Here is a 72,089-nt window from a genome sequence, read left to right on the forward strand (position 1 = left end):
ATATTTCTCAAATATCTCTATCAAATAATTTAAGAGAATTTTCCTCAGTGTACAATTATGTCTATAATATGCACATAAAGTTTATGAAAAAGACAGAGCTGAAAGAAATTTTTTTCTTTATATGCTTTATTATGCTTAGAAAAATCTATCTGTATTTTATCTGCATTTTATCTATTTGTATTCAGACAACATTAGAAAGAAGAGCAATTTAGCCATTGGAATGTTTGAGCATTATTTTATTTTTGCTTTATGTACAATTCTTTTTAATTTCATGCAAAATAAAGGCACACTTAATGACAGTGTTTAATTTGACTTAAAAGATTTAAATTCAACGCCTTATAACAATGACAATATGTAATGTTACCTTCATGTTCAAAATGCACAAAGTTCAGCAAGAAATGTAGCAAACCTCAAAACAACATGCTACCAAGTTGCTTCTAGGGGAAGGGATTAGTCAAAGAACATGTATGAGTGACCCACGAACATGGATGATAGATGTGGGGGTGGACTGTGGGAGTGGGGGTTGGGCTGGGTGGAGGAGGGCAAAGGGGGGAAATTGGGACCACTGTAATAGAATAAACAAGAATAAAAAAACTTGCTTCTACATCAAAAGACAGACAAATGTCTTATGGAGTAATTTCATTTAACACACTTTTACAGACATACTGCTAACCCAAAGGAAGACAGACAAATTTAGGAAAGCAGTTTCATCTGCAGAGAAAGGAAGCCATGTTATAGAGAATCAATTATACATAGAACATTTCAAAAACATACAGAAAACAATTATGGCATCATTTACCAGGGTACAAAACCTTGCAAAAATATTTTGGCAAGTACGTGCATAAGTAACGTTCTGGGGCTAAAACAGATGATTAATTCTAAAATTAAGTATTTGATAGTAAAAACAGATTCTACTACATTTACATAAATTTTAATAATTAAAATAAAAAATCTTGGCCCTGGCTGGTATAGCTCATTGAATTGTGCGCGGGCTGAGAACCAAAGGGTCGCCAGTCAGGGCACATGCCTGGGTTCTGGGCCAGGTCTCCAGTAGAGGGCATATGAGAGGCAACCGCACATTGATATTTCTCTCCCTCTCTCTCCTTCTCTTCCCCTCTCTCTAAAAATGAATAAATTATAAAAAAACAATTCTTTAAAAAATTTAAAAAATAAAGAAACTTGTAGTTACATTTCCATTTTAGTAATGTGATATAGTATATTATGCTATATCCTTGATTCACATTCTGAAATTAGGACTTCTTGTTAAAGGGTGCATTAGACAAACAAATAATAAATATTTCAGACATTACAATATGAGCCACTTCCAGATCATTTCACAAAAGCTGAGAGATTGACGGTTATTTTGTATTGAAACAACTACCCATTCTGTCAATTTTCTGCTCTGGTCAGGCTATTAGTACCTGTCATACAGTGTTCTGCCTGTGTCAGCTGCTGAGACAGGGACTGAGGAGCAGGAGGAATTCCCTGCATGCATTATGTGTATCGTGAGCAGAAGAGGGTGGTGTGCCCAGTCCATCTGAGGGACAATAAATTGCATAGCATCATTACCACTCTGCAGAGTCTGCCACCCCCCAGCCAGCACTCCACTAGGAAACATCTGTGGGGGCAACTTTGCCCTCAAGTCCCCCCATCCGCCATGGATGAAAATAAAACTGCCAAGACATGATCTGCTTGAGGAGGAGAGGTGGCCAGTTTCTCAGCAGAAAAAGGCCAGGATCCCTTCTTCCAGGGGCTTTTATTGGGTTGTAATACACAGGAATACAGGGTGGCAAGGATCAAACAGTAGATAACATTTCAAAGAAATCTGAGGCCTTAGTCTGAGTCAGTGTCTGTCAGGTAAGGGAATCGCAAAAACTTTGGGAGACACTTATTTCCTGCTCGGACCCTTAACATATGAATGAAAGCACTCTTAGAAAAGCAGGTTTCACAGGACTTTACAAATTCTTTCTTATTCCTGATCACCCCGGAACCTACTCTAGCTGGCAAAGGGCTGCACCCCTCCCCATCATAGGCTTTTAGGCTTAAGTGGTTTAGAGCCAGGAAGCGCTTCTCCCAGAGGACATGGGGATTCCAGCTATGTCAGAAGAGGTGGGGGGGCGAGGGTCCATCACTCCCTCTTTGTAGCAGCCCCCCAAGTCCTTCCTTGAGAGCCTCCCAAGTGATCATGTCTGGCTTAGGCTGCCCCTCCTCTGAGGGGTTGTACCCATCATTGACTAACCCACCAAGCATTGGGATCTAGAGGTGGTTGAAGCAGAAGCAGCGCTGCTGCCAGAGACAAGCTTTGTCTCCTTAGTAGCTCGCATTCCAGAGGTCGCTCACTCAGCCTTATCCATGGGGGACAGTTACAACTCCTGAAACCAGGCAGAGCAGTTCCCAAATCTCTCCCTTTTTTTGTTATATCAGTTGAAACTGTTAGGCCTGTGACACCTACTATTTGCAGTTTTCGAATGCGATCACAATAAGACAATTTCCATATACATTGTAAAGCGCGAATAAGGATTTAAAAAAGAAGGCACCCAAGGGCTGCCATAACCCAAACTTGTAAATTCAGTCCATCAAACCAGTTCTTTTTTTTTTAAGACTTTATTTATTTATTTATCTTTAGAGGGGAAGGAGAGAAGGAGAGAAACATCAATGTATGGTTGCCTTTTGTGCATCCCCTGCTGGTAGTTAGCCTGCAAGGAACCAGCCTGCAACCCAGGCATGTGCCCTGACTGGGAATCGAACCTCGATTGTCTGGTTCTCAAACCAGTTCTTAACATTTATCCCTTGTAGATTATTGTTCACAGTCTGGACACCTTTTGTTCAGTTAGGTGTTTGATGTCACTGAGCTGCTGGTGGAGTTCAAGCTGGAGTTGATCAATTTGTCCTTTAAGATTAGTAGAAAATGCCCCCTGTAGGTGATGATGAATATCTGCCCAGGAATGCTGACTGGAACTCCACCTCAGGGGGATGTCACACAGCTTGGAGAAGTCTGGATTGGGAGATTCTAAGGAGGGCAGGTGGGTCACTGTCAGGGAAGCCTTTTCTGTGATATGGTTTCATCCTCTTCGCAGGCAGTTCCAGAGGTCATTCTGAAAGCAAACACAAGCATACCCTTCTCCCCAAGTTAACAGTTCCAGTGGGCCTTCCCAGTTTCCTTCCCCTAATGGGTCTTTGTATAAGACCAAAGGGTATGGGCCTGTAGGCCTGTTTTGTATAAAGTGTTTGTCTACGGGTGATTTCAGATTATCATCACAATTCAAAAAATTGTACGTATATATTGCTAGCATGGTTAAATTCCTGGGGGATGTTTCCTGACTCCCCCTTTTTTGTTTGTTTAATAATGTTTTAAAGGTCTGGTGATCTATTTCAACAATTGCTTGACTTGTAGGATTATAGGGGATACCTGTTTTACGTCGAATTCCCCATTTTTCTAAGAAAGCCTGAGTGGCTTGGGCAATATATCGTGGACCATTATTGGTCTTGATTTCTTGTGGATGGCGTAGGTGGCTGAAGGCCTCAAGCCAGTGAGCTCTAATATTCTTCGCTGACTCCCTGGAGAGGGCAGTGGCATGTAGAGCTCTTGAGTAAGTGTCTACAGATATNCTGAAACCAGGCAGAGCAGTTCCCAAATCTCTCCCTTCTTTTGTTATATCAGTTGAAGCTGTTAGGCCTGTGACACCTACTATTTGCAGTTTTCGAATGCGATCACAACAAGACAATTTCCATATACATTGTAAAGCGCAAATAAGGATTTAAACAAGAAGGTACCCAAGGACTGCCATAACCCAAACTGGTAAATTCAGTCCATTAAACCAGTTCTTAACATTTATCCCTTGTAGATTATTGTTCACAGTCTGGACACCTTTTGTTCAGTTAGGTGTTTGATGTCACTGAGCTGCTGGTAGAGTTCAAGCTGGAGTTGATCAATTTGTCCTTTAAGATTGGTAGAAAATGCTCCCTGTAGGCGATGATGAATATCTGCCCAGGAATGCTGAATGGAACTCCACCTCAGGGGGATGTCACACAGCTTGGAGAAGTCTGGATTGGGAGATTCTAAGGAAGGCAGGTGGGTCACTGTCAGGGAAGCCTTTTCTGTGATATGGCTTCATCCTCTTCGCGGGCAGTTCCAGAGGTCATTCTGAAAGCAAACACAAGCATACCCTTCTCCCCGAGTTAACAGTTCCAGTGGGCCTTCCCAGTTTCCTTCCCCTAATGGGTCTTTGTATAAGACCAAAGGGTATGGGCCTGTAGGCCTGTTTTGTATAAAGTGTTTGTCTACGGGTGATTTCAGATTATCATCACAATTCAAAAAATTGTACGTAAATATTGCTAGCATGGTTAAATTCCTGGGGGATGTTTCCTGACTCCCCCTTTTTTGTTTGTTTAATAATGTTTTAAAGGTCTGGTGATCTATTTCAACAATTGCTTGACTTGTAGGATTATAGGGGATACCTGTTTTATGTCGAATTCCCCATTTTTCTAAGAAAGCCTGAGTGGCTTGGGCAATATATCGTGGACCATTATTGGTCTTGATTTCTTGTGGATGGCGTAGGTGGCCGAAGGCCTCAAGCCAGTGAGCTCTAATATTCTTCGCTGACTCCCTGGAGAGGGCAGTGGCATGTAGAGCTCTTGAGTAAGTGTCTACAGATATATGTAAGTATTTTAATCCTCCAAAAGTAGGGTGATGGGTAACATCTGTCTGCCAAATCATTCGAGGTTGCAACCCTCTAGGGTTAATTCCAAGAGTAGGAGGCACTTTTGAAAGCGCTTGACAATCTGGACATTCTCTGATAATTTGCTTTGCCTGGGCCCTTGGAATGTTAAATTCTTTACATAGGGCCTGATTATTTTGGTGAAAAAATTGATGAGACATTACTGCAGATTGAAAAGTATCTGCTAGGCTGACAAGGGCATCTGCCCGAGAATTACCTTCTGCCATAGGTCCAGGCAAGCCCAATGAGATCGGATATGAGTAACAAATAAGGGGTGCTTCCTTTTATCGAAGGGATTTTGCAAGGTTAGAAATAAACTTAGTAACTGAGGCTCAACAGAATCTTTTAATAGAGCCTGATCTATATGAAGGATCTATACAGAGCATAACCAGAGTCACAAACTAAGTTAAGAGGCTCTTTGGACCAATGTTGGAGGGCAAGAATAGCCCCTGAAATTTCTGCCCACTGTATGGAGGAGTGCCCTCCAGAAAGAAAATGTTTCCACTCATTCTCTTCTTTCCAGGTGATAGCAGCTTTCCCTGTTTTTCCTGAACCGTCAATAAAGATGGTTCTAGCCTTAGTAATAGGAGTGGTGCTGAATTTTTCTCCCATATGAATATTAAGAATGGGGAGGTTTGGGAGAAATTTATCAGAAGGTAAATGAATATTAAGATTGCCTATAAAATCAGCGAGAGCACACTGAAATTCTAAAGATTGACTATAAAGTTGCTGTAGATGCACTTGGGTGAGTGGAATGTGTGTAATAGCTGGGTCATAGCCAAAAAGCTGAATAACTCTATCACAACCCTTAATAATAAGCTGACATAAGACAGTAATATAGGTGGTAATAGTGCGCTGGGGTTGATGGGATACAAATAACCATTCAATCATTTCTAAATTGGGTGTCAGCTGCCCTATCAACCCAGGGGGCATCTTCAATGAAGGAAAACCAAAAAAACTGAATAATTCAGGTAGTTGTCTGTCTACCCTAGTAAGTTGCCTGGAAGAAATGTATTGGTCGACTTAATCTAATTCCTGTCTAGCCTGATCACTTAAGGATCTAGGAGAGTTTAAGTCTGGATCTCCTTTAAGGGTGTTGAATAAGTTAGTTAATTTCCCAGGGGTGATCCCCAAACTGGGACGGATCCAGGTGATGGTGCCTGAGAGCTGTTGTAAGCTGTTAAGTGTCAAAGGGTCTGGTACTTGGATCTATTTGAGGCCTGACGGTACGGTGAAATAAGACACGTCCTAAATACCACCAAGGCTGATAATGCTGTACCTTCTCTGGGGCTATGACTAGTCCTGCTGAGGAGACATTGCTTTCAAGACAGAGGTAAACTTGCTTTAGCTCTTCCTGAGAGGCTGCATCAATTAGGACGTCGTCCACGTAATGATAAGTGATACTTTGAGGAAACTGAGTTCGTACTGGCTGAACAGCCTGATGAACAAAATGTTGGCAGATGGTGGGGCTGTTTAACATGCCCCGCGGCAGGACTCTCCACTGGACCTTCTCTAATGGTTGAAGTTATTAAGTACCAGGACTGAGAAGGCAAACCTCTCCCGGTCCTTCTTTGCCAGGGGAATGATAAAGAAGCAGTCTTTTAAGTCAATGACAATAAGAGGCCATTCTTTTGGTATGCATGTTGGATTTGGAACCCCTGGCTGAAGGGCTCCCATGGGTTGTAAGATTTCATTAATTTTTCTGAGGTCGTGTATAAGTCTGCATTTCCCTGTTTTCTTGGAACTATGAAAATAGGAGTATTCCATGGGCTGCTGGATGGTTCTGTGTGCCCTGCCTCTAATTGTTGTTGTACAAGCTCTTGAAGTTTTTCTAGCCTCTTCTTCTTCAGCGACCACTGGTTAACCCACACAGGTGTGTCAGACAACCAAGTGAGGGATAAAGGAGAAGCCTGGACAGTGGCTGCTAAGGAAAAGGTCGCAGGGTGAGTTGTACTCCCTACTGAGTGAGGAGGTCCCTGCCCCAGATATTAAGTGGGGCGGGGAGGATGTAAGGTTGGATTCATCCAACCTGCCCATCTGGACCAAAGCATTTAAGAGTCCACATACTTTTGCAGGGCTGAGAAATGCCTCCTATTCCAGTTATAGAAATGTCTGTTTCAATTAACGGCCACTCTGTGGGCCAGTACTGGCTGGAAATAACAGACATCAGCTCTCTGGTGTCTAAGAGGCCATGGAATTCTCTGTCTTTTACCTTAATGTTCAATATAGACTTTTTTAGATCATTGGAGGCAGTCCAAAATATTGATTGGTTATCATTACTGCCAAGGCCATGCTCCCTCCTAACTACTTCTTGAGTGTTTGGTACTTTGTAAGGTAGGAGGAGGAGATGGGCAATGCGGGTCGGAGCTGGAATGATACAATACCCGAGTGCCCTGAGCATAATTTTAATTTCTCCTTCATAGTCAGAATCAATAACTCCAGGTTGGACAAGGATGCCTTTAGTGGTCATACTAGTTCGTCCTAAAATTATCCCTACTAGTCCCGGGAGTAATGCCCCCATACTCCTGTTGGAGCAGTGACAACCTCATCTTGTTCTTTCAGGATGAGTTCCGAGGTGGTGACCAAGTCCAACCCTGCGCTCCCCCTAGTGGTGGCGTGAAGGGCATCTCCCTGAGTCCTGCAACACCTGATTGCCGCTGTTGTAGCTCCTGTTGGGGTTTGGGGCACCGGAGCTCGTGCCCCACTCCTCATTTCCCTGGAGTGGGGGCAGTAAGTTTCCATCCTTATCGTAGGTGGACCTGCATTGATTGGCCCAATGTTTGCCTTTATGGCAACGAGGGCAATCTTTTGTGGGAAGTTTTTTATTTTTAATATGACACTCCCTCCGAGTGTGTCCAGCCTTGCCACAATTGAAACAAGCAATTTCCCCTCTCAAGGCCGCGGCAAGCAAAGCTGCTTTATGCTGTTCCGTTCCTACATTTTGACAGGCCTTTATAAACTGAGCAACATCGGTAGTAGTTAACCGAGTGGGTTGAAGAACTGCTTTGCGATCACTATTGGCATTCTCAAAAGCTAACTGCAGTAAGAGTGCATCTGCAACATACTGATTTTTAATTCGTCTCTGAGTCGCCTCTTGCAATTTGTCAATACAATCTAGATATGTTTCGTTGGCTCCTTGTCTAGTATTAATATAGGACCCAGCACTGCAGAGCTTAGCATCGGGTATGGCCTTGAAGGCTCGAAGGGCCGCAGCAGACACTGGGTAAAAGCCTGAGGGCCCATGCGTGCCTGCTAGTCCGATCTAGCATGTTGCCCTAGCCCTAAAAGCATATCCTGAGTGACTGGGTTTCCTGTGCTTTCATTATCATACGCCTGAAGGCGGCATCTTACACTCAGGGTACCAGAAAGTAAACTGATCGGAGGTTAAAACTGCCCTGGCTAAGGCACCCCAGTCACAGCAGACCATTAGAAATGCTTCTGTTATAGCTGTTAATAATCCTACTGTATACGGATATTGGAGCCTGTTGTCCCTTATTCTTCGTTTTAAGTCTTTGAACATCCCATGAGGTAGAGGTTCATACACCAGATTTTGCCTGCCTTGCCGAGTAATGTCAGGGAAGGCAGTAAAGGATTGCCAGTCCCTGTCCCTAAGCGCGCCTTGAAGACACTTATACATGGTATTGGTTACCAGCAAAAGGTCTTGAGTAGGTGCCACTGTCGGGGTGGAAAAGTCAACAAGGCCATCCCGAGCCCTAAAGTTTTCCTCCCAATCAGGAGCAGAGGGAAGGAGCAGAGGCAGGGAAGGTATCTCCTTGTTATTAAGGAGTGGACTTAAGCCTTCCTGACCGGAGACAATGAAAGTGGCTTCCTCCGCCCTCATCTGACAGGGACTTTTTCCTGTCCCTTCAGTCTTTGTATCCGAGTTGAGAATATGAAGGGCGTTAGAGCAGTCCTCACCATGCCCCAAGTAAAAAAGATTCTGATGCCTGATAGGGGCGCTGCTTTCCTGGAGCGACTTCAATGTCTGGCCTACCTTTTCCCATATTTCCAAATCTAAAGTCCCTGTATCAGGAAGCCAGGGGCAATACCTTTTAACAATATGAAACAAGTTAACTAAGTTCTGCTTTTTAACATGACTGCCCGAAGCTTTAAGAAGCTGCTGGATTTGCTTAAGGTATTGCTTTTGGTCTTTAGAAAGGCCATTGCCCACGGTACTTAGAGAAATTCCTTAACAAATAATGAGCTTTTTCTGAAATTCCTCCCACTGCAAGCGCAGCGATTACCCAACCCAGTTTCAGTGATCCAACCCCACCCGCACTCTCATATTTTATCTCTCGCTAGCGGAGTTTATTGAGTCAGAAACGCTAGCCGCCTCTGCAGGTGCCCCGGGCGCAAACCCCGCCCTGGAGAGTGGGGAGACCGAAGAGGGGGCTGCTGCCTTGCGGTCAGTCCCGGGGACCCGGGACGTTTCGCTTGGAGAGCGCGGAGGGAGGAGAATGGAGCCGAGGTCCCTCTGGGCACCACCCTGGGTGCGCGGGCTTTTTACCCAATCCCAAACAGAAGAATCCTTTTCTAAAATCCCTTCTGCCGCAAGAGGCAGCGAATTCAGTCACTCTATTCCGCCTGCACTCTTATATCCTATCTCTTGCCAGGGAGCAGAGGGTAGTGGGTCAGAAATGCTCTGTTGGTGAGAGACCCTCAGGAAAAGGGGCACCGAATATTTCGAGTGCCCTTAGTCCTGCTTATGGGCCTCGGCTCACTTCCCAGTTGCCTAAACAGCTGGGAGGGCTCCGGGCGCCCGATGACCAGTCCTTATCTGGAGCTCCCCCGTGGAGCCCAAAGTTTAGGTGAGATGGAATTCCCTACCAGGCCCCTGTACATCTTAGGGATTGGACCCCAGACACCTCCGTGAAGTCCCCAATCCCGTAGGGACGCCAGAGGGAGAAAATGCCTCTTTTCTTTGGCACTTCAGCAAGAAGCTGAAACGCTCATAAAATACCTCGCTACTAAAGCTTGATAAAGGGGGAAGTCTCTGTTGTCTCCCCCCAAGCCTAAAAACCTCAGCGAATGCTTGGGAGGCAGAAAGCAATACTTTTATTATGAAGGAGAGTGCAGGGGAGAGAAATGAGAAGGAAACTGCTCAAGGGGTGGTAACTAACCTTTCCTCTTATCTGTAACACTACTGAGGGCGTTACTGAAAGGTGTCCCTAGTCCTTCTGGGGTTGAAGGGCCGATTTCCATCCTCTTAGGCGTGCAGTCTGTGGTTGGCTCATAGCCTCTGGTCAAAGCAGGTCTGGAATCCTCAGGTCCCTGTTCAGGCGCCAGAAGTGGGAGCAACTTTGCCCGCAAGTCCCCCTGACCGCCATGTATGAAAATAAAACCGCCAAGACATGATCTGCTTGGGGAGGAGAGATGGTCAATCTCTCAGAGGAGAAAGACCAAGAACCTCTTCTACAACAGCTTTTATTAGGTTGTAATACAGGGGAATATGGGTAAAGCTCATCAATCAATGTCAGACGGCAAGGATCAAACAGTAGATAGCATTTCAAAGAAATCTGAGGGCTTAGTCTGAGTCAGCGTCTGTCAGGTAAGGGGATTGCAAAAACTTTGGGAGACATATTCATTTCCTTATCATATGAATGAAAGCACTCAGAGCAAAGCAGACTTCATAGGACTTTAGGAACTCTTTCTTATGCCCAATCACCCCGGAACCAGTTCTAGCTGGCAAAGGGCTGCACTACCTCCGCCATCGCAGGTTTTCAGGCTTAAGTGGATTAGAGCCAGGAAGCACTTCTCCCAGGACGTGGGGACTCAAGCTATGTCAGAATATCGGGTGAAGGTGGGGGGTGGTGAGGGTCCATCACTCCCTCTTTGCTGCAGCCCCTCAAGTCCTTCCTTGAGAGCCTCCCAAGTGATCATGTCTGGCTTAGGCTGCCCCTCCTCTGAGGGGTTGTGCCCATTATTGACTAACCGACCAAGCATTGGGATCTAGAGGTGGTTGAAGCAGAAGCGGCACTGCTGCCAGAGACAAGCTTTGTCTCCTTAGTAGCTCGCATTCCAGAGGTCGCTCACTCAGCCTTATCCATGGGGGACAGTTACAACTCCTGAAGCCAGAGTGGTTCCCAATAAACATCCCTGTGGGAGTCAAGCCCTTGAGCATCAGCACACTTTCACCCCCACATGAGAACACAGACAGCCCTTGCCATAGTCAATCAATGCTGGAAGTTTGTTCCTTGATTTCGTTTGGAGCTGCAGCTAAGCCATCAAACTGGTCTTCCCCTTCAGTCATCAGTTAGTTCATCACCAGAGCGAGTACTCTGACGTCAGAAAAGTTACCGACATTTCTCTTATCCTTCCGCAAACAAACAGCCAAGACGATGTAAAGACATCCATAAAATTGGGTCACTGGTAATGATGTGGTGAACAGTTAAACTGCCGACTATTCCACACAGTATTTTCACACTTTAATACAGCAGCTTTATTATTATAGACATCTAAGTAATTAGGTGCCAGAAAACTAGTAATGAAGGACACCCTGTAGTTTTACTTTTTCTGTACATTCTACAGCCTGCATCTTGAACATCATGAGCTCTAATAATTGGTAACAACTTATTGTTTTACAAAAATGTACATACTACTGGGTAGCTATAAAAATCAGAACATCCATGAAAATGTTTCTGTGATTTCTTATTCCCAAAATCTTCCGAAAGATCAGACCACAAAAGTCACACATTGGCCCACATGCAGGTGCCTCTTTAACTCTATCTAAAATCCTAGTGTCATCCAGTGTGTGCATTTCTGGTGAAAGTCAACCATGAACACAAACAATGATTGGTTTAAAAGTGCAGTAAGAGCCATGGCTGGTGTAGCTCAGTGAATTGAGATCAGGCTGTGAACCAAAGGGTTGCCAGTTTGATTCCCTGTCAGGGCACATGCCTGGGTTGCAGGCCAGGTCCCCATTGGGGGCCACATGAAAGGCACTCACACATTGTTGTTTCTCCCCTTCTCTTTCTCCTTCCCTTCTCCTCTCTCTAAAAATAAATAATGAAATCTTTATTTAAAAAATGCAGTAAGAGGCAGGCTATAAAAAGCTACATATAAGCTTCATAGACTCTTTCTCAATATTTAATTTTACATTTCTGTTTAAAGGTAAACTAGTAAGGTGTCTGCATTCATGGTTTCCTCTCAGAAGAAACAATGTATTTAGATATAGAATCTTCAGGACACATAAGACACACTCTATATTAAAATAACTTTTGCCCATATAGACCAAGAAGAAAGTATCATTCATCAGCAGATAAACTTCCTACTTCAAAAAGTTTCATCAGATCAAAAAAAATGGCCATAAATTTCACCAGACACTGCCATTGGAGCCTCTACTTCTGTTACTGTTTTCTGTCTCCAAAGGAATGGCAGCACCCTCACTGATAATCCTAAATGCAATTTCTTCATCTACCCAACCTTCTCTTACTAAGTAGCTCTCTTGAACATCAACCCTAAGTATTTAATTTATATCAAATACTTCTTCAGATGTCAAGCAATGTGTGATGATGCAGTCAGGCCCAGGAATGGCAGTGGGATCAGGGTTGGATCCCAGGGCTTGGCTAGGAGCTGAGCCTGGCAGGGTTGGGGGCAGTGGGGATGGCGGCTACCATACTTGAGATATCACCTGGGAGCAAGGTGGGCTTTTGAGCATTATTTTTTTATTTAATGCAATAATGAAGTAATACAATAATGCAATTACTCAATGCCTTAACTCAATGTAATGTTCATTACACCAATAACATTCTTTCCTGTTCATACTCAACTAGCATGATGCTAAGTGAAATAAGCCAGGCAGTGAGAGACAAATACCATATGATCTCACCCTTAAGTGGAACCTAATCAACAAAAGAAAAAAGCAAGCAAAATATAACCAAAGACATTGAAATTAAGAACAATTTGACAGTGACCAGAGGGGAGGTGGAAGGGGCTAGTGGGGGCAAGGTTTTCAGGAACAACTATAAAGGATACACAGACAAAACCAAGTGGGGGACAGTGAAATCAAGGGAGGAAGGTGGGTGTGGCTGGGGTGGGAGGTAAATGCAGACAACTGTAATTCAACAACAATAAAATAATGAAAAGAAAAAGAAAATCTTATGTTAAAAGTAAACTGAGAATAAAATATCTAAAATATTTTTAAAAAACTTGAATTTGATTGCTCTGACTAAATATTGATTACATATATTAAATTAGCAATAGCCAGTGGTAATCAAGAGCACATACATTTTTAATAATTTTTAATAGTGATTCTTTTAAACCCCTGCCTAAAAAAGTCAGTATTTTCATTCCTGTTCCAGAGAGGCTAGAAAAATTATCAATGCATTGCTGATATTAAACTCAAATTGTTCCCACAAAATAACAAAAATAGCTTTAGCAAAGTATGTTGAATTTGTGCATCACTACTTGTAATAGAAGGGAAATAAAGAAAGTTAATCTGAAATTGGTAATAAGAAAGTTAATGACCCTCTTTCCTTTCTAAATTATACTGATAGCATGAATTAGAATTAGTTTAATAGTCTTTACACAATACATTGATATGAGGTCATAAAATCTATTATTAAACATCCTATGGCTCATTAAAATCAGTCATTGAATAAGGAAGCAAAGGTTTACAAATCTGGCAGTGGTCAACAACAAAAACGTGAGCATATATTTCAATTTCTATTACTACTTTGAAATATTAAAATATGTATGAAAGGACCTCGATCTAATAATACATCATCTAAACAATGCAATGAATCTTACATCGATGGACATAATAGGCATATAGTACCTCTGTAGAATAGTTGTTGAAACTATGAACAGTTTAAGATATCACAACTTATATACTATATGAAAAGTGTTAATAAAAATACTTTCAATATAACTAAGAATATTGAGCCCAACATTTTTTCTTTTCTTATTTATTTATATATTGTTTTTTTTTTAGAGAAAGAGAGAAAGGAAGAGGGAGAAAAGGAGAGAGAAAGAGAGAAGGAAAATAGATTTGGTGTTCTACTTATTGATGCATTTATTGGTTGTTTCTTGTTTTTGTTTCTTATGTGAGCCTTGACTAAGGATCAAACCTGCAACCTTGACAAATCAGAACAACGCTGCAACCAAATGGGCTACCCAACCAGGGCCTCGGTATTTTTTTCAAATACTCTAAAAGTATAAACTAAAATAAATTAAATCTGTTTTTCTCATAAAATATTTGCTGTAAATACCATGAAATACTAAAATCTACAAAACATTGAATTGTGTAAATAATTCAGTTTTTCTTTTTTTTCAAAATAGTTATTTCAAGTAGAAACTTAAATGACATACTACATATAGGAAGACAACCACATGTAAAATACTAAGTAAAATACCTTCAGGAATACATTCATTTGTTATTCAAATATAAAAAAAATGGAAAAACTTACATTCAATATTTGGATTGAAAATAATGTTATTAATTATTCAGTTTTTTTAAAAGATTGTATTTATTTATCTTTAGAGGGGAAGAGAAGGAGAGAGGGAGAGAAATATCAATGTATGGTTGCCTCTCGTGAGTCCCATTCTGGGAACTGGCCTGCAACCCAGGCATGTGCCCTGACTGTAAATCGAACTGCAATCCTCTGGTTCACAGGTTCGCGCTCAATCCACCGAGCTACATCAGCCAGGGCCTAATCGGTTTTCAAAAAATTACTTCATTTGGAAAGGCTCAGTGTTAGAAAAACAAATGGCAAATACATAGCATGGAAAATCAAAAGGCATATCTTGATGCAATAAATAACTATATATGGAATGAAAGAACTGTGATTTTCATTTGCATAAAACTGTATTTTTCTGATGTGACTCAGTTCCACGGCACTGAGATATGGGTCCTGTGCTAAACTAATTACTTACAGGTCATACATACAAAACTAGTATTTCCATTAAACATACGTGATCTAAAGGCAAACTGATTTAAATGAATGCATATTTCTAAGTGTTATCAATGATCAGGTTTATCGTTCCTGTTATATAATCCAGTGTTAGTGAAAACAAGACATAAGACATAACGGGATCTACAGTAAAGTCTACATTGGGTCAGAAGTTAATCTTTCAAAGTTAGAAATAAGACTCAATTTTTGAGTGCTAAAGAGAAAGGAAGAAATAAAATCAGGCAAATAAATAACCTTATATGACAAATTCTTTCTCAGACATTACAAAATCCCTATAGAATAACTGGGCATCTAAATATGATAATATCACCACTAAAATCTTGAGTAAAACTGAATGGCATTCTGTTCTGAAAAATAAGCTACCATGAAAATTCAATTTTGTCTGCTGTTCTGAGAAAAGAAACCATCTACAAGACATAATGAAACAAGAACCTCTTTAAAAATACATGAAGGGCAAATGTGTTTTCTTTATGAGCTTCACAAATTTGATGCACGTTCTAATTTCTTTCTGTCGTAGCTTCCAGGGTTCCATTGATCTGGTGGCACGGGAGGACTGCTGTGCTCTGAGTCTGTTACAGGGAGCTCTATGACAGCATTAATTAAGTTGTGCTTTAGGAAAAACAAAGCAAGAGAGATGCATATTTGCCTTCCTGCCAATAAGTGCTGAAGTATAGCAATGAGCAGGAATTCCTGGAATATTAATACATTTTTTATTGTGTCTTTTACTTTTTATTTCCTTCTTCCCTCCCTTCCTCATTTCTTTTGCTTTTAGTGATGGCTTCAACATCCCTAATTCAAAAGCAGTTAGAAGGGACAGATACTACATATGGATACATCACAATCCTTCATTCACAGAGGAATTTAAGAGAAATGCACACAATGAAATTGAGATTCAAAGACCATTGGGCCCCATGAAAAACTTAAATCATTTGTATTGTGTTTTGTTTGTGTTTTGCTAAGAGGAGAGAAGCTGATCTTAATATACAGGACTGTTACTATTCTAAGGATCATTACATCTACTGTTTTGAGAAAGATGGTCCCTCTTTTCATGACAGGCTAAGTATCTTCCTCCCATTCTTACTCTTTTTCTAAATGAGCTTTAACTTCAGTTGTCAAATTGCCTTTTTTTTCCAGAGACATCTTCCATAACTATTTTTCAAATGAATAAATCCACAGGTTTTAGAAAAAAATGCAGACACAGAGATAGTGTATAGTCCTTGCATGTGCTGGGTCAGTCGCCACCTGCCTCCCCAGTGCTGGTCCAGCTCTTTCACACAGCAGACTGGTACAGACTGCGCGCTTTGCCTGTGAGGTCCCTTGGATCAGCTACTTCCTTTGCTAAAATCAATCTCCAATTTTCTTGAGGATTCCTAATCTTTCCTCAGGCCCCCCAGACTGTCTCAAGTGAACTACCTTTTCTTTTAAAAAAAATTTGCTATTATATTTAGTTTGAATATAATTGAATATGACAATAAACAGTTTTTGTAATATCGAGTGAATAAAATATTGAAATGATATGTAACTGCATAACTAGCCGCACTGTATTTGAAAAGAAAAGGAAGTTTACATTGGTACGTCTGTGTCACTTAAATGAAACAGTTCCATCATCAAAACCAAATACATGATCTTTCTCTCTCTCTCTTTTTTTAAAGATTTTTTATTTATTTATCTTTAGAGGGGAAGGGAAGGAGGGAAGGAGAGAAATATCAATGTATGGTTGTCTCTCGTGAGTCCCCTGCTGGGAACTGGCCTGCAACCCAGGCATGTGCCCTGACTGGGAATTGAACCTTGATCAAGTAGTTTGCAGGCCCGCACTCAATCCACTGAACTATACCAGCCAGGGCTCTCTCTCTTTTTTACATAATTAAGTATTCATTCATTTAACAATGTGCAGAATAGCACAGTGTCAGGAGAACAGGATTTTGAGTCAGGTCAGATTTTTTTAATTTAAATATTTTATTTTTATATTATTACAGTTGTCCCACTTCCCACCTCCACCCAGTCTATCACACTTCCACAGTTAATCCCCACGTGGTTGTCCCTGTCTATGAGTCATTTATGTATGTTCTTTGACTAATCTATTCAACCTCTTTTAACCAATCACCACCTTCCCTCTGTGCTCTTACAGCTCTCAGTCTGTTTCATGTTTCTATGCTTCTGGTCCTATTTTGCTCGTTAGTTTATCTTGCTCATTAGGTTCCACTTATAGGTGAGATTATGTGGAATTTGTCTTTCACCAAATGGCTTATTTCACTTCACATAATAGTCTCCATGACCTTGCTCATTAATTAATTTGTTCTAAATAATGTTACATGTAGTTTACTTTTTACTTGGATCATGATTTTCTAGAGTAGTTGTCTATTTTTCCTAGTTTATCTAATTCCCCTTGGCCTTTTTTGTTTCCTAATAATTTATATAATAAGAGGTAATTATCTTCAACAAGTTATCTAGTTGAACCATTGCACAATAATGCTTTTTCCAAAGGAAAATGTTGATCAGACTTAAGCCTCAGTAAATCTATAATCCAGAGATTTTACTTTTAAATTTTATTTTTTTATTCTTAGTGAGAGGGGAAGAAAGGGAGACAGAGAGAGAAACATCAATGTGCGAGAAATATATCACTTGGTTGCCTCTCAGACACCTCCAGCTAGGGACTTGGCCCCCAACCCAGGCATGTGCCCTGACTGGTATTCGAACTGGCAGCTCTTCAGTTCATAGGCAGGCAATCAATCAACTGAGCCAAACCAGCCAGGGCCAGAGGCTTTAGTTAATTTCACTTTTGAAGCCTTTTCACAATCTATTGATTACTGGAGTTATTGTCAGCTAAGTAGATCTACAAATAATACTTTTTAGAAAGAGAGCAGACTTGCTCAGTCCCTGAATTCCAAAACTGTTATTATACTCAGGCGGTAGTTTAGCAGGAAATAGAATTCAAGATTTAAAGAAATTTTAATAAAGATACTTAAAGTATTTCTGCATTTTCTTTACATTTTCCATTTTTCTGGGGACAAATCTGTTGCCCTTTTCTACCATACCTGCCTAAATTTTAACTATATTTTCACATGCTTTTATTTCTAAAAAAGAAGAAATTATATATTTCATACATATTTTCTATAGTGCCTATTATTAATAGTATCTGTAATGCAATAGTTGCTCCAAAAAGATTGTTATTAATAAGAAAATGATAATAATGTTTGTTTTTATATCAGTGCTTAAGAAATAACCAAAAACTATTTCCCCATACTTTACCGCTTAATTTAAAAATTGCATCTACTCAGAAACCTGTAGTCATTCTTTATCTTGCTTGCACATGCAAGCCATTCATTTAATTTGTCAACATTTATTAATCACCTTTGTACTCCTTTTTTACCCCAGGCACAATGATAAGATCCAGAAATAAAATGATGAAGGAACCGCTCCTTACCTCACTGAGTTTACTTTCCAATGTCTTAGCAAAACAATTCTAAAGTGTCTTGAAGTATAAACTTCTCTGTATCTTCATAGTTGCTATGTATTGAATATCTGAGTGCCCCCAAGTTTGTGTGTTGACGTCCTAATATCTTATGTGACACTATTCAAATGTGGGACCTTTGTGAAGTAATTAGGTCATCAGGGCTAAATCATCATAAATGGGATTAGTGCCCTTACAAAAAGAGCAGACGTGATCTGTCTCATGAACCCACGAAGATAAAGGAAGAAGACAACCATGTACAAAGCAGGAGGAGGGTTGTTACTAAAATGTGACCCCACTGGCTGCCTGATCTTGGGCTTCTAGTCTTCAAAACTGTAAGAAGTACATTTCTGTTGTCTAAGTCACCATACGCGTTGTTTGTTGTAGCAGCCCGAGCTGACTAAGACAGTGGCCATTGTCATCACTTGTACTACTGAAGTAGACTTCTTGAATATTCCTCCTAATATCTAGATCCAAAAATCCTCAGACCTTATTAGATCCTACAGTTTACTAATGCCACCACCCTCTCACCATTTATCTTCTATCTTTCCATCTCCAATATTCGTATTTCTCCTTATTTTGCTTAAATTCCATAGTGATCCTTCCGAACATATACCCTCACTGTTCTCCTTCTGATTTGCCAAATTCTGTTTGGCCAAACCAGAACCGTCATTAAAATTCCTTTATCCAACAATTCTGCATGTTCACTTGTGCAGCTGAGGATGGCAGGGGATAAACACACACTCACTCTTGTCATACTTACCATTTTTTCCTGTTTCCCATAAGATTCACTAAGTTCTTTGTTGGTTGGGACTTTTGTCTAGGCTGATCCCTTGCCCTGGAGTCTCCCCACTGACATTTTCATATGACTCGCTGCTCATGCTTAGCTCTCCGTTGAAGTATCACCTCCTGCAAAGCCCCTCTTTTACTGTTTTTTTTAACAGAACATGTTTATTCTGTTTTGTATTGAAATATTTTATTTTATATGATCATTCTCTGTATTCTCTCTGGATTTTTTTATTTCACAAAATAAAAATGCATAAGATTATAAATAAAACAAGTTATACTAAAATAATTTTATTATGGTATTTAAAAGAAAAATTGTTGTAGCAATATATATGTTTATTTATTAATGTATTTAATAGCATGATCTTACTGTGCATCTAGTAATTACTGTAATTTATCAATGGTGATAAGATTAAATGACAACTTGAGATATTCATTAACAACTCTATAATAATACAAAAGTATCTGTGATTTCTCTTGGTGAAAAACAATTACAGTGTACTCATAATTGAAGAAAATGTTAAATTGTAGTTAGAAGTTTTTGAAAATTAAGATTTTTTTCTCATTTAAATTTAGAGTTTTTGATCATTTTACTCACAGACTCTTTAGGAGCCAAAGGGCCCCTGGTGAAAAACCCTGACTGCTCCAGACCCCTCATATTACAGATGAGAGACATTTGCCATCCTAAGGACTTGTCCATGTAGGTTACGTGGGACTGGAAGCCTGCTCTCCTCCCTTTCATTCCAGAGCTGAAAAGCCAAACACTCAAGTCTCTGAAGTCAGCCACACAGCAAATGTAAGAGTGAATGCGCATTGAAATCCTGGCTGACAGCTTCACAGGTAGCAGTGCTTTGTTAGGTCCTTAAAGGAATCTAAAATTCTAAGTATTACATATTAAATTAAAATTTAAAATCCCTGGACCTGCCCCACCACTCCTGCACTCCACCTTTTGTTTATCTTCTTGGGCCACTGATCATTAACCCCTACATATTTTACTGTGACTTTTGATTTTTACTGTTGACTCCACTGAACTGTAGGCTTCAGGAAAGCAGGGCCTTGCGGTGTCTTCTACTCCACTGTATTCCTTGTGAAGCAGTACTACCGCCTGGTACATACTAGATGGCAAATAATATTTGTTGAGATTGAATTAATAAGTAAATTGATGTATGCAATCTATTTTATAAAAAGTCTCTTTCTATTAAAACTTCTTTAGAAATTTAAAATAACATAGAATGATATATCAATGAGCAAACTTCACAATTTTTAAATTGCTAGCTAACAAGAAGATAATACAAAACTCACAAACTATCATAACGCTTACTAATACAAAAACATGGTAATAGAATTGTTATTCTTAATTATAAACAATAAAAATGAGCTTTCAAATCCTGATTATGTAAAATCTTACAAATAAAAGTTTTATAATTTATTTTAGGACTCATCGAGGAAGTGTATTCATTTAACGCTTGCATTTAGAAGAATATATGTAGAATATCAGGTTTATGCTTAGCTAGGAAAGCAAACTTATCATTTTCCAAACAAGATTGCCTGGGAGAAAATGTGTCTATTTGAATTCCAAAAACTAGAATGTAAGGGAATCTTCAGATCTTTGTGCAGGTGGGCGGAAGACGCACTTGTTTAAAACGAAAGGAGACATTAGGAAAGCAGGTGGGAGGTTTGAGTGAAACGGTGTAGGCAGGAGCACAAGCACCACAGTGGGAAAGGGAGATATTTGACCTTGAAGTGCGTGGTGAGGAGAACACAGTAAAAAATGTGTCAGAGGAATAAAAATGAGAGGTACGTGGGAGAAAACTGAGTTTTAAAAGATCTTTTACTGTAGTGCCAAGAAAGCCAAAATTGAAAAAGTGCTAGTTCTTGTATCCAGAGCTTCCCTACGTCTAGTCACCTCATAGCGTCCCCGAGAATTTGTGTGCGCCCTTGCAACTCAGCGCCACCCTGCATCATGGGCACTTTATGATATGTAACATTATTTGAAGGAGGTGAAGAATCATGCTACAGGAAAACCTCAATTCTCCCTGTTATTTCTCATCTTATGGAAGATCCCTCTTGATTTTAATGAGAACCATTAGTGTGATTCAAAGGATAGACATTGAAATTAGATAGTTTGGCTCCAGGTCTAAGTCTCCCACTTGCCAACTATTTAATACAGTACAAATACTTAACTTCCTTAACTCTAAGTTTCTCCTGGTAAAAAAATGGGTCAATGTGAAACAGGACTTCATACCAGGTCCCTCGTGCAGGAAAAAAAAAGCCCCAAATAAGCACAGGATGTTATTATTGCTTTTGTTACTGCTCTTGCTCTTGTTTTTATTCTATATGTCATATCTAAATTTCTTTGACCTGGTCTATTAGAAGTTTTTCAACTTTATTCTAAAAAAAAAATTGGAGAACCTCCTTTATTTTAATTCAAATATCAGGAAACTAATATTTTTGTAACACTATTTTACTTCATAAATTTTATTTGCATTAGACTGGGTAAAATATGTCTGAGTTTAGCTGAAAGTTATTCCATAACAGAGAGGTTGAAATGAATTCACTAACAGTGTAGAATCCGTGTCACTACATATATGGCAGTTCAGGAATATAAATGTTGAGTAGTATTAAACTGGCTGAATTCTCCCCAAACATAATCACTTACTGATAGTTTGTTTCTAATCTCTACTATATTGCTAACGACCCTCTCAGTCACAAATGTTTAGAGGAAACAAACTTCTTTCCCAGGCCTTGATTTTCTCAAGGAGTTCATGAGATTCCAAACAAGTAGTTGAGCTAAAGTAGTTACTGCTAAAGTAGTATCTCCTCTTTAGTATGAAGTATCTTTACTTTAGTAAAGTATTTAGTATTTAGTATAATGTCTACTTTATATTAAAGTAGATAATGCTAGGATGTCACACCAAACCAATGATCCGATTTGAACCAATGTGAATGAATCTCATGAAAATGTTATTTAATAAAATAAATCAAACAGAAAAAAGGATAAATATGTGATTCCTTTTTTTAATTTTTATTTTTTTTATTTTTTTAGAGAAAGGGGACGGGAAGGAGAAAGAAACATCAATGTGTGATTGCCTCTCACGTGTCCCCCACTGGGGACCTGGCCTGCAACCCAGGCATGTGCCCTGACTGGGAATCAGACCGGCGACCCTTGTTTCACAGGCCCGTGCTCAATCCACTGAGCTACACCAGCCAGGGTGGATTCTTTTTATATACAATTCAAAAACTTGCATATGATAACATGCATTAAAAATGTGTGTAGCTGTCAGATAGGTCCCCCTGAGGGTGAGTACAGTGCCTGAAAGGAGACTGGAGGGGTCTTGCAGGGTGTGGGGTGTGTTGACTTTGTGATATGGTGCTGGCTGCACAGAGCTGTTCACTCTGTGAAATCTCCCTCACCTGCAACTGTATAATTTTTACACTTTTTCTCTCTATATATAATAAAAAGTAATTCAAAATAAAAGGGGAGTGTAGATTTTTAATGCCTCCCACTGAAACAGTGTAATATGCTTTATTGTCTGCAGAAAGCCTGAAATATTTCTGAGTTTACATGTACAACCTGTTCAGAATGATATGCTTTTACATTTTGTTATGTAAACTAGGAAGAATTGACATCTTAAACAGAATGGCACTTTCAATTGACTCCGCTCTGAAGATTATATTTTAGTTGACAAAATATTGGCTCTGTAGGTGTTAAGGTACCTAGCAAAATGAGAGCAAATTCTGTCTAATGATAGTTCTTATCAATTTTGAGTTGCTTTGCTTTTTGAAAAATTGTGTAAACATTTTAGCATATGATTTTTATGGTTACTGTGTTTTGGCCTCATTACATACCTTCCTTAGACAAATATTTTTGCAAGATAAAAGTCATAAAGTAATATCTCAATTTATGTTTATTTTGATTGGATTTTCCTATCTTAGGTGCTATGAAATTGTAAGGCTGTATGCTTTCAGCTCCTTCCTGCACAGAATACAAACTTACCAAGTTAAAAATGGGAACACAATTAAAAGACACTTGTGTAAGTGAAATTATTCTAAAGCACAGTTAAGAACTTACATCTCAAACACTGTGTACATGCTCTTATCATCTAATTTTTTCAGTTTCTCTCATGCTTTTTTGGGAATAGATGTTAATGTTTTTCTGTTTGCATGTTTTATTTTAAATACAGCTTTGATTCAATAAAAGATTTAGAAGCCAAAGCTGTTTTGTGCCCTATTTGTTAAATACTTTTGATTAAAGATTTTAAAGAAATTTTAAACAGAATATAAACAAAATGTAAAGGCCTTATATATAAAAATGATTAAAAATTACTGTAGTGCTTAAGCTTGATTTACAAAGAAAATTTCAACCGCTCATATATGGTTAAAATCAAACTGATAAAGAGTGTTCCAGAAAGCCTACACTACAAAGCAGAAGTATTCTGTGGTACCCAACACCAACTGTACTTCAAAGTTAGTTTCACTCTCACTATACAAAAACAGTAGTGTATTTTGACACTCCAACTTCTATTTGGGTTGGTATAATGTATAGCTAATTTCTACAAAATTATACATTAGGTATTCATCAAAATCCCATTTCTACCTCTTACATTTTCTTAGTTAGAAGTTTGTTTTGCCTCCACATGTGTTTCACCAGAAGTTGTATTCACACTGTCACTTCCAAAAACAAAATCATTTTCAATTTTGTACATCGACTTTATATTAGCATTCAAAATGATGTCAGCTACATTACCTTTGACCTAATGAGTTTCCTAAAACTTTAGTTTACATGAATTAGATGAAACAATATCACATCTATTGAAAGTATCTTTTTGATGTTTTATCTGAAGTATCTGATGACACAGAAACTTGTGTTAAGTGTCTGAGTTCTTCTGCTAATGGAAGCATTATAAGAGAGGTTGCTTTGCTTTCTGTGTATGCACAAGAAAGCTTGGAATTGAAAGCCAGCAGTTTGGTCTAAATGCAAAATCAATCTTCACAAAGTTAATTATACACATATTTGCTGAAGTCTGAGTTCTTAAAATATCTCCTAAATTTTGAAGTAGATTTTAAAGCTTCGCAGCAGTTTTCAGCTTTCATATGTTCAGTGGTATCACTGTGGTGCCCACAGTAAAGCAAACATTTTGTGGTGACATGTTTATCATTAACTTTCTAGACATTGGCTTTTGTTTACTTTGCATTTATTGTTGCTAAGTAACAATAATAAAGACATAAGTGTTACCATGCCAAAAATAAATATTTATAAATAAAAAAATTGAGAAAAATCATTGTAGCAAGGACATCAAGATTTTCCTTTATATATTTTAGGACCGGATGCTTAACTCCTAATCTCCACATATAAATTTCAAAAGTATAATTTTGTCTGTTTTTTCAACGGCTCTACTCATTAATGGCCAAGTGACTTAGTGCACCTCATCCAGGTGCAACAGCAGCCACAGCTGAACAGGTTGGTACAATGGCAGGGGCAATGGGACCAAGGGTTCCTTACCTTACCTCACCTGGATTGGAAGGAGTTAGCTATGTCTAACCACTTAGTTCTGACAGCATTTCATGTATCAGCGGGCACCCTGAGCACTTCCATTGCAGAAGAGATGTTAGAGACCTTACTTATATCTAACTCCAAAAAGTTTCTCTGGTGCTCTTTCAGATTTACCCAGCTAAAGTAAGAGTGCTGCTCTCTGCACGTGTATCTCACAGCACTAGGTCAGACCCTGACTAAAGCCAGAGGTACAAATTGTTGGTCTACACAGCACATTCAGTTTTATTTTAATACAGCAACTAATAATATTTCACTGAAAAAATAAAAACTCAAAAACATGCTGAAGTGCAAGAGATCCTGGTACACCAGATGATAAGAACTCTAATGTTGCTATGTTGTAATATGCACTATCATTTCTTAAAGAATAAAGCTTCCCTGATAAGAGCATTTACAGACAAAAATGCATCCCACTGGTCCTTACAAATCTCATTTTTAGGTATTCTGGTGAGTTGTTCTTCTTTCACAGTTCTGCTCAATATGAAAGTGAAAGAAAATAAAATGCACTTACAAAAGGAAAAACAGTACATGAAGAAACATCAGCAGGGCAGTCTTGAAGCTGGCCAACAATTCCAGGGGGGTGTTAAGGTAATTGAAAAGCTAGTGAACTTATACTACTTTGCTCTCATTGGCTAATAGATTCCATATTGCTTTATTTTATTAAAATTGAGACCATAGTAATATCCTTTACTATTTTCTAAATAGTCCACCAGATTGCTTTTATCGGTGGCAATTCAATTATTCTTTGTTCTCCACTTGGAGCTAGAAGCTTTTCCATTAATTTAATACTTGATGTTCAGTTTCACAGACGTGTTTCCTAGGAAAAACCTATAATATAATACCATGAACATATCTCTAGCATCTTTAATTTGTGGGGTGATTATACCTAAGAACCTGTTGACATCTTCATAAATCTGAATGTGTGTACAATAGAACAGACATGTGGCAAGAAACAATTGTGTTCTGCTAGAATGGCTCAACCATCCATTACAATTTTTCTCTCTGACCTCAACAAATCTTAATAGTAATAAAACCCATTTTCTTAAAAATGGTAATAAATTATTATCTCAATATATTTCAAGACCCATAAAAATGCCACAATAGTATTATAAAATATTACAAATTAACAGACACCAAAGTCTTATATTTTCTTCTGTAGAAAAACAAACTTGATTCCCAAAAGAGACATCTTTAAAATATAGTAAAATAATTTTCACATTTTCAGAAAATCATTGCTTAATACTCTCATTCCCTCAGCTTGGTCCCCTCCTTAGATGGTCCCTATTAAAATTTACTTTAAGCAATTAAACCAAAACACATTTTGCATGTTTTTTTATTTTTCTAACTGATTTTTATTTCATGGCTGTCATTGTGACATGGCCAAACTGAACTGTGGGTAACTCAGCATTTTGTATTACAATAACAGCAATAACATTGGCTGGTAATTGCATAAGCATTTGGTTTATTCAATGTGATATTGCTACTAAAATGAGAAAAAATATCTCACAAAGTCAGTTAACTACAATTTTTTCAGCTAATTGGAAAACTGAAGAGGGCTTATAATTTTAAAAAATTCCTTTATCAAATATCATGTATTCTTAAATAAAGATTTAGATAGTCCTATTCAAAATTTAAATTGCTAAAGTTTTTTTTTTTTGAAATTGCAGAAGGAGTCATGCAGTAAGGATTTACTGGGAAACCTCAGTGGAGATGTTTGTAACAGCTTTGGGCCAAAATTCTGATCATCCTGTAACTTGAGGTCAGTGTTATCAAGAACATGAGTCTCAACCATAAAGTGGGGGCTTGACTATGCTCTCCAAGGTAAATTCCAATTTTACATTTATTGACAAAGAATTGGAAAAAGAACCGATATATGCCTGAAGAAACTCTTAAACCAGAGTATTTTATCCACCCAATATAATTTCTCTTTATTGGGTTAACTCTTTCTCAACCCCCAGGTCATAGCTAAAACATCATTTCCTTCCCTTTTACTCCTCCATCACTCTCAAGTGAAATGAGTGTGCCTCCTGTGTGTGCCTGTAGCAGCGTGTGCTTCCTGTCATCACAGAAGTTGTGTCAGTTAATTGCCTATTTATCTATACATCATCTTGAGGTCAAGACAGTGTTATTAACATCGTATCTCCAACATCTAGCATAATGTTCAGCAGCAATAAATACACAATAAATGTCTGAATGAATAAAATATTAAAGTATGTATTTGTAAGCAGTTTTTACAAGTTCTGCTTTAGAATAAGTATTAGTGAAATAGAAGTAATTTTCACCAAATGCAAATGAAATATTTGAATGTTCTTCTTATACAGCAAAATAAAACTAGTAAATGTTACTACTTCATTATATTTCTTTTTTGATTTTATTATATATATATATATATGATGATAAATAGCCAGAAATTTTGTTATATTTAGGTAGAATCAAAGGATACTTTCTTAGGATATTTTAAATGAAAACATATTTGTTATTAAAATTCTTGAAAGTTATCTTCAATTCAGAAATTTAAATGCATACAGGCAAAATTTATATGTTCAGTCTAAAGAATAAACTAAATATGTATATATTTAGTTTATTTAGTTTAGATGTGTACCTAGCAACAAAGTTACTTACTTATTGCTCTTACTTTCTGAAAAATAATTAAGATNATATATATATATATATATATATGATAAATAGCCAGAAATTTTGTTATATTTAGGTAGAATAAAGGGATACTTTCTTAGGATATTTTAAGTGAAAACATATTTGTTATTAAAATTCTTGAAGGTTATCTTCAATTCAGAAATTTAAATGCATACAGGCAAAATTTATATATTCAGTCTAAAGAATAAACTAAATATGTATATATTTAGTTTATTTAGTTTAGATGTGTACCTAGCAACAAAGTTACTTACTTATTGCTCTTACTTTCTGAAAAATAATTAAGATGACTAGAAGAATATATGAAAGCAATAAGAATGCAAAATAATGCTATTTTCTTTGTAGTCACCAAAGATTGAATACAATGTTGACTACAAATTAATCCATAAATATATCAGCAAGAAAGAAGATGTTCTATGATGTTAAATATATATTTTGTTCAACTGTATGCATGCTCACAATGGTTTTTAAAAATCTTGTTTTTCAATGTATAAAAAATGACAAGGTATCATAATTCTCTTTGTTCAATCTCTCTTCAAGTTTATTTTTTATATATTAAAGGACAAACTCACTGGCTTGTTCAGCACAGGAAATGAAAAGCAAATTTTAAGAAAATAGGTTACAAATGTTAAATGCTCCAGGACATGCGGCATGCTCCCAAAAAAATTTCCTAACCAAATTCAGAGTGCAGAAACAAGGATGGCACTATGCAAATAAAGTAACCTTAATAAGCAACATTCCTGGAGGAACTTTCCTGAAAACAAAATATTCTTTTTACAAGCTATCTTTAACCTCTATCTGATTTGGGGGACTCAAATCAACTGAATAATTCCAAAATTTACAAAAGCATATATATATATTTTTAAATATAGTTTATTGATTATACCATTACAGTTGTTCTATTCCCCCCTTCATTCCCCTCCACCCGCACACTCCCTCCCCCACCCTTCTCCCCCCTTAGTTTATAACCACGTGTCTCAACTTCTTTAGATTCTATATTTCCCCCACTATTCTCGCCCTCCCCCCTATCTATTTTCTACCTACCATCTATGCTATTTTCTGTGCCTTCTCCCCCTTTCTCCTCCTCCCACCCCCCCTGTTTCTAACCCTCCATGTGTTCTTCATTTCTATGGTTCCACTCCTGATCTAGCTGTCCTCTTGGTTTGCTTTTGTTTTAGGTGTGGTTGTTAATAACTGTGTGTTTGCTGTCCTTTCACTGTTGATATTTTTCATCATCTCTTTCTTATATAAGTCCCTTTAGCATTTCATATAATAAGGGCTTGGTGATGATGAACTCCTTGAACTTGACCTTATCTGAGAAGCACTTTATCTGTCCTTCCATTCTAAATGAAAGTTTTGCTGGATAAAGCAATCTTGGCTGTAGGTCTTTGGATTTCATGACTTGGAATACTTCTTTCCAGCCCCTTCTTGCCTGTAAGGTCTCTTTTGAGAAATCCGCTGACAGTCTGATGGGTACTCCTTTGTAGGTGACTGTCCCCTTATCCCTTGCTGCTTCTAGGATTCTCTCCTTCATTTTAGTCTTGGCTAATGTAATTATGATGTGCCTTGGTGTGTTCCTTCTTGGGTCCAACTTCTTTGGCACTCTCTGAGCTTCCTGGATTTCCTGGAAGTCTATTTCCTTTGCCAGACTGGGGAAGTTCTCCTTTATTATTTGTTCAAATACGTTTTCCACTCGTGGCTGTTTCTTTCCCCCTTCTGGTACCCCTATAATCCGGATGTTGGAACGTTTAAAGATGTCCTGGAGGTTCCTAAGCCTCTCCTCATTTTTTTGAATTCTTGTTTCTTTACTATTTTCTGATTGGATGTTTCGTTCTCCCTTCTGGTCCACTCCCTTGATTTGAGTCCCATTTTCCTTTCCATCGCTATTGGTTTCCTGGACATCTCCCTTCATTTCAATTAGTTTAGCCTTCATATGTTCCTCTAATTTGTGACTAAGTTCCTCTAATTTATGACTGTACTCTACCAATTCTGTGAGCATCCTGATAAATAGTGTTTTAAATTGTGCTTCTGAGAGGCTGGCAATCTGTTGGTCGCTTAGGGTTATTGGCTCTGGGACTTTGAGTTCTTGCACCATCTTTTGGGCTGTTCGTGCCTGTTAAGTAGCAGGAATGGAGCCCTAGGTTTTCACCAGAGCAGGGCAACTCAGTCGCTGGGTTGTGATGTTGTATGTGGGGGCGGGGTCAAAGAGGGACAATGGCTTCTGTCCGGCGCCCGCCTTCGCGACCCCCACCAGCACTGCAGCCACCACTGTCACCAGGCCCACATGCCCCACTCCATTGCACGCGAGTGTGCCACTGCTGTCAGCCCTCCACCACTGGGTTCGCCCCCTGGGGCCTGCGTGGTCCGTGTCACTGCACGTGAATGTGCGACCTTGGTCAGTCTGCCCCGCACCCCGACTAGGCCTGGCTGCCTGCGCTCCTAGGTCTGTCCTTCCCGACCCTGCTCTGCTTCTGGCTCTGACTTCCGTATAATTCAGTTTTCTGGTCTCTGGGTGTGCCTTAGTTCTCCAAAACTTTTGTTGTATCCAAACTTCGTTGTGGGAGAAGGCACAGTGTTTCCACCTATGCCTCCATCTTGGTGGAAGTAAAAGCATATATTTTTAAAAAGTAGATCTAGTTATTGAGCTGTCTGTATTATCTGAATATAGAGGAACTTGGCATCAAATAATATTAGGAAATTCTATGCATTATTATAAGACCCTCACAAAATTTCTATTACTGAACCATATTAAAATGAAAAGATTATTATACTAAGTAAAATGTGTAGTAAAATTGTCAATGCCAACTTAGCTTAAATCATTTAAAATTATTTAAATATATTAATAAGAACATACATTCTCAATTAAAAATATATATATAATATGAAAAGAGTAACCAAAGACTTTTAGTTCCTGAATATGGAATACACCCCTCTTACAGAGATGAAGACAGTGAGGTGTATTTAACTTCTGCTAGAAAACAAACATAGTCACTAACTTTTGAGAGTAACTACCATAGAGTGGAAATAGAATTTGACTAGGAATCAATTTCTGACTTTGACAATTTTCCTTATTACGAGCTGTGTGATCTTGAACAAGCTGTGAGATACTCTTGTCTAAATGCTACCTATGCAGCAGTGAGGATAAAACAAATCAGTAAATATGTAGCAAAACCAACATTCAATTTCCTTTCTTCCCTTTCATATGCAAGAACTGTATAATTTAAATGTCTATTAATGAAGCATTATAACACAGAGCATTATAAATTTTAGTGTTGTGTTTTTGAAGTTTTGAGTCCAACAACATCCTTTCATATATGACATATGACATACATGATAGTTAAGGAACTTGGTCAGCATCTCAAGTAGTGTAATCAGAAATAAAATTTGTTTCTCTTAACTTACAATCCAATGTTTTTCCCAGTTGTACCTTCTTCAGAGGTTGCGTTATCATTATAAAATTCAAGCATACAGCTTCCTACTTAAGTGATCAGCCTACCAAATGACAGTGTCTTGGAAATGGTACTTGAATTTTTATGTGTAATCCTTTCATGGATTTATCCAGCAACTAAATTCAGTTAAAATTCGGTATGACCATCATTTTTGAAACATAGAAACAAAGATGCTTGTTATTATAGGATTCATGAAGATTTGCCTTCTCGAGCTAGGCATTGCATGCATTCACGAGATGGTAATGACTGAAAAGTGAAAAGAGAGTAAATGATCTTCAAGATTAAAATTATACAGTGTCAATGAGCTGAAAATAGGGAATACTTTTAGATAAGAAAACAAAAAGCAAAACAGGAAATATTATATAACCAACCTACAATTTTTTTTCCTTAAAATCCTAAATGCATTGACAGCACCCTGACACAAGCTCTTATTGCCAAAATCAGGGTTTGAAGTATTGCTGTGGAAGTAATTAGAATGTTGACTATCACATAGAAGGATACGGAGGAGGTCCTTTTTTCATTCCTTTTAGGGATAAATTCAGTTATCTCCAGGCTGATTTTTACAGTCTACTAAATGAAACCTTTCCCTACATTAAAAAAAAAATCAGGAAAGGTCTTTCTATTAGTTATAATACACAGAGAAAATATTCCATGGTGCATTTTTTTTGTACAAGATCACATGTTTTTCTTATATATAATCTCCTTCCAGAAGCACAACACCATTTTCTTGAAATGTAGTTCTCCCCACAACATTTCTGTAAAACTAAAAATCATGAACCAAATTAAAAAAATAAACTATAAAGAGGATATTACAAAGTCAATCATGAGAGATAAGAACATTTGAAGGATATATCACCAAACAAGAATGCTCTTCACTTCTCTAAGTATCTGGATTTTAAGCTGAATTAAAAAAAATATGTGCAATTTCATAGTGGTTAAATGCCAACTTCAATCTGAGGCAGGGCATTAAGAAGCTAGGAAATTCTTTGGCAAGTGTAATGAGGAAAACTGAGACAAGTAGCTAAAAAGACCTAGCAATTAACAGCCTACTAATAAGTCACAAGATCTTTTCTTTCTAACTGAGGACATAGGAGCACATAGTTTATACCTTTGCCCCCAACAGAAAGTGAATAGCTTAAATCACCCTAGGCAGAGTGGTAGATAACAATGACCCAATGAGTTCTATTAGTATCAGCCAACCCACAGAACTGATGAAGTTGCAGTGAATAAACAACAATAACAACAACAACAACAACAAAAAGTTAGAGCCAGACAATCCAAGATAGAAGTAAAACAGTGAAGTTGACCAGAAAATGATCTCAAATTCCCCTATCGCCTTATTTTCATGAATTAGCATGTTAAAGGACACACATGGAAAGGTAATGAATATTCTATTGAGACCCTCCCCTGAGACCTATCCTAAAACTCCTGTCTTTAGAAAACAAATAAAAACCTATGAGACAAAGGATACCGATGCACGCTCTCCCTTGAGCACACCCAAGTCCCTTCTTTCCTCAGGTGTGTATTTTTGTTTACCTTCACCTAAAGGTTCCCAGAGACTTACATCCAGGGGAGCTGCGGGCAGCAGAAGCTCATGCCAGGCTACCTGCCTCTGAACCTGGCACCAAGACCTGTCATCCTTTTGCCTCTGTTACTTGTTTCCTGAGTCTTGCGTGTCTCACTTCTGGAGTTACTACTGTAACTTCCCTTCTTGCATTTAGGCAGCCTAGCCTAGGCTCACTTCTGTTGCTATGATCTTGCATCTTTTATATGAAACCCATTCTTTGTTTCACTGCCCCCAGCTTTAGTAAATGCACTGTCAAAATTACCTGGACTGGTGTTGTGAAATCTTTTCTACATGCAGACAAGAACCTACATATTCCAGACTGTGCTGGGACAGACTCACCTTCATCCTGGCCCCTTTCTGATAACAAATTTACTATATAAAATAAAACACAGGGCAGGACAAAGGTAGGTTTACGGTTTTATTTATATAGAGAATAATATAATAACTAATAATAATAATAATAATACAAGAATAAACTCTGTATTTTACATGATCACAACTGTAAACCTACCTTTGCCTCACCCTGTATGCATTCTGTTTCAGATGAAAATTCTTAGTCTTGTTGAGAAGTGGGAATCAGTACAATAAAGCATCCTTGAAAGACAGTAAATCTCAAAATTTTGAGGACTAATAGTTGGAATTATAAATTACAGTTCAAGTGTTTCCACTATAATAAAATTATTTTTAAAAGTAATACTAATTATGAAATGTATCATCTACTAGTTGTTAGGCATGTTTTTACATTAATCTAATTTTCATCCTCAAAACAGTTCGATGAGGTTTGTGTCATTACTTACATTTCATAAAGGAGGATTCACAGTTGAGTGATAGGTGAATCATTCACAAAAAATAACAAGATGAGATGACGACTTAGGTTTGTCATTTTGATTATTCCATGTTTGTGCTTTAAAGTAAAGTTAATTATGAATGTATTAATTTAGCAATCTTATTTGATTATTTTAGTATAGTAAAAAAACGTTACCTAGTACTTTTAACATGTGTATTTTCTTTTTTATTACAGTTTTTTTTGTTTGTTTTTAAGATTTTATTTATCCATCTTTAAAGAGGAAGGGAAGGAGAGAAGAAGAGAAACATCAATGTATGGTTGCCTCTCGCGACCTCCCCACTGGGAACTGGCCTGCAACCCAGGCATCTGCCCTGACTGGGAATCGAATTGAGATCAAATGGTTCACAGGCCCACACTCAATCCACTGAGCTACACCCACCAGGGCTTTTTCTTATTACAGTTTTATTAGGTTAAAAATGATATATAAAATTGTATAAATTTAAGGTATACAGAATATTAATTAATACATAAGTAATACTTATATATTTCAATATGATTATCATCATAGTTTTAGATAACATCTAATCCCATGCTTTCTAAGGTGAAAACTTTTTATATTTACTCCTTTAGCAGCTTTCAAGTATATAATATAGAGTTATTAACTACGTTCACAATGCTGTATATTAGATCCACAAAACGTATTAATCTTTTAAGTGGAAGTTTGTACCCTTTAGCCAATACTTTTTCATTTCCCCATTCACCAGCCTCTAGTTATTGCCATTCTAGTCTCTATTTTTATGAGTTTGCATTTGTTTAGGTTTCACATAAAAGTGGAATCAAACACGTTTTTGTCTTTCTGACTTATTTCACTTAGCATAATGCCCTCAAGGTCCATTCATGTTGTCTCAAATGTCAGGTTTTCCTTCTTTCTCATGATAGGATAATATTCATATGTGTGGGTATATATTTGTAAACTACATATTCTTTACCCATTCATCCATTGATGAACTTTTGGATTATTACCATAAATTAACTATTGAGTAATGCTGCAACAATATGTGTAAATATTGTTGAGTGTAAATATCTCTTTGAGATCCTGTTATTTTTTCCTATAGGTATATACAAAAAGTAGAACTGCTAGATAATATGAGAGTTATATTTTTAAGTTTTTGAGAAATCTCCACCTGTTCTGCACAGTAGCTGTACCAATTTACATTCTACCAACACAGCACAAGGGCTTCCTTTTCTCCATATTCTGGCCAAATATGGCCCAAATGAAAAAATAGATCAAAGTTCCAGAAAAAAATACAACTAAGTCTTGAAGAGAGAGCCAACCTATCAGATGCACAGTTCTGAATCAGGATGCTCACAGAAATGGTTGAGTGTGGTCACAAATAGAGAAAAAAAAGTGAAGACTTTGAAAGGTGAAATTAAAAAATGTACACGGAACCAACAGCATAGGAAGGAAACCAGGACTCAAATCAACAGTTTGGAGCAGAAGGAAGAAATAAACATTCAACCAGAACAGAATGAAAAAACAAGAATTCAAAACAGGAGGGAAGGCTTAGGAACCTCCGGGAAAACTTTAAATATTCCAACATCCAAATCATAGAGGTGCCAGAAGGAGAAAAGTAAGAGCAAGAATTTGAAAACTTATTTGAAAAATCACGAAGGAGAACCAATCTGGCAAAGGAAATAGATTTCCAGGAAGTCCAGGAAGCTCAGAGAGTCCCAGAGAAGTTGGACTCAAGGAAGCACACACCAAGGCACATCATAACTATATTACCCAAGGTTAAGGTTAGGAGAGAATCTTAGAAGTAGGAAGAGAAAAGGAGACAGTTACCTACAAAGTAGTTTCCATAAACTCTATTTCTCAAAAGAAACCTTGCAGGCAAGAAGAGACTAGAAAGAAGTATTCAAAATCAAGAAAGGCAAGGACCTATATCCAAGATGACTCTATTCAGCAAAGCTATCAACTAGAATGGAAAGACAGATAAAGTGCTTCCCAGATAAGGTCAAGTAAAAGGAGCTCACCAACACCAAGCCCTTATTACATGAAATGTTGAAGGGATTTACCTAAGAAAAAGAAATAAAAATGTGAACAGTAGAATGACAAGAAGCTCACAACTATAAACAACTAAACCTAAAAAAAAACCCCAACAAAATGAACTAAGTAAACAACTAGAACAGGAATAGGTTCACAGAAAAAGAGATCATATGGAGGATTATCAGCAGGGAGAGGGATAGGGAGGATGGGGGAAAGGTACAGGGAATAAGAAGCATAAATAGTAGGTAGAAAATAGACAGGGAGAGGTTAAGAATAGTGTGGGACGTGGAGAAGCCAAGGAACTTATACATATGACAAATGGACATGAACTAAGGTGGGGGAATGTTTGTGGAAGAAGAGTACAGGGCGGAGGGCAACAGAGGGGAGAAAAATGGGAAAACTGTAATAACACAATCAATAAACTATATTGATTTTAAAAGAGTTTTTAAAAATGAGGAGAGCTTAAGAAACATTTTGGACAACGTGAAGCAGAACAGCATCTGCATTATGGGAATACCAGAAAGAAGAGAGCACGCTAGTGTTCGAAAACCTATTAGAAGATATACTAGCAAAAAAATTTCACTAATCTGCTGAAGGAAAAAGACACATAACTCCAGGAAGCACAGAGAGTCTCAAAGAGGCCTATACTGTTGTGGACCCCTGTTTGTGGGGTACACAGTGTTATAGCTGAGACAAAAGAAATTCACACAGACTACTGAACCCTGTGAGGAAAAAAGGCAGGAGGCTTCTCTCTCAAGAGGAGCAAAACCTTCAGTCCTTGCCTGATAGGCTTTTATTGTTTTTCTGGGCACATTACATGAAGGTCTTCATTTACTATGCACAGGTTCACTTTAGGTGGTTACCTTTTACAGAAAACAAAGGAGAGGATGCCACTGATCATATCGCAGAAGAGGAATATTTGCAATGAAAAGGGGAAAGTGGTTGAACCAGTTACACTCATCCTTGGAAGGTTTAGCATGGATTTTAGGAAGTTACTTAAATGTTTGCTGTAAATGTTTTCTGCCTCAATTCAGGATGAGGGAGTTTTAGCAAAAGTGAGTCTCATAACAGTCTAGGTACAGTGCAGTCCTGATTCCCCACCCAGTGGATGTGGGTCCTGTGCATCTCTGAGTGGGACCTGGGCCCACACCACACAGAATGGTTTCCTATACTATAATAACACATATCATGATTATAATGACAAGGCCTAAACAAGGAGAGAATCCCAAGAGCTTCAAGAGAAAACCTACAAGGGAGCACCAATTTGACTGGCATCTGATTACTCATCAGAAACATTTCAGGCCAGAAGACAGTGTCATTGAATATTCAAGGTGATGAAAAGCAAGGACCTTACAACCAAGGCTACTTTATCTAGCAAGGCTATCATTTAAAATTGAAGGAGAAATAAGGAGCTTCCCAGACATGAAAATGTTGAAAGAGTTTGTTAATACCAAACCAGTACTACAACAAATGTTAAAGGTTTTGCTTTAAGAAGAAGAAGAGAAAGAGGAAAAAAGAAACAGAAAAAAAACAGTCTAATAATAAAATGGCACTATATACATATCTATCAATATTCAACTTAAATGTAAATGGCTTAAATGCTCCAACCAAAAGACAGAGGGTAGGTGAATGGATAAGAAAACAAAACCCATATATATGCTGCCTCCAAGAGACCCATCTCTAATCTAGAAATACACACAGACAAAGAGTAAAGGGATGGAAAAATTTATTTCAGGCAAATGGAAAAAAGCTGGGGTAGCAATACTTATATCCATCAAAATAGACTTTAAAACCAAGGCTACAGTAAGAGACAAATGAGACTGCTACATAATGATAAAGGGAATAATCTAATAAGAGGGTATAACCTTAGTAAACTTCTGTGCACCCAAAATGGAAGCATCTAAATATGTAAGAAAATCTTGATGGATATAAAGGGAAAGATAAACAGAAATACAGCAGTAGTCAGGCATTCTAACACACCATTGACTTCCAGACCTAATGGATAGATCTTCCGGGCAGAAAGTCAACAAGGAGACACCAGCCTTAAATGACACACTAGATCAAATGGATTTCATTGATATCTTCAATGCATTGCACCCTGAAGCAGAAGAATATATGTAGTTTTCAAGTACACATGGAATATTTTCTAGGATAGATCACATGTAAGGACACAAAACAAGTCCCAATACGTTTAGGAAGATCAAAATCATGCCAAGTATGTTCTCTGGCCACAATGCTATGAAACTAGAAATCGATCACAAGAAGAACACTGGAAAACATGCAAAAGCTTGAAAGCTAAATAATGTTATTAAACAATGAGTGGGTCAACAACAAGATCAAGGAATAAATCAAAACATACCTTAAAACAAACAAAAATGAGGACAAAACCATTCAAAATCTGTGTGACACTGGGAAAACAATCCTGAGAGAGACATTCATAGAATTGCAGACCTATATCAAAAAAAAAAAGAAAGAAAAGAAAAGAAAAAGCTCAAATAAACTATCTAACTTCACGCTTAAAGGAACTTGAAAAAGAACAACAAACTAAGCCTAAAGTAAGTAGAATGAAGGAAATAATAAATATCAAGGCAGAAATAAATAAAATAGAGTCTTAAAAATAATAGAAAAGATCATTGAATCCAACAGCTGGACCTTTGAAAAGATAAACAAGATTGACAAACCTTTAATGAGACTCAGCAAGGAAAAAAGAGAAAGGATCCAAATAAATAAAATCAGAGATGAAAGAGGAGAAATAACAACTGACACCAAATAAATAGAAAGGATTGTAAGAATATGTTATCAACAATTGTATACCAACAAGGGGGATAACCTGAATGAAATGGATAAATTCCTACAAACATACACTCTTCCAAAACTAAATCAGAGAATCTAAATAGACAGATTACACCTAGTACAACTGAAATTGTAATAATAAAAAAAAACCTCCCAACAAACAAAAGCCCTGGACTGGATGGCTTCACAGGTGAATTTTACCAAACATGCCAAGAATATCTAACATGTCTGCTTCTCAAACTATTTCATAAAATTCAAGAGAAGGGAAGGCTCCCAAACACATTTTGTGAGGCCACCCTTATCCTAACTCCAAAACCAGTTAAAGACACTACAAGAAAAAAATTATAAGCCTGTATCTTTGATGAACATAGATGCTAAAATCCTCAACATTAGCAAACCAAAAATAACAATTCATCAAAAAGATCATACACCACAGTCAAGTGGGACTTATTCTGGGAATAGAAGGTAGGTACAACATTTGCAAATCAGTAATGTGATTCTCCACACAAACAAAATGAGGGATAAAAAGCACATGATCATATAACAGAACAGAAAATGCATTCAATGAAATCTGGCACTCATTTATGATCAAAGCTCTCAGCAAGTGAGAGTAGAGGGATCATAATTAGTACAATAAAGGCCATATAAGACAAACCCACTGCCAGCATCACACTCAATGGGCAAAAACTACAAGTGTTCCCCTTAAAACTGGGAACAAGACAGGGATGCTTCTTTCACCTCTTCTGTTCAACATAGTACTACAAGTCCTAGCCACAGCAATCAACAAGAAGAAATAAAAGACGTACAAATTGGAAATGAATTAGGAAAACTCTTTGTTTACAGATAACGTGATACTGTGCATGGATAACCCCAAAGATTCCACCAAGAAAGCACCAGAGCTGATAAAAGAGTTCAGTAAAGTAGCAGGATACAAAATTAATATCCAGAAATTAGTTATATGCCAATAACAAACTGACAGAAAGGAAAATCAAGAAAACAATCCCATTATAATTGCTTTAAAAACAATAAAATCTAGGAATAAACCTAACCAAGGACACAAAAGACCTGTACATGGGAAATTATAAAATACTGAAGAAACTGAAGGAGATACAAACAAGTGGAAGCACATACTGTGTTCATAGATATAAAAAAAATTAACATCATTAAAATGTCCATACTATGCAAAGTAATCTATAGATTCAGCACAATTCTTACCAAGATTCCAATGACATATTTCACAGAACTGGAGCAAATATTTCAAATATTTATATGAATCTACAAAAGGCTCCACATAGCAACAGTGATCCTGAAAAGAACAAAGTTGGAGAAATCATGCTACCTAATAGATCTCAGTAATCTAAACAGTATAGTTCTGGCATAAAAACAGACTCACACATCAATGGAATGGTACAGAAATCACAGAAATAAGCCCACACCTTTATAGTCAATTAATATTTGACACAGGAAGCAAGCACATACAATGAGCTAAAATAGTTTATTCAATAAACGGTGTTAGGAAAATTGGACAGATGCATCAAGAAAAGAGAAATGACCACCTTCATTCTCCATACACAAGAATACATTCAAAAGGAATCAAAAACTTAAATGTTAGACCCCAAACTATAAAAATCCTGAAAGAAAACATAGGTAGCAAAATCTTGGACATTGCTTAAGCAATTTTTGTTATTGAATCTATTTCCCTCAACAGAGGATATAAAAGAAAAAAATAAACAAATGGGACTACATCAAACTAAAAAGGTTTTGCACAGCAAAGAAAATTATCATTAAAATAAAAAACAGCCCACAGAATGGGAGAACATATTCACCAATAGATATGATAAGGGGTTAATATCCAAAATTACAAAATACTTGAAATCTCAACACCAACCCCCTCCCCCCAAACATTCCAGTTAAAAATGGGCAAAGGACCTGAATAGACACTTCTCCAAAGAGGACATTATGATGGCCCATAGACATATGAAAAGATGCTCAATGTCACTAGTCATCAGAGAAATTCAAATGAAAATCACAGTGAAATATCATCTCATCCCTGTCAGAACAGCTATTATCAATACATCAACATACAAGTGCAGGTGAGGATGTGGAGAAAGCAGAACCCTTTTGTACTGTTGGTGGGAATGCAAACTGGTACAGCCACTGTGGGGAATGGTATGGGGATATGTAAAAAAAAAAATGGATCTGCCTTTGCCCCAGCCATCCCACTTTGGGAAATGTATCTAAAGGAACCCAAAATACTAGTTTGAAAGAACGTAAGCACCCCTATGTTCACTGCAGCATTATTTACAGTCTCCAAGGTATGGAAGCTGCCCAAGTGTCCATCAATAAATGAGTAGGTAAAACAACTATGGGGTATTAACACAATGGTGTATTTACTATTTGACGAAAATTTTACCCTTTGCAACAGTGTGGATGGACTTGGAGAACATTATGCTAAGTAAAATAAGCCAGTCAGAGAAAGTCAAATAGTATATGATTTTAGTCATATGTGGAATCTAATGAACAAACTGAACTAACAATGAAAATGGGGACAGATTCATAAACAGATGACAAGTAGTGACAGGGGAGGTTAGGGGGAAGTTATTGAGCAAGAAGGGAAAAGGACTCATACGTGAACAACAGTGCAGTGATTGCATGGGGGCAGATTATAAGGGGACTAAAAAGTAATGTAAAAAATATAATACCTTTTGGGACAACATGAATAGAAATGGAGAATGTTATGCTAAATGAAATATGCCAGTGGGTGAAAAACAAATACCATATGGTCACACTCATAAAAGGAATCTAATGAACAGTATACTAGTGAACAAAATAGAACCACAGGCATGGAAACACGGAACAGAATGAAAGTGACCATGGGGAATGGGGAAGGAGGGTAAAGATAAAAAGAAGGGGAGGGGACTAGACAAAGAACATGTATGAATGACCCATGGACATGTACAACAAGATGGGAATTGACTGTGGGAGCAAGGGGTAGGATGGGCAGAGGAGGGCAAAGTGGGGGGAATTGGGACAACTCTAATAGAATAACAATAAAAAATAATTAAAATAAAACTAATAAACAAAGAGTATATGGCATAAAGAAAAGCAATACAAATAACATAGAAAGGGTTTTAAATTTTATGACAAATGACTTTTTAAGACAAGTCAAAACAATAGGACTGGAAAAAATATTTGTAACACATATGTCATAAAGTAAATATGCGGAATAGACAAAAAGCTCTCATAAATCTGTAAGAAAGCAACCCAGTAGAAAAAAGAGGCAATTTACAGAAGAATAAAGACAAATGGTGAGCAATGCACACAATTGCTCAAGGTCCCAAATTGTCCCAAATTAAAGCACAGTAAAATGCCTTGTTTTTGTCTCTTCACCTGACAAAAGTTTTAGACGAGATATAAAAGGCACTTCCTTACATTGTTGAAAGGAGCAAAAGTTGCTCTGCCTTTTTGAAAAAATATGGCAATATCTATTATATTTTAAAATATTAAAAATCTAATACAAATTTTTACAAGAAAAGAAAATTATTTAATACTTCTGTCCATTTTTATAAGATTGTTTATTCTTTGTTATTGAACTGTATAAGTTCTTCATATATTTTGGATATTAATTCCTCATCAGAAATATGTTTTGTGAATATTTTCTAATATTTCATATATTTACTTTTTTTAATTGTTTGCTTCCTTTGTTGTGCAGAGATTTTTTTAGTTTGATGTAGTTCCCCTTGTTGATTGTTGATTTTATTGTTTGCTCTATTGGTGTCATATCCCTCCCAAAATTTTGTCAATAAGAATGTCAAGGAGCTTTACCCATGTGTTTTCTTTTCAGAGTCTTCCAGTTTCAGGTCTTATATTTAAGTTTTTAATTCACTTTGAGTTAATTTTTGTGAGTGGTGTAAGTTAAGGGTCTAATTTTATTTTTCTGCATGTTGCTATCAAGTTTTAACACCACCATTTATTAAAGAGAATATTTTTTCCCAATTGTCTATTCTTGGCTGTTTTTTTCAAATATTGACTATAATGTGGAGATTTCTTCCTGGACTCAATTTTGTTTCATTAATCCATGTTTTTTTTTAATGTCAGTGCTATGCTGTTTTAAGTAATATTGCTTTGTGTTATAGTTTGACATCAGGAAGTATGATGCCTCTAGCTTTGTTGTTCTTTCTCAGGATTGCTTTGGCTGTTTGATGTCTTTTGTGGTTTTATATGAGCCCTAACACTTTTTCTATTTCTGTTAAAAATGACAGTGACAAGAGGAGAGTGAGGAGGGAGATAAGTGTCGAAAGAAGAGGAAGGGACTAGTTAAGAGACATGTGTGGATGACACATGGACATGGACAACAGGGTGGGATGGACTGTGGGAGCAGGGGGTGGCCTGGGTAGAAGAAAGCAAAGGGGAAAAAATTGGGACAACTGTACTAGAACGATGATAAAATGTTTAAATGAATGAATGAATAAATAAATGAAATGCTACTGGGACTTTGATAGGGATTACATTAAAACTCTAGGGTACTTTGGTGTGTGAACATTGAAAGTTTGCTTTTTCTACTCTATGACCTTTAAATGTATATTGTATTATCATTTATGAGAAATAGTTTAAGATACCAGAACCCTATTTCCTTAATTATAGAATTTGTTATTATAAAGCCTACTTTAATACAAATCACATTCCCCCCAAAATAAAATAGAGCTATTTCCAAATTCTTGCAAGTAAATTAGCATGTGTAATTGATGATCTATTTCTAATAGAGTAAGGGTTAGTACCATTTAGAATTTCTCCCATCCTTTGTTTATAGTTGTTACATTTTTTAGCAATATTATAAAATTTTAGAGATGAAAATGAGCACAGATTCATGCCATCTAATCTTCTAAGTGACATGGGAATCCTCTCTTCAATCTCTTTTTGCCTCAGTTTTTTCATAAGAAAAAATACATAATAATAATTTAATGATTTTACAATGATTAAGTTTTATGTAAATTGCTTTGAATAATTCCTATTATGTGGTATACAGTTTATAAGGACTTTTTTAGTTTAGAAATATAAATGACTTTCTTTAAATTAGAATAAAACCTACAATAATGCTGAGTAAATAAAACTATAAAGTAATTTAGTTTATTGATTAATAACCTAGTTGTATGGGTTTAAACTTACTATTTCTAACATATGCCAATGGTTTCTACTCAAAATTATTATTACTTGGCCCAAAGCCTCTGATGCCAAAATATGGGTTTTATGACCTTATTTTTGCAGAAGTAAACCATTGTTGGTCTATGTACCAGAATGCAGAAAATGTTTTAGCAAACAGAACTCTCTTCATCTGATTGCTTACTTTGATGTGAGCTGAATGACTTCATAAGAATGGTTGTTTTATTATACTATACTTTAAACATTGCACATGAAACAGTATTGAAAAATACTAAAGAATAATGATCAAAAATAAAGTCAAATAAATATTTAAAACACAGGAAAGAGGATTTTAAAAACAAACATGATCAAAAGTTGGTTTCACAATTAATTCTGGGCATTTAAGTTGCAATAACTCAAGCTTCTGGCACCATTTAAGAGTTTTCTGTCCCAACTATTCCAACCAGAGAACCACCCAGAAAACCTGCTCTTCCAAAATTCGCCCATGAAGTTCTCTTAAAATAAATAAACAGCCTAGCCTCATTGCCTACCCTGATCAGTGCCTTTATCAGCAGAGGTTAGGTATTTAAATTTCCAAAAAATTCTTCCTTGGCTTTTAGTGATTTTTTAATGATAATACAGACATATACTTGATGTTTAATATGTTTTATTGTTTTTCAAACTACAGGCTGGTCCGATGGTAGTGGGTTATCAGAACTCAACTAAAGTTAGTGTCAAACTACATTATATACAATATAAATTATAATTTTTCTATTGTTTTGAATAGGATGAGCCAGACTAAAGAAGGCAGTTTTGTACTAGCTACATTCACAAAAGGGAGGACAAGATATCTTTATTCCCCCCTAGGGTATCTAATATAATTTTTTGTCTTTTACTTCCAGAAAGATGTCTTTTGTGCCACTCTAAGTCTGTGGCTGTGAATATAAAGATTGGCACCTCTTAGAATGTCAGCAGAAACATAAGTTAAAATTTCTAAGAAAGCATCAATACATAAATAAGTATAAAAATAAATTAATATGAATAAAATTTAAACTTAAAGAGGTAAAGTTTTAATATTGGTGATAGTTTACTTAGTAGAACTGTACCAATATCTTGATTTTGAGCATTGTATTACTATCATGTAAGATTCATCATTGAGGAAAGACAGATGAAGGGTAGGTGAAATTCTGTGTTGTTTTATCAACTTCCATGGAGATTTTAAAATTATTTCAGAAAACTGGTTTTTTTGTCAATGAAATATATATTTTTTTATGTATGTGTGTGTATGTATGTGTATATATATATTTTTTCCCTCTCTTGTAACTTGCCTTCTTGCCTCTTATGTCCTTAATTTAATATTTTCATGAGAAGATTTTTTTATGTTGATCCAGTACAAAATTTTCTTTTATTTTGTACCTAGTGCTTTATGATTCCTTCAAAAGAAAATTTGCCTACTTAAATTTTTGAGAGTGTTCTATGATTTCTCTTGGACTTTTTGTAGCTTTAGTTTTACAATTAGCTCTATGAATCATCTGCAATTAACGTTAGTGTATGATATGAGGTTTGAGTGTAAGTACATTTTGATCCATCTGGAAATCCAGTTTGTGTATCATTCATTGAAAAGCTCTATTTTCCCATTATTTATTTGGTTGAAAGTCAATCAACCATACAAATATCAGTATGTCTTAGGAGTCTCCATTTTGGTCCACTTATCTATATTTCTAGCATTAGCCATCCTATTTTGATTTCCACTATATTAAAGTAAGTATTTAAATCAGTAAGTGTAAGTCCTCCAAATTTGTTTTTTTTTTTTTTACGTAATTGTTTTGGCTATTGCAGATCTTTTGCATTTTCACATCATGTAAAATTTTAGAATCAGCTTGTCAAAATATAGAACAAAAACTTATGACATCTGGATTAGGAGTTCAGTGAGTTTACACGTTAATTTGGTGGTAAGTGAAATCTAAATAATACTGAATCTTCAAATTCATCTAAGTAAATGTGGCATATCTCTCCATTGGTTCAGGTCTTTTTAAATTTGCCTTTTACAATATGCTACAGTTTTAAGTATAGAGGCCTTGCATTTCATCAGTTAAATTTATCCCTGGGTATTTGAAGTTTACTTAATGTTATTGTAAGTGAATATTTATGTTTTAATTTTATTATTCAATTGTTTACATTTGAATACACATGAGTAAAACTAACCTCTGTATATTTATCTCATATACAATCAACTTTCTAAGTTTTCTTATTAGTTCTGATACTGTTTTTATAGATTTCTTAGGAGTTTGTTTGGCAACAATGACATCAAATATGAATAAAGACTGTTTCATTTATTTATTTCAATCTTCAATCCTGTTTGCTAATTTATATCTTCTCTCCTTTTGTAGGTGAATCTAGTGATTTTTTACTTCCTCTTTTCCAGTTTTGACACTATTTTTTCTTTTTGTTTGATTATTATGGCTGCAACTTCCAGTTCTATGTTAAATTTTGCTATGCTGGATTTGATCAATTGCTTTTTATGCATCTAATGGTATAATTGTAATTTTTTATTGTTCAAACATGGGTGTCTCCATTTCCTTCCTCAACTCCCTCACCCCACCCCTCGCTGCCTCCCACCCTCAATTCTACCCCCTTTGGCTTTGTCCAGGTGCCCTGTATACGTGTTCCTCAATGACCCTTTCCCTGTTTTCCCCCCTTATACCTCTTGACCCTTAAAAAAACTCAGATTTTGCCTATTGCTGTTTTGTTTTCTATTTCATTGATTTCTGCTCTTATCTTATTTTACTATCTTTCATATTGACTGTGAGATCAATTTGCGGTTATTTTTGCTTCTTAAACTGAAAATTTAGACCTTTGCTTCACTCCTTTTTTCTGTTCAATAGAGACATTTGAAACTACTGATTTCTAAGGATTCTTTAGCTATATTCACTAAGCTTTAATGTGTTTAGTTGTTTTCTGTGAAAATATTTTTTAACTTTTGGTGATTATTTTAAACCCATGGTTTACTTACAAGTATATTATTTAATTTCCAAATATTTGCATATTTTATTATTGAGTTCTAGTTTAATTCCATGCTATTTTTAGTCCAGAATTTATAAGGTTTAAAAATCTAATTTTTTGAATTAGATTTACTTCATGGCAGAGCAAAAGATTTACCCTGGAGAACCTTCCAAATGCACATGGAAAGTTTATATATATATATATATATTTTCCCCTGTGGTTCTATCCTAATAATGCCAATTAGATCAAGATGTTTGACAGAGGTGTATAAATTATCTAAATTCTTACTTATTTTTTGTAGTGGACAATACCCGGATTCACAGACAACTATATTTAAATGTCTGTTACATATGTCAACTTCAATGTCTCACATATATTTCAGTTAACAGGAAATCTTTCCAAACAGGCCCCAACAAAGACTGCACTATTTCAATAAATTCCACCATCATTTATGCCTGCTCATGTCAAATATTAAGAATAATCCTTCTTTTTTATCTTACACTCTACTGCAAACCCATCCACACATTAAATCCGACAACTCATTAACATCTCTGCTCATAAGTCTGCTGTTCAACCCTGATGCCTGTCACTGACGGCCCTCGTTGCCCCACCCTTTCCTCATGGCTTCGTACGCCTGCTGTCTGCCTAAGAGCCAGATGGTTTGTTAAATCTGCCATATCTTCCTATTGCAACCAGATAACATGGAACTTCATTTCATGGTCCACAAGGCCCTACATGAACTGGGCCCTACATGACCTGGGCCCTGCATATTTCTTCAACTCACCTCAAACCACTCTTTCCCTCCTTCACCCTTCTCCAAATATATTGGTTTTTGTTTCCCCTTAATATGTCCTTTCTTTTTTTTCTTTCTCTCTTGGAGCAGATTCCCCTAGGTTATCTTATTCCATCATAGTTGGGCTTCTTCTATGGAAATGTCAACACAAATATCAGCTCCTCAGAGGGGCCTTCCTTGACTTCTCAAATTCATGTACTACCCAAGTCACTTCTCCATATTATGGTATTTTATTTTTCTTATGACCCCTTTTATTACCTGGAATACTTTATTCATTCATTCATCCGTTATCTCTTTCATTCCTGGAACATAACATTGTCGGCAGAAGAATTAGGTAAATCCTGTTGAGTGCTCCTGCTAGAGGGCTGGCTTCTTGCAGTACAGGCTTCCGCCTTCGGTGAGTGTTCTAGGAGCCCATCTGCATCAGTGTACCAGCTGGCATTATTATGAGAGGCTGCACGTGGCTTCAGTGAACTTTTTTGAACATTTTTTCAATGCATTTTCCCATTTCATAACAGGTGATTTATGAGCTCACCTGCCCACACTGGGCTGAGTGTTCAGCAGTTATTGACCAAAATGGCCTGACCATTCCCCCATGCTCCACTCTCCCTATTCACCAGATCTCAGCTCAAGCAACTTTTTCCCCAGATGAAAAAGATCCTCAAAGGGAAACATTTTGCCTATGTGGAAGAGGTGAAACATAAAACAGCAAAAGCACTAAAAGGCATCAAAGTGGACGAGTTCAAAAACTGTTTTGAGCGGTGGAAAAAATGTCTCAATAGGTTTATTGCACCACATTGAGAGTATATCAAAGGTGACTGAAGTTTAAACATGTAAGAATAAATACACGTTTTTAAATAAGTAGACTCTGGCTTTGGGGGAGTTTCCCCTTGTGTATCTTCTCTCTTGGACTTTGCCTAAGACATAGAACCCACCCAATAAATATCGATTGATTGAATAACTTTATCTCTCTGAGTTTACAAAGATAACCTGAACATTTAATTTAATTATTTGTGATAAATATTCACAGATTTCACTATGTATATGGTTTTCTCAGAGACAGCCACAAAGGAGAAGATTTCTGTAAGTCATTTATTTTTAATAACCTTCCCTTTTTTTTGTTTAACCTAAATCCCTCCACTGTATTCAAAATCAGTTTCACCTTTCCCTACCTACTATATGAAAACAGTTGAATGCCCCTTTTTGTAACCTTTCTGTCATTCAAACCATCACGAAGTCAGACCTCTTTCTTCCTTCCAGGCTAAATAATCCTGCCATTTTAACACTTCCTGAAGTTATGAATGTTTTCTTCCAAAATGCTTTGCAGGACTCGACTCTGATAGACAGGCGTGTCTGTGAAAACTCTCAGCCACATTGAAATGCTCTGTATTTATCCTGCCCAATACAAAAAATACTAGCCATATGTGTATAATAAACTCTTAAATGTCAGGAACTATGGACTTCATTTTTAAACTGTAGTTAATTTTAATCAATTGAAGTATAAATATTCAGACGTGGTTAGTGGCTACTGAATTAGCACAATTCTTTGGAAGGTGTGAAATATTCCATATACTCTTAGCAGAAGCACGTTTTATCTACTAATCAATGACCCACATTAACTGTAAAATAGAACATTATTTTTAAAGTGGAAAATAAGTTCCAACAGTATTTAAAACAAATTTTGAACTTTTTAAGGTAAATGCCACTTTTACTATATTTTCCTCAGATACCATTTAATGATGCTACATTTACACTTCTTAACACTGTTGATACCCCTTGATGCTACACTTATTTTCAAATTTCAAGGTGAGGAGTGTGTATTAATTAGAGAGATGGAGGTATTTAAAAGTCAGTCTCACAGATCTGGGTCATGATTATGTCATGATACCCAGCATGCTTCATAACTGAAATAACCATGCTCATTAAGCAAGTAAGCAAGATCAGGCCAAATTTAGTTATCAAGTACTTTTTTATCTTTTGCAAATCTCTACATTGAATTTCACTCTGAATCAAGAGGTTAATGAGTGCTTACCTTCATTGTTTTTATACAAAAGAGAAATTTCTTGACTTAAGAAATAAACATCTGTTTTTGCAAGCTTATTTCATTGAAGTCTGCTTAATGAGCAGACTTCAAAACTCATTTATACTGAGTGAATTGCAAGTGAAATATAAAGCCAATGTTTTTATACTGAAAGTCTAGTACTGCTGCTAGTCAAAAATCATGCTTATATATGTCCATATCACTTCTAATACTTTAGCTTTGTTTAAGACAGGGATTTAAAAAAATTAAGGGCAGGAAAAGCCTTCCAGATGTCATTGTGTTCTATTTCCCTACACAGGAAAGCAGAACATATGGTCCATGAAATGCAGGGAATGGTGGACCCTGGTGTTTTCGGATACCATGCATACACCACGCCCCAAACCCCATTTGTTTCTCATTTTCTCCTCTTTGTAGAATCTAGCTCTTTCTGACTCAACAAGGCAAAAATATAACCTTTAAATAAATCAGCAATAGAGGAGATAATGTTTCTATACCATTGAAATATCGTTCCGAATCTGTTACCCACGCTCTAGAATATTAATGAGCTAGAGGGCCTCATTTTATAGCAATCTCTCTCTTCCCCCACACACACATGCACACGCACACACACAAATATGAATAACAGGTTTAACAAAAGTCAGTCTAATATGTTTTTCACCTTTTGATTACAGAAAAAAAGAACCTCAGTAAAATAAGCATGCAGTGATGCCTTTGTAGGGCAGGAGTCTTCGTATAAGCAGGATCCCGCCCCCGAGACCCGAGTATGAGGTTGTATTGCTCAAACACCTCAAATTTCGCTGTGCAAGGACAATTGAAAATCATGATTTCATTGTCCATGAAATGTGATACATTTTCACCTTCCTTCTTTAGTGGTGCATGCAAATGCTAAATTTTATGTGTCGTGATGAGTAGTAAGCAGGCAGATGGCTGTGTTCACCACTGTTAAAGGTGAAATTAAGAAAGTTGTTACAAAGTTTTTCTCAGGAATGTTCCAAAGGTAATTAAATGAAATCATTTGGTTTAATTAAACGAATGATGTCTTAGGTGTTCCAACACATCATGAAAGGGACAACTAGTGATATATCTTGTTGGTGAGATAAGGAAATCACTACACACACATACATTGCTTTCTTAAATCTGAAAGTAGAGAATTCACAGATACCAGTGTCGTTCGTGTGTACTAACACAAGATACAGCATTGTCTTACCTTGCTACTCTACACACGTACACAAGCACACACAGAGATAAATACACAGACAGAGCAGCATCTTCAGCTATAAAATCTTGATGTAGTCCTTAGAATTTTTGACCCAGATAATTCTTGTTTGAATCTCATTTTATATACAAATCCAATGTCTTAACATCTTTCCTGAAGCTTGACCAGGGCACCAGAGAGAAGGTTTTCAAGTGTTTCACTATATCAAGTGTTTCATTCAACAAATGTTTATTGTTCCGAAATTTTGTACCTCCTAAACAAATCAAAACGATGCATTTTCTTCCAGATTGTTTTAAGCTTTAAGAGGTCTTAGGAGAAGATAAATTGCCTAAGGAGAAAAATATTCTTTCTTTATTTGGTAAATTCTATTCTACAATGTTCAGCTTTCATATCATTAGTCCCAATTATATATTTAAGTTCAGAATAAATTTAGACCCCATAGTATGTTTACCTATTATTGGGAAATAGTCATTAAATGTTTTCATCTTAAAGTAAGCATTGAAAAAAGATAGAGATTAGCCAATAAAGACCAGTACAATATATGTCACTCCCCAGAGGTTTATGTTTTTTTTAAATTTTGGGTGATTTGGGTTTCTTTTAGTCTTGATCTTATTTGTCTTTTTAGCAATCCAACTTTTGACTTTGCTGAAACTCTCTACTATACTTTTGCTTTCTCTTTCATTCTGTTCAAAATCTCATGTCATTTCTTTTATTTCATGTTTATTGTGATTTTTTTCTAACATCTCAGGATAAATTCTGTATTAATCTTCAGAGTATTTTGTCTCATTACCCCTTTTTACCATTTTCATAAGTTAAAATGAGAAAATATTTCTAGCAAAATGGAAATAAATGCAAGAGTTAAAATAAACTTTTTATACGAGTTGTGAAGGAGAGAAGAGAAATACGAACAACTAAAATCATACAAAAATATTCCAATAAGTAGACATAAACTCATGCAAATGTAGATGAATTTCTATAAATATTCAATTAAGAAAAAAGATATCTTCAAAAAAATTTAAAGAAATCTTGGATTTTTATTTCAGAGTAATAAGTACCAAAAGACAGCACATAAAACATCTTCTGGTATTTGGTAATCTCTTTATCAGTTTTACAATCAGAAAAATAAACTTTTAAATGGAAAGTAATACAACTGAGAATGATAACAATGAGCAGAGCAGTGTGGAGAAGTAGCAAAGGTGTGGTTACGCAAAATAAACTTGTACTCATTTAGGTTGGAGATAATTACACCTAAATTACATAAACAGTAGATATGGAAAGGAAAAAGCAAGTTTTGGAGTCACTGTATGTCACAAAGCAGTATTAGATGGCATAATAGGGTTAGCATAGATCCTGAATCAGATGATTTAATCCTGGCTGGGGTAGCTCAGGGGATTAAGCGCAGACCTGTGAACCAAGGGTGCCTATTTGATTCTCAGTTAGGGCACAGGCCTGGGTTGCTGGCCAGGTTCCCCAGTAGGGAGCACCTGAGAGGCAACCACACATAGATGTTTCTCTCCCTCTCTTTCTCCCTCCCTTCCCCCCTCTCTAAAAAAAAATAAATAAAATCTTTCTTAAAAATTACTTTTTTTCCATTTATTTGCTGCTATAGTCTATCCAGTGACATGAACAGTTATATGCATGGGATAAAATAACGCCGGGCCATTGTGAATGGGGGTGGAATAACCTTTCGATCTCTTTTGCATGCATGGTCTAGACACTGCTTCAGTGTAAAAAAAAATAACTCAGCTTTAACATACCCATCTGTTAAATGGGGCTATTACATCAAGTTCACAGAGCAGTGGTGAGTTAATACTATGATGTGCTTGCATATCTATCTCCTAGCTATTTAACAAGATAATATGTGGGAGGAAGCACTATAAACTTCCAAGTTATATTATAATACCAAGAATTAGATATTATTGCTTTTGTTGTTTTTATTGCTCAAACTACATACAAAGGATTTGCCGACTTCTTTCATTTGAAAGTGAAGAAAAAGAAACTCAAATGTTACTTCAGAATTCCGTCTGAATGACTGAAACAATGATAATGTTTCAAAGAAAGACAGGGTTATTATGTATTTCCTTACTAGGTGTTGCTTACTCAAGTCTAAGTTCAAGATAATACTAATATAAATGTAGATATATGTATATAGAGATCGAATTAGAAGAAAAAGCAATTTGTTAAAATGTGGATGTATAAAATTAAGAACACTGTGATTACAATATCTCAGTGGAAATAAAAATGCTTAAGTCAAGCAAGAAAATATATGTTTAAATGCAAAACTTGAGAGACAAGTTGAAGTTACTATTGCACTGCCATAAAAAATTTAAATGTCAGCATTACTTAAAAATTTAACCACCTCCCCACTTTTTGGTACAAAGTTTAGGTAAAACAGGAGGCTTGGAGATAAATAAAATGTTTCTGATGAAGGAACAAAATAAGATAAATAAAATAGATTCAATACTTCCCCATTAGTTTAACACTTAAAGTTTGATATTTTTGATTGTTGTGTGTTTTGTTTCAGGAAGACAGTGCAAAGTCAGAGCAGAAAATCAAGACCTAACATTAGGTGAACTTAGATGGATGACTCAGTAAAATAACATCAAGGAAAATAAAATGTGCTTGTAGAGGCTGGAGTACAGCCAATGCATTGTAGTAGACAAGATGAAGCAGCAGAGTTGCAGCTTGGTGCTGAACAAAGCCAAAATAGGAGAAAAGTCGAGAAGAAAGAGAATATTATTTTTTTTAAAAAAACTTTAATTTTGGAACAAGGAAACTCTTGGCAACCATCGAAAGAACAATTTCAGTAGAGCAATGATGATGGAAGCCAGCTGGCAGAGGTTGAGGCAATAGGGAAGTGGAAAGAAAACAAAGGCATCAATATTTGGAGAATTTTGAATAATTTCTCAAGATTGTGTTGTCAGGGCTTATCGCAGTCCCTGGCACTTAGAGGGAATACCAAAAGCATCTGTTGAAATTGAATTTGAGTATGAGAGTTCAAGATCGAGAAGACGGTTAAGAATTAGGAATACAGGGAAAACATTAGAAACAAAGTGGATAAAAGCCATAGAAGTGGTAAATATCACTGTTGGACAGATTTCAGATCTTGAACCAAGTGTCGATAGATCAGAATATTGTTACACAGAGAGTCTCAGAGACTGAGGTTAAAGTTGATGTAAGATAAAGTTTCCAGCAGGAATCCAGTCAACAGGTAGGGGATCGTCAAAAAGTAACATCATGCTAGCATTTTCCATGTAATAAATTACGTGTAAGTATCTCCTGTACTGGTACAAATCTCTACACAGGATCAGGCAAGACTTAGAGACTTAAAGATTTGAGCAGAAGATAGTATACTTCTTGGAAAGTTGGGTTCAAAAAGAGAACTCAAGACAAACAAAATTTGGATTTAGTAGAAAACAATGTACTGGGAAGATGATTTTTGAATGGTACTCAGATCTACAGAAAATCAGGAAGAAATGAAATACAAGCATAAAAAAGGAAGCACTAGCTCTAGATGGAACTTAAGAGCTAGTGAGGAAAGATCAGGGGACTGATGCAGAGGAAAAGCTGTCAAGTTGATAATGTGGAAAAATGCTGAATTCATGTCAGATAAATCTTCTTTAGGAAGTAACATATTGGGTCATCTAATGAAAGACAGCTCAAAGGAAAATGACAAAATTGAAGATGACATAGCAAAGTTGTTCTTGTGGGAGATTCATTAAAATAATGTAGTAGAAGCTGTTTTATATCAGGTGTATGGAGTGGGGTAGAGCTGCAGTGTCTGCATTTTCCTAGTTTATGACAATGTGAGCAGTTAAAACGATCCCACGACAGCGATTATTCTGAAGGACACGTTGTTATTATAAAATTGTATGTGGCTATTTTAAAATGTTATGTAGTCATAAATATAACAATTGCAAAGTTTGTGTATGTACAGTTTTAGTTAGTATAGTCATTTTCAACATACATTGTCTTCTTCTTTAGAAGAATATAATTTAGGGTATTTGTCTTTTAAGATCTTGGGACCAGCAGATACTGTTTCACAAATGTTCTATTGCACAAATTGAGACTAATTAAGAGAGCAGTAATTAGGCACACTTTTTACCAGTTTCTTTTCCTAAATCATAAACAAGAAAACTTCCAATTTTTTTATATCAAGATACACTTCAAAAACCAAAGAAAAATAAGCAATTTGAAATCACATTGCTTATTTTTCTTTGGTTTTCTATCAAACATGTTTTCTACTTACTGTTATTACTTTGTTAATTTTTAGAACGAAATTTTAAAAGATTTTATTTATTTTACAAGGAGGGGAAAGAGAGGGAAGAGAGAGGGAAACATCAATGTGTGGTTGCCTCTCAAGCGCCCCCTACTGGGGACCTGGCCTTGTGCCCTAACTGGGAATCAAACTACAATCCTTTGGTTCACAGGCAGGCATTCAACCCACTGAGCCGTACCAACCAGGGCTACTTACTGTTATTTTACTGATTTGCTTTTAAAGCTGACTCTCCTCATTTCTCCCAATGTTATTTCAGTAATTTACTGAATTTTAATGGAAATATAACTGGGTTATACTCTCTACATCCTAAGAATATATACACTTAAGGCTAAAATATTCCTACACATTAGGTTCTTAAAATATTTGAGTTCAAGACACTTTAAGAGCACCAAATTAGCCTCATAAATTAGATATAAACCAAAATGTGGAGCAACTTGAATCCACATACATTGCTAATAAGAACATACAGTGTCCTGACCATTTTAGAATAATTTTAAAATATTTTCTTATAAAAGTAAGCATCTATGATACCTACCCTCTGCCCAGAAATTCCACTGCAAGATATTTATCCAAGTGAAATAAAAACATCAATATACACACTGACTTGAATATGAGTGTTTATTGCATCCATATTCTTAACAGCCAGAATCTGGAAACCATAATGTACATCGACAAGAGAGTAAAGAGAAGTATATTGAAGTAATGGAGTATTTTCAACAATACAAAGTAATGAACCACTGAAATATGCAGCAACATGAATCTTAAAAAAGAGAAAAAGTTGAGAAAAGAAGCCAGATACAAGAATATATACTGTAAATTTTATTTATATAAAGTTCTACGGTATTCTGAACAGCAGTTGCCATTGAGGAGTAGGATATGGACTAGAAAGAGCTCAGGAAAAGTTGCTATTGTGTTGAAAATGTTCTATATCTTAATTGAAGTGTTCACTAAATACGTGTATTTTATATTTGTTGAACTCATTGAATTTTCAATTTAAATCTGTGCATTTTATATTATGCAAATACCTCACACACAAAGAAATAATTACCAAGTGATAATATTAAGACTCCTTTGAAGGGCCAAGAAAATGAAGCTTTCTTATTTCTATTGGATATTAAACCCAGACAAAAGTAGCATGTTGTATTTGTGTTATCCATGTCACATTGTCATCATAACTCAATGACTTCTTGCACTCATGTAAATTGTTCTTAAGCATCCAGTACTTAATGTTTGCATGTTGGGGTCTATCTGTACTATTGGTTTTTAAGCTTTCCACGTGTACTTTATTCAGGGGTTATAGACTTTCATATATAATACTGTTGCTATCTGGTAATTCTCAGCAAATCTACTTTTCAAAAAGAAAGGACCAACATTTAACTGACAAAACTATAAGATGTAAATTGTTTCAGATTTTTATTTCAAAAAAGATCCTATTGTGATATTTTTCTTACAAAGAAGCTCTAAAGAACTTGAGACATGTGGTCATAAACTAAAGGGGGTAATGGTGGGGGAGGGGGCGTGCAGGGTGGAGGGGAATGAAGCAGGGGAATAGAACAACTGTAATGGTATAATCAATAAAATATATTTAAAAAAGAAAAAAAAGAAGTTCAATATCTACGAAGTAATGCCATAAGTCAGACAAAGGGACTCTTGTTTTAAATTTTATTTTAGACTTTCAACTTGCTATTTTAAGGCCCTAATTATGTAAGGCCTCTCATGATAAATTCTTGGTATATTAACTCTTAATAACTCTTAAGCAGGAATAGCACTATTTTGATACCATACTTCTCTAATTTTTAATTTCAGGCACTTTATGGTGTGCCCTGGCTGGGACTCAAACTAGTGACCTTTTGGTTTATGGAACGATGCTCCAACTGACTGAACCACACCCACCAGGGAAATGACCTAAATCTTAATCAGAGTATTCCTATACAAGCTCTCAAGGCAGCACCTTCTGTTCCTTGTATCACTAATAGCCTGCTGAATGGCTCCTCTGTTGTCACATCGTTTAGAACTAGCTATTTTAGCATATGTTGCCTACATTTAGAGGGTGCCCTGCACATTTCCATTCACAAATATCGGCACCAAGGTGTCACTTCTGTGTGTACATTTTCCAATAATTGTAAAGGTTTGGCAAAACAGGTCCACCTATTCCAAATCACCCCATATTTCCTGAAGCTGCTTCTTTTATAATAAACTCTAGCCCATCCCTGCACTTTCTCCTTCAATTCTTTTCAAACACAGACACGTTAGTAATAATTGCTGACTATTTTATCTCTTTGTTTTATTCTCTTTCCTTTCTTAAGAAGGTGCCCTTAGGAAATATTTGTTATCATGAGAGAGTGGGTCACTTAACTTCTTTTAATCCCAGATTTCTCAGACTGTAAAATGTGGTTGGAGATATCTATGTACTTTGGAGAGATACTGTGATAATTAAATTAAAATACATGTAAGGTGCTAGGATAACGTTCAACATTATGACCATGGTAAATATCTGTTTTCTTATATTTTAGTGTGGAACTAATTTAATTTTTTAAATTATTTTTATTAATTTTCAAATACTGTTGTCTCCATTTTCCCACCACCACTTTCCCCCACCCAAACTACCCCCACCCCCCACCCTCAATCCCACCCTCCTTTGACTATGTCCATGGGTCCTTTATATGTTCACTGGCCACCCTTTCCCTTCTTTCCCCAGTTATTTCCCTCTTGATTTTCAAGTTCTGTCACTCCTTTTCTCTATATCATTCTATGTAACTGCCTAGAGCATTTCAATTCTTCTTTATTAGAACTATTGTTTGTAACCTGACATGTCTTTTGTCCTATACTTTTGAAACCATTAGCTTTTCCTTTCTGGGATATTGGCCTGAATAAATATTGCCACAGCAAAATGCCATCCTGAATCTGATTATATTCTTCTTGCACTTACATTAGTGTTTCCTTAGTTTATAGACTTAGCACCCGGACTGATTATCTTGCTTGGTTAGACAAAGGGCTAAACGAGGTGAAGATCAGAAGTTCATTCTCTATCTAGGTCAGTTGGGGTTGCACTGAAAACACATTTCTTTCAAAGCCACAGATGTCCTCCTAACTCCGACCATCTGCTTAGCAAAGGAGCAGAAGAGGCAGGGTAAGTCATGGTGGACTGTATTATACAACCCAGTCTCAACACTAAGCGTTCTAGCTCACTCATCGCAGTACCACTGAGTTTAAAGACTGAAGCACGGAGAAGAGTTCTCGGGTATGATGCAGAAAAAATACTAATGGGAAGGGTAGAGAGAGAAAAATGAAAGCCTTAGACAAGTAGACCCTGATATATTGATCTAGATATAACTCTGATTACAAAATACTTTAAAAAACTAAGATGATTTTTAGGATTCTTAGTTGATCCTTTGTAAGAGGGTCAGTAAATGCTTATTTGAAATTTTTGTCCACAAACCAATTTTACATGATAAAATATTATGTATATAATGTATGCACAAATTTATATATACACATATCATTTAAAATATATATTTATTTTATATAGAGAGATAGATATCAAAATAAGTTTCAAAACAGTGTGCTCTAGGTTGCCATGTCATGAATATATGATTTTAGAAGACTTTAAATAATGTTTTTACTTAATTAAAGAATTTTTATTATAGACATGAAAGGAAGATTTTGGCAAGCAGTTTAAGGGATCTCTGACCTGCCTCTCATCGCCACCTAAATAGGCAAAAATAAACTGTGTTCTTTGTCAGAGCGAGCTGCCCCAAAGACAAAGCTGTGCCATTAAAATCAGAATGTCACAGACTGTCACAGGCACAAACGTCAGCAGAACTCTCAGACACTGGGGCTTCCAATAAGAAAAACTTCATTAAGGGAATGGCGTTTTCTCACAGTGTTCTATTTTTATCCCTTGCCTGAGAAGATGACGAGAATCTCTGTTTTTCCAGGGAAGGAAACCAAGGTGTTCACAGATGTATTTGCATTATGTATTTGACAATTCATCTTCCAGGGACAGTTTGATCAAGATATCAGTTTATTATCTTTGAAATACTGAGATTTTCCCTGACAGATGAAAGCAGTCTTCATTCATAAGAATAAAGAAGTGGTTAATTTATCAAAGTATTTGCTCCAGATGCTTTTATTTCCATTCTATATCTGGTACATACTACTTTTAGCATCCAGCAATTAAATCAGTAGTCAATAACCTTTTAGAAATGGCCTGCCAAGTCCTCATTTTCGCTGTCTTTCAGATTTCATACTCCAGCAATGTACTTTAATGACTGGGAGATTATTAATATAATGTACATATTATTATATTATTAGAAACAAGCAATAATGTTTTAAAAGATTGCTTTTTTTCATTAAATGAGAATAAAGATAGTCAATGTTATTCTTAATTTTTTTGAGAGAGAGAGAAAGAGAGGGAAGGGAAAAGCAGGGGAGAGAAAGAGACAGAGAGACAGACAGACATTTTGTTGTTCTACTCACACTTGGGCAGTCATTGGTTGATTCTTGCATGTGCTCTAACTGGGGAGGCACACCTGCAACCTTGGCTTATAAGGATGACACTCTAACCAACTGGGCTTCCTGGCCAAGGACTGGGAGTGAAATCACCTCTTGTGGGGGTCAGTAGGAGTCCTAGTTTTCTGCTCTGTTACCGCTGGGAGCAGAGGCTTTCAAGAGGAAACATAAGGTTGTGCTTGCTGAAAGCAGGGACTGTTCCATTTCATTTTTGCATCCTCTGTGCATAGTACATAGGAGGTATTCAATGATGGTTGCTCAATAAATACAACTAGGTTGGAGGTATCTTTTTCAGGTGTGTTTTTTGAAGTACTATCGTACCGAATTACAGTATTTTATTCTCCCACCTCACTCTGTGTCTGATTATCTTTGCAGCCTTTCCTCCCCACAGGTATGAGTGATGTCATCAGTCTGCCTACATTTTATAAACCATCCTTAATCTAACCCTGGATCTGAGCAAATGCTGAAACTTATGAATGTGTCTTTAACTAGAATCACAGAATGTTAACCTTCCAGACACTCATCCTAAAAATAAACTAACCCTCAAATGTCTGGTAGGTATGAAAACTCCAAATATGAAAACTGTTCTTAGGAAAGATGAATATATTAAATTTTATGTTTTGATCAATATAGGTAACCAAAAGAAATTTTCATTATTTTGACTGCAATATCCAGAAATGCTGAAATATTTAAAAAGATAATAATTTTTTAAAAGAAATTCTGTCATTTCAGGCACATTGATGGACCTTGAGGATTATAATGCTAAGTGAAATATGCTAGATAGAGAAAGATTAATACCTGTATGATGTTACTTGTATGTGGAATCTAAAAATAATGTTGAACTCATAAAAACAGAGTAGAAAATGGTTGCCAGGGTTTGGTGATGAAGGAGCTAGGGAGAGGATGGAAAAATGTGTTGGTTTGCAACCTCCAGATTTTGAGGGGAAATCTGAAATGGAGGGCAAGGAGAGACCAAAGAAATAGGCAGACCACTGCAGATTGGTAGGTGGTAATTTTAATAAGCAAGGGAACTAATAGATAAAGCTTTGACTTGGGCAGCTACACGATGAAAAATTAATTTTTCATTAATTACTAACTTTAAAATTTTCCAGAGTTACATTTTGGGGCATACTATTCAGTTGATGGACCTGGCAAAATAGCAATCAGTAGGTTTAAAAATGATCCATTATACAGAAGGAACAATAAACCTAATAATTTTATAGATTTGTTCATTTTTTATTTGAAAATATGTTTAGCTTGATAGCATTGTTAGATTTGTAAACATAAAGAGATCATACCTAGTATGTTTGAGCATATTTATTTATTTAAAATTATAATTTTAAGAAGTTGGATCAATATGAATGAAGAGTAACTGAGAATTATTTTCCTTGGGAGGAGAATAGGACCATACTTACCAATGATGAACTCTGCACCGTACCGTACTCTGCACCAATGATGGACTCTGCACCGTACCGTGTCGTCTCCCAGACGACAGGATCAAGGTTGGCATCACCCATGTTATGGATGGCAACTGTGAAAAGTCCAAGTTTACTATGAGTTAGAAATTAGTAAAAGATTTCTGATCATTGCTTGAAACAAAACAAATGTCTTATGTTTGTTATTATTATTACTGGGAATTTTTGATATATCGAGTATTTTGGAAGCCTCTAAAAATTACTTTACATTTAATCATCTAATAATCCTAGCCTCTAAAACTTTTTCTTTCACTAAATCTTATTACCACTTATACCTTTTTTTACATTTAGCAAAATAAAATAATTAGATCCTGGAACTCTGTTGTGGGGTATAAGTGATCCTGAACTTACTTTACAAAAATGATATGTGTGTATATGTGTTCTAACCTTGGGGCTCTTGGCATCTTAAATTTGATTTTAATCTTTGAATATTCATATTAATTAATTGTATGACTCTCAGTGCTTTCTGGCTCATATTTCATGCCATTATATGAAAAAGTCATTTTTTGTCATAAATGAAAGAAGTTGACATCTGTCAGTAAAAATACATATTTTATAGATTTATATAACCTACATATAAATATAGCAAACATATAAATATAGTACATATAATTTATATAATTTATGCACACATGCAAGCCACATATGTAACATATATATACATTAACATACATTGCATGTGTGGTAAGAGAGAACATGAGTTGGAATATAAATATATTGTATGTTTATATTTATTTGTAACACATATTTATGTATTTATATATATAGTATATAGCCTTTAGATATATACATAGTACAGTCTTTTAATAAAATTCATTTGTGTAAATAAACCTTAAGGTTATAAATTATAATTTTTAAAAATAGGTTGTAACTTTTTAAAATAAATACACTATTTATGATACTTTCAAAAGTAATTCTATTAATGATATCTGATTTTTGCCACAATAATATGTTCAAAAAATTTTAGAATATTAAATTAGGTATTTTAAATCTCATGATATAAAATATATTTTCTTGAGTCTGAGCATTAACCTGGAATTCCATTTCTTTCCCAAACCAGCTAGACATTTTCTTAAAGTCTCCTATTTCAGTATTTTAGGGTAGTGTAGTAGATTGAGGTCTTTGAAACAATTTCAGCTTCAATTCTCCATCTCTGCATTCTCTCTATTTCATGTACTGCTTGAGGCCAATTCTATGTGAAAGACTCCCAACTGTTATTACTTTGTTGGAAGAGGCAAGAGGAAAAAGAATGTCTTAAATTAATTTTTTAGACCATACTTGGTCCAGATTTTCTTTCTTTTCATATCCTCTTCTGCTTTTTGGTGTTGTTGAGATTCTTTAAACAAGGCCTTGAGCTATTAATTGCTAGTGATTCACTACCAAAAGACTTTTTCTTAAAGGGTTTCATTTTGGTTCAAGGAAAAGGAAACTATGAATCTTGTAATTCTCATTTGAAATGTTGGATCACTGAAAAAGTAACAAATGAAGCTTTTAAATCTTAAAAAATGTTTAGGTAACAAAACATAATTTGCATTAATAACTGTTTATTTGAAGAGTTTTCAGTCTCCAAGTGATCTGACTTTTACGTAAAAATGCATTTTATTTCCAATGTTTTCATACTCAATCTTCAGATATTTTTTGTACAAATTGAGTTTCATAAAAATTGAGTTACTTTAATCTGTAGTTTCTTCAAGTTAAATATGTACTGAACAACTCCAAATCCCCATTCTGTATTTTTTATTCAGTTTCAAATTATCTTCTTATTGAACACAATTGCATATAATTCTTTTGGATAGTTCATATTTAAACCATTAAACTAACAAATGCTCATATTTATAACCTGTTTTACATTTTGTTTCATTCGGTCCTGTTTTTTTGAGCTGAGTTCCGAAGAGCATTGGGTCACATGCCTTGCACACGTGCAGGGCTCTACTCCCGTAAACGTGGCAGACATGTGCGGCGTTTCGGCTTTTGGGGCACTCATCAGAACTGATTGTTTACAGGAGTGAACTGGGTAGCGGACTCGAACGGCCTTGAAATCATTAGATGATTAGCTTTCCCTTGAGCACCATGTCACTCTGACAGGCTCTCTGAAGGGCCCATTATGTCCTTGCCCTGGTACTGACCAAGGAAGACAAAAATAGAAGCGCCACTGAGTACAGTGTTGACTTTCAAAGGAGGCATTGTTTAGAAAGAGAATGCTAGGAAACTGCTCTGAAGTACACACATTTGTCCAGGTGTGATAGACAATGCCAATTGTTGTGCCTCAAAATCCAGAGCTTTTAAAAAGCTGTTTCGGGGAGTAAAATCTCAAGAGAAGTCCCTGAGGTTAGTTCTCTAAATGCTAAAGCTGTGGGCGTTAAGTAGTAAATTCGCTTTGTCATGGGGATTATGTCGAAGGTGTCTCTAAATAATGCGAATATTGGTTTTAGTAAGTGAATAATATTGCATGTTGGCGACCCCTAGCCTCTTTGGCTCCAAAGACCTGTTTCCTGGAAGATGGGAGGGGATGGGGAAAGAGGGATGGGACAGGAGTCGGAGCTCAGGTGAGCTTGCTGGTGGCCTGGTTTCTAACAGGTGTTTGACACGCAGTGGTCTGCAGTCTGGGGTTTGGCCACCCCTGCTGCATGTGAATAAAGGCTCATTACAATTTTTAACAGTGAGTCTATTATCAGTATAAAAACAGTTCAATCCTGTGTAACTAGTCAATACCAGAAATAGGACCAACACCCACTGAAAAAAATTCATGAATATAAAGTATACATTTAACATTTAATGCAATATTTTCTGAATAAATGCTATGCTGATGACTACATATGCAATATTTTTCAGGAAAAAGAGTAAGTAAAATGAATGTATCTATTTTTCTTTTTGAATATACTTGAGATACTTTATTTTTTAAGATTTTATTTAGTTATGTTTAGAGAGAGGGGAAAGGAGGGAGAAATAGAGGGAGAAAAACATCAATGTATGGTTGGCTGCCTCTTGCATGCCCCTGACTGGGGACCTGGCCTGAGACCCAGGCATGTGCCCTGACTGGGAATCGAACCAGCTATCCTTTGGTTTGCAGCCTGCACTCAGCCCACTGAGCTACACCAGCCAGGGCTACTTGAGATACTTTAACTCACAGAAAGCACAGACCAACTACTTGCTATAACATTATGCTTGTATTTCCAATTTGAGGGCTTGAATAATAAAGCTTCTACAGCAGTGCTGGGATTAAATGGGATTTTACCCCTGGGATTAAATAGGATTTTTCTTTGAACACCAGTTTTTGTAAAAAACTGGTGTTCAAAGAACATCAATAATTTTTTACCAAAGCAGTTTATTTAAAACGGAGTAGTACTCACATCGATGCCACTTTCACAGCTTCTTCTCGGTGTTATCCTTATGAGTAAGAAAAATGTCCTTCTGACACAGGGGATCTGGAGAGATCGCTGGGGAGAGGGGCGGGACCCTGAGATGGCACCTGCATTCCCCACGGTAAGGGAAGGATCCGGAAATGTTAGCGGCGGTGGGACTTCAGCTACAGGGGATCCGTAGTAGATTTCCATACCTCGGGGATAAAAGGTAAACAAAATCAGGGTTGCATTACCATAGCAACCCAGCAACGCATGCATGACACAGCAGGAGGAAGCTTTCTCAGAATTTGCACAGGCTGGAGAGGTCACAGCTACACGTGTACCGTGGGGGTTAACGCCGCAGCCCTGGAGGTGCTGACCTGCAGTTTAGTCCCTGGGATTGGCTATAAAGTGGGGCGCTGCCAGAGCACATGGGATTTGGGGGCCAAAGACATAAACAGAAGGTGAGCAGTCTCACTCGCCCCTTCTGGTTCCCCTCGCTCTCCCAGTTGGGGGCCTGCTTGCGCTAAAGCTGAGTCCCACACACTGGGCTATGCCCCTGGGACTCCGCAACTTCACACTGCGTGGAGAGTCCCAGACTGCGCCCTTCTCTGCCTCTAAGATCAGCACACGATTTGTGGGCTGAAACACTCTCTGGCCCCCAGGGTGCCAGCAGCTTTAGGCACTGGGCTGTGGGGACAACGCCCTTCATGACCAGTCGCAGTGATGGGCAGCAGGCCTGGGAAGCTGCAAGTGGCACTGGTGACAGGGCCTTTTATAGGCTCTCTATGTCATTTCAATATTTGAAAATTCACAGTGCAATAACAGGCTTATTTCTAAATGAAGTCCTTGATCATTCTGGATATTAAGTCTAATTCCACCTACTCAGTCTTCAGTAGAGAATGAAGATGGGCCAGAGCAGGAAAGTAGTTCCATAGATTTTAGTCAAAAAATATTTCAGTTGTGATTGTGGTTGCGATTATTGTTGTCATTTTTGTTGAGGGCCCATTGTGGAAGTTCTTGAAAACTGCCACAATGTTTGCTTGATTTAGGACCAAATATTAAACTATGAAAATCTTTAAGTGATAGTTGAGCACATTCCTCCCTTATGCTCAGATCTCTTGCCCAGGGTAAAAACTAGTTCCAAATATAGTTTACACTTTTTAAAACTCTACTTAAATGTCTGTGAATTTCAACCAAGTCATAGTCTGCCCCCTATTAATTGCCAGATAACTGAGAGCTCCAACAAAAGCCTGCCCCTGAAATGGAAACTCGCACTTAAATGAACTAATTGGTTGATCAGTTTGCATATTTGCTACGAGTAATCAGATGAGGTTTTGCCGGTGGCTACTATTCCATCAATGTTGGTCACTTATAGAGTAGCATTTTTGAGGTCTATTAAAATGAAACAAAAATTTAAACTAGCTAAGCATTGGGGCAGATGTGGTTGGTACGTTCTCAATAGTTGTCTGCTTCCCTTTCTCAGGTGCTGCCTCTTGAACCCCCCGCCGCCAAAAATAACCAAAACTACGTTTATAAAGTTAGGACACTGATAAATCTTGGACTATAAAATACATTTTCTAATTGGGCTTTGAGAAATGTTAAGAATTCTTAAGAGTCCCTTATTTGCATCCTTAAACAAAAAGAGATGTTTCAGAATGCAGTTACAGAATTTCAATATTAATATTGTATAGTATTGGAGGGTTCACTGGTTAGTTGGCTTGGTATTTCCTGTGCTTACCAGAGGATAAACTTCAGGTTTCCCTGTTTGCAAACCTTGCTTCTGATAACTGCATTTTGGCATTTCCTTTTATTAAAAAAATTAGTAAGCACACATGCAGAAAAGAAGACCCTCTCATTTCCAGTATGGTTAGGAAGAGCAGACATCCAGAGACAGGCAGCCATGATTTCCACCCAAGAAATTTCACTGCCCTGTTTTATAAATGAAGTTGCAGCTGCTTCAAGTGTTGTTTGCTTGATTTTGAAAGAAAGAGAGTGAAAGCGAGAGCTAGAGAGGAGGGGAGGAGGGAGGGAGGGAGGGAGGGAACCTTGCCATGGTTCTTCATGGCGAAAACCAATTTCCACAATATGCCTTAAAAAAAAGCTTTTGTTGACTAATACTATTGAAAGTTTAGATTAGTTGTCATTCTTGGATATAAAGTCTAGTTTGTGTTACTTTGTACACCTTTGATCTTTCTACTTGTTTGAGCCACATCCTACCACGTAAAAAGGATTTTTAAAGAATGAATTTACTCTGAAAACGGGAATAATAAATAAAGCTTTTCCCTTAATTCCAAGGCCAACTCCAAACCCAAGACAGTAGGAGAGTTAGTTACTCTGCATTCAGAAAGTTAGTCCATTAGCGTTTTTAAGGTAACATTATTTTGGAAGTGTGTTAATGTCATTTTCTATTTTTAAAAGTAATTACACAGAAAAAAAAGCTGAAATGGAGGAAAGTTTTAAAACCAAATCACCAAACAAACATTACCAAATAAAGAAACTAGTATTAGGATGCATAAAGACAAAAATATAACCTAAAGACAATGAGTTAGAGAACTTTGTTTTCTAATCACTCAGTTATTAATATCTATGCATAGAGAATATTTCTATAAAAATTTCCCTGTCTAGAGCTTTAGCAAATTCAACTTTTCAAAATCAAGAATGGGGAATAAAGACACACTCATCATCATTTTTAGGTCTTTTAATTTATCAAAACATTTCAAACACCGAGAAATTTCCTGCCAAACATCAGGTTCCAGTCTAGCAGATGTCTTTACTACTTATAGAAGCATTACTTATACGAAATCTGGAAAATACAGAAAGGCATAAAGAAGAAAGTAAAAATTGCAAATTCCAGCATTTGCCAATATTTTGGTTTATTTTTCTTTTCCAAGCTATTTTACTAGACATGTATATAGATGTAAATATAACTTGTTTTTTTTAGTTGCACACTTAATGAAGAACTATTGAGCAAACCTATGTGTTTGAAAATTCTTGTCAGTAATATTACTATTTTGAATTGTTTCTTTTTAAAAATTTTAATTGATGTTTGAATACAGTCATCTCCATTGTCCCACCAACCCTCCCCCCTCCCCCACCCCCACCCTCAATCCTACCCACCTTTGGCTTTGTTCATGGGCCCTTTCCACATGTTCATTTACGGCCTTTTCCCTTCTTTCCTGTGTTATTTCCCTTTCCTTTCCCCTCTGGTTACTGTCACTGTGTTGTTTCATATCTGGTGAAACATTAGGATTTATCCCCTATGAAATACTCTCAAGACAGAAATACTTTAAAGAAGAGCAATCACAATTATGTATAAATGTATCAATGCCTATATTCTAGTATTTTTATGAACAAGAAAGAGAGGGCTTAGGTATAAGAGATTTGCAAAGTGACAGAAAATTGGTACTTATGTTTTATTTTCTTCAAGTACATGGGTGAAATTAGCTCATACCTTTAGAATTGTTACCCTAATGAGTTTTTTAACTGAGTAATCATCAGTAATCAATCATCAATCATTTGACCCAATTATCAAATATCTTGTGGGGAGTTAAGGGAGTTATTAAAATCCTTAATGAAGCACATAAGCAATGCCTAGGGAGGCAGAAAAGAATGTGCAGGTTAAGTGAGTAAATCAGTCAAGGTTATAATTTGAATCGAGAACCTAAGTATCCCAAAAACAAACTGTGTGTCCTTTTTACTTTCTTGTATTTACCTCTCATTGGTAGGACCAATATTCCTCAAGCAAAGGCACATCGACTTATGTACTAAGCCAAATAAAATTAATTTAACATAAACTCACTTGAAAATATACATCCCTTGAGCTTGTGTATTTCACCAGAAAAAGGAAACAATATAATTTTCTAACTATATTTACAATAGACTTCAATTATTTTTAGAGCCAAAGATATTTCAAATAGTGTTATATGACTATGGAAAACAAAACATCATTCCCTTATTTTATTTAGTTTATGTTACTAGCACAGATATTTCATAGAAGTGTCAGAAGAAGCTTTTAATTTGTCTCCTGTGTACCAAACTTTAAAGTATGCTTTTGCAAGACAGAACATCTGTCTCAAAAAATCGCTATGTACACAGGTGGTTATTCTGCTTCATTTCTTATTTGCAGAATAAATCCTGTTTGACAGTTCTCTGTTCTCAGACTAAAGTTAAAATGTTTACTCCCTCTATCTATTATTTATGTGAAGTACAATCTAGCATTATTATGCCTTTTGTTCTTCCCTGCCTGGTAGGTATTTCAACTGGAACTTATTTTAAACTAAACTAAGATTACATTTTTGTGTGATTTCAAAAGACCAGATTAAAAATTACTTCCCTCTTCTATCAATATGATTTGGAAAGACATTAGCTTCCCCAAAAGGCTTGGTTAAAAAGAAAAAAATAATTTAAAAAGAAAAAGAAACTAAGAAACTTATTAAAAAATGGGTGGGAGTAGTAGCTTGAGGAAACCATCCCTATTTCCTGCTACCTGGCTCCGTAGCGCTAGCCCGGTTCATATTCTTTCTGATCCTTGGTTTCCCATCAATCAGATTGTTCATGCCATGGAAGCTTCCATCTGCTTTTCCAATAAATCCTCCCCTGTTCCTAAATAACCCAGAGCTATTCCTTTGTTCACCATAAATAATAATAACAAAAACAGGGATTACAGTATGTTATGAATAAAACATTGAACATAAATTGTTCAATATTGTCACCACAAAAACATTCTTTCTAAAAGCTATCTCATAGGTAAAATTTTTGTGTAATGCCATATCCAATGCTATGAGTATATTGCATTTCAATTGGATGAAGCAAATAATTTTTCCCATAAGAAATGATGTATTGCAAATACTTTTATGCTTAAATGTAACCGACTTTCGAGGTGATTCATTTTTTCCCTCATTACACTGTGTCTTGAAAAACAAAGTAGAGTGAAGAGGACGGGGGCTGCTGAACTTGCATTTACGTTAGTGCTGTCAAAATGAGAATTCAGTGTTCATTTTTCTTTTTCTTGAAACAAAACAAAAAATAATAAAGTAGGCTATAGAGGAAGGACATAAACACTTTAAAAATTTCTAAATTGGAAAGCAGTTGCAAATCTCATTCCCTCTAGCCTTTGGCTTTGGTATTTCCAGTGATGCTGCAAATATACTTTTCATTGAAAAGGAAAAGGCCAGTTATCAAGACTTAAATATTAAATATTAGCAACAGCAGCACATTTTTAAGTGATGTGAATAGTAATAAAATAATTAAATTACTATTTTAGTTTAATGTTTTCTGGCACAGTCAACACTCAAGGTAACTCTGGATTGAGACTGAAAAGAATGAAAATTGATTTTAACCTAATATTAGGTCATAAGGGGTGTTTTTCTATATTTCTTCAACTTTCATGCCTCACCATTGATAACATTCTCCTGACTTCTCAGCCCTACCTTCCACAGTCACTCTGAAAAATAAGGAAGCTAACTTCTAGGATGTGGAAGAATTCCTCCCTCTGGGCTATCCTAAGGAGAGCAGAAAAGTAATATGTAAAATCTGTCAAGTGAAATATGTATTTCCAAATGTGACTGATTAGAAATAGTTTCATGAAGTTTTACAAAGTTTGGATCATCCATAGCTTCTGTTTCTAAGAGTCAGTATTTTGATATCTACTTGCCATTATGAAGGACAATTCACCAAAAAATATATTAACTTTCTTTGTTTTGCTAAAATAGTGGAATTTTCTCCAGTATAGATGTTCAGCTTCTTAAAACTAAGTTTGTACTTAATACACAAATTATAATATATTATTTAACATATAACGGGATATCACATAAAGTTATTCAGATCATCTTTTATAACTTTAAATTAATAAAAAGGATTTTATATTTCTAAGGGAAGTTTTGAAATGTAATAGAAAATAGTTTACTACCTCCACTAATTTCCTTTTCCAAACATTCCCACTGCTTTTCACATGTTTTTAAAATTAGGGAAAGTTTATATATACAGATGTTGTTAAAGAGAAAAATAATGGAAACTGAAACTGATATCCGTCTAATACATGCTGTCGACAAAAGTTCCCAAAAAGAAGGTAAAAAAAGAGGAAACTTTATCCAACTGAACAATTTGTAAAAGGGGGAAATGCAACTTCTGGTGGAAATGAAAAGTGCTCTCTACCTAGACAAAATAGAAGCTGACTTTTATGAAGGAAATTCATATCTATAGTTCCCATTCCCACCAAACCAGCGGTCATAAACCGGCAGGAGATGGTGGTGCGGGAAGTTAGAAGCTCACTTCGTGGTTCTTCCCAGGATGCAGAATATGTGAGAGGCCATGTCAGCAAATCACCACTGGACTCCAGTTTAAATTTAGACCCATTTAACCACAGAGAGTCTGTCTTGATAAATAAGTTTCTTCTTGGGTTTACCATGATGAATTACAAAACATTTTCACATGCATTTGAGTTTCCTCACTGCAATGCACTGTGCACTGTGCTAGGCAGTTACCACCTATTCCTGACTTCTGAAGGAGTCAGAATCTCGTGAGAGATGCACTAGCCCTAAGACTCCTAATCTCCATCCACTTCATGATGCTATACAAGAACATTTTTAGATCATCCTAACCCTTCTATTTCCCATGTGTTTTTACAAACAATTTTGAGTATTTTCAATCCTTCTCACTGGAATGCAACAGTTTTCCTCACACTTTCAGATAACCAGAGGCTGTAGGAAGGTCAGTTCCGTATTTTCTCCTCTCTGTCACTACACATGATTTTATCAGTCCTCATTCTTCTCTTCAATTCACATGCTAAATGATAGAAGTCTCCTTCTTTATCTAAGATTTTACTCTCTATTTTTTCCATCTCTCCTTATTTTCTATCTTTTTACCTTCAGCTAAATTGTCCAGAACACTCCTCTGATTCTAGATGCTTCATTGCCAGTGTTTTATTAAAGATTTCTGTTGCTCCTTAGTCAACCACCAGGAAAGAAGGGTTCTGCTGTGAGTGGCATCCAACTGGAGTCATTAAGTGCACTCAGCTGGGCTGTGGTGCTACAGTATCTTCTGAAAAATGTAGGATTTAAAAATTTAACCTTCTGTGTGTTGGAGAAGGAAAAACAATTTTCCTTTTACCTGTCTAGGTTCTTGGCTGAGATCCCCTATAATAAAAGACATATTAACAAAAGAAAAAAACAAACATAAGTTTAATAACAGGTACGCCCCTTGTATACATGAGACATAGTCACCAAAATTGAGTAACTACCCCAAATTGAGTAACTACCCCAAATTGAGTAACTACTCAAAATGGCCACCACCTTAAGTAACATCATCAGCTGAAACAAAATAAGGTATTGGGGGTGAGGCAAAGGGAGGGCAGTTCCGGGAGGTAACCCTGAAAAGCATCATATAAAAAGGCAAGGTTGTCCTGCAGATTTAAGTTACTGAATCCTCCATTCACAGGAGCTTCTAGAGATTTAGTCATCTTTCTCTTCCTGGTATGGAGAGGAAGGCATCCTTACAAATGGATATTTTCCTTATAAATGTAAATGCCTGTTACAAAAAGAAACTTCTATTTGGCTTTCAGAGCTTTTCCTGTGCCTGCAGTTTCTCAAAAATACTGGGTCTTAAATAATCCTTATGCCAAAATATATGTACTTGCGGGCGGTAAATTCTTCCTCTCTTCTCACAGAGTAGAAGTCCTTGGGTAGTGAGGTGGGAGCATTGTTGCTCTTTCTGCTCGCCCTCCTCCCTTTCGTTCCTTCCCTCCCCTCCCTCCCCTTCCTCATTTCTCTTCCTCCTCCTTTTTCTCCACTTCTTTCCCTTTTCCATCTTCTATCCTTTCTCCCTTATTGAAATTGTCTTTCTTTTCAAGATAACATTATCATCTCTGTTTCACCTTGTTTACAACTGCGGTGGCAAAACACGGCAGTGTCTTCTCCTAATTGAAATAATATTCTTGTCTCGAAAATATCAAGTAGAATCAGAGTGGGCTTTGGAAAGGAGTCATGAATTAGGTCACTCAAATCCACAGTAGAAAAAAAGCTTCCACGCAGCTCTCTCACTGTAACACCCATTCTCCATTCATATTCAGAGCCAATTTTGAGCTGGTAAGTTTCATTTTATAACCCCCATGTTTAACCCTGTGCTCTGCTATGTGGGCACTTGTTAAAAATATCAGGATTTGCCCATCTTGATTCTCTCTTTAAAAATTGAGCATCTAGTGTGCTTTTTCCATCATATATATATATATGTGTGTGTGTATATATATATAATGTGTGTGTGTGTGTGCACCCAAGGAACTGGATTTGCAGCAAACGTAAGCAGGACCCCTACACTAAAAGAATATTTGCACTCATTGAGGACAAGCGCCCTATGCTCAGAGCTTGCGTTTGTCACCGAGAAACTATTTTCATCTCTAGTGACATTCTAATATTAATAGGAATAAAACTTGCTTTGGAAGTTAAGGAAGGCCTGATTGAGAATTCCACACTCTAACAGGCTCCCCCTCATCCTGGAAAAAGTAATCCTTTCATGTAGGGGGAGAACACCATTTACTCTGGCATATAATCTTGACCAGGAATTGATTTGGAACCAAATCTTG

General features: G+C 36.5%; 1 non-coding gene and 1 pseudogene across 1 annotated transcript; one reads left to right on the plus strand and one right to left on the minus strand.

Moving 5' to 3' along the window:
* Positions 1-1,445: 1,445 nt before the first annotated feature.
* On the minus strand, positions 1,446-60,212 carry LOC118999889 (serine/threonine-protein phosphatase 2B catalytic subunit beta isoform-like; annotated as a pseudogene).
* Positions 51,490-51,624, plus strand: LOC119000043 (small nucleolar RNA SNORA20). Its single transcript, XR_005069234.1, has one exon. It is a non-coding gene; the product is annotated as a small nucleolar RNA SNORA20 (small nucleolar RNA).
* Positions 60,213-72,089: the final 11,877 nt, after the last annotated feature.

Source organism: Sturnira hondurensis, unplaced genomic scaffold, assembly GCF_014824575.4.
Source record: "Sturnira hondurensis isolate 20B ecotype Veracruz unplaced genomic scaffold, ASM1482457v3 Scaffold0015509, whole genome shotgun sequence".
NCBI lineage: Eukaryota > Metazoa > Chordata > Mammalia > Chiroptera > Phyllostomidae > Sturnira > Sturnira hondurensis.